Source organism: Carya illinoinensis, chromosome 9 (assembly GCF_018687715.1).
Source record: "Carya illinoinensis cultivar Pawnee chromosome 9, C.illinoinensisPawnee_v1, whole genome shotgun sequence".
In the NCBI taxonomy this organism is placed as follows: domain Eukaryota; kingdom Viridiplantae; phylum Streptophyta; class Magnoliopsida; order Fagales; family Juglandaceae; genus Carya; species Carya illinoinensis.
Window position 1 is genome coordinate 26,416,903 of NC_056760.1, and position 72,089 is coordinate 26,488,991.

A 72,089-nucleotide genomic window follows, 5' to 3' on the forward strand; every position below is an offset into this window, starting at 1 on the left:
TCTCATATATGCTATTGGAATGGTAGATACAAGTTTTGAATAGAAAAGGTACGTTTATAAAATTAATTCAATCAATTAAATTTGAATTTGAATTGGTCACACAATGAATCGAATTTAGTGTTTTTTAGTCATTCACATAATGAAATCATAAGCTCCCAAGTAGTGGGAGGAGCCCAACCTGGTGCTCTGACTGTGTCTATTGAAGAATGAGCTTGTGACTCATAGGCAGTGGCTTAGTTAAGGGAACCTACTGGAGCCCTAATGAATGTGAGTTTTCTTAGGGCAATTGTCACTCCTTATGGAACTGAACCTAGGTGATCTATTCATGACCAGGATGAAGCTTGGGTGAAACTAAATAGAGGTCTGAACTAATTGATGTTGAAGAATTAGCGGATGAGTTGTGGTTAGGGGTGATATGCCACTCAAACCCAGAGCTTGCTGGTTCTCTCCAAAATGCGTTGAGGCATAGTAGTTGACTGGACATTTAGGGGTAAAGCATTGTTTCGGTACGGGCTGCGAGAGCGATATCAAATCAACGCAAACTCTGAATATTAAATATGATTTCAAAATAACAGGGGTCAAGGTCGGGCAGTGAGACAATGGGGGATAAGCTATATCGTCGAGAGGGAAACAGCCAAATCACCAGCTAAGGCCTCTAAATGACCGCCTAGTGATAAAGGAGGTAGAGGTGCAGAGATAGCTAGGAGGTTTGCCTAGAAGTAACCATCCTTGAAAGAGTGAGTAATATCTCACTAATCAAGCACTCTTGTGCTGAAGATGAATGGGGCTAAGTGACCTACCGAAGTTGTGAGATGTAAAAAGGCCTCGGTAGGGGGCGTTTCGCCTTAGGGGGAAGCACATGCGCGAGTAGCAGTGGATGAAATGGAAGCGAGAATGTCGACTTGAGTAACGCAAACATTGGTGAGAATCCAATGCCCTGAAAACCTAGAAAACCTAAGGGTTTCTTTGCAAGGTTCGTCCACGGAGGGTGAATCAGAGCCTAGGATAAGGCTGAAAGGCATAGTCGATGAACAAAAGGTGAATAATCCTGTACTGCCTCTTGTTGGTCCTAAGGGACAGAGGAGGTTAGGTTAGCCAAAAGATGGTTATCAGTTCAAGGATGCAAGGTGCCCTTGCTTTTTCAGGATAAGAAGGGGAAGAGAAAATATCTCGAGCCAATGTTCGAGAACCAGGCGCTTCGGCACTGAAGTAACCCATGCCATACTCCTAGGAAAAGCTCGAACAACTACTTCAAATACAGTATCAGGAAGTACCACTCCTGGAATCTCGATATCTAAGGTTTTATTAGCTAAATGGCAATTGACACATACAATACGGCCAATCGCTTCTAGTGGATTTTTATAACCTTGTTGTGCAAAAATGGGATATGCGTTTGAACTAGGTGTCCTAGTGATTAAATAAATCATGAGCGATATGGAAATGGATCAAGTAATCTCTTACTTTATCCAAGTAAAAAGAGTATTTATAGTTTGCATGGTCCAATCATTGGTATCGAAAATTTGCACAATAAAATTAGGTAGGTCCCTAGTCTAGTATAATTCCTTATCTATGATTTTGCTATTTACTAAAAAAATATTAATGGAATATAGGAAGAATTCTTTGTAGGAGTAGAAAGAATAAGTACAATTTTGAATGTTTTGCTCATTTACAAAGTAACAACCATTATAATTTGATCAGTGAATCATTTTTTAGTCATCAATGAATGATAAATCACTACAAGTGAGGGAGATACATGATTTAAATAGCGGAAAATCAAATATTTTAAAATTATATCTAGAATGACCGAAAAAGTGGAAACAAGACCAGATATAATTTGATTGGATCAAGAATAAAAATTGGAATTCGGTATGTATAAAAGATATTCCTATGTTATAATATTTAATTCTCAATAATAAATCAATTTTATAGTTCATATATTGTTATTCATGATATTGCTCTGATTTGATATCATTGAGATGTAATTCATCCCATTGAATATTGAATTTATAGCCGAAAAATTTATCGGCTTGATGGGATTCAATCCCAAGTAAAATGCTAAATTGATTTTAATGTGGTCGCATAAAATTATTTTTTTTTATTGTTGACTATAGTTTTATTTTGATTATACATATATATATATATATATATATATATCAAAGAAACAACTTGTATTGATTAAATCTCAATAACAGAGAATGGATACAAGGGGAATGTCTTCCATATCAACTAACATCTCAGAAATGCTCGGGGCATTTTTTCCTACAATATGTGTAACAATGTTTGCTGTATCATTGACCTCTCTTTGAAACCTCTAAGTAAATGTTGCAGATCAAAGATGAGCATCCCCATGCTAGTCCTGCTCACTTCTGGATTGTTTATAGTCTTGAAAATTGAAAGTACATCCCCTTTATAACCTTGAAAGTGGCTTGGAGTGCAGCAAATGTTTCAGCTAGCAAAGGATTAGAAAATAGATTCCTTTTCATTCTCAGAGAAGCAATCACATAATCCTCCCAGTCAAGGACAATAACCCCTACCCCAACTTTACAATGTACTTTATCTATTGCAGAATCTCAATTAATCTTAAAAGTATCACTCAGAAGAGCTGTCTAGCCATTAGTTATGGAGGATGAATTATGCTCTTCATTATTTAAGGCAGGTCTCAATACTTTTTACTCTTGCAGCAACTGGTGAGAGTGTGACACTAGGTATTAGGGGAAGTGAAGGTGTCTTGAAAAATAAAGCCTCCTTGAGCATTGTCCCTAGACATCTCTAGCTGCACCACACTCCCATAGGGCATGCTCTATTGACTCTGGCTTCTGGTTGCATATAGGGCAATTTGAGCAATCAATAATTCTTCGTTTATGCAAATTCAGTTTGGTAAGTATTGCATTATGGCATACGCTCCACAAAAATGTTTTCCCTTCATTTGGAATGGCCAACTTCCATATTCTTGTCCAACTTTCACATTTTTACCTGTTGGTAGATGATTGGCCTTGAGTTCTGTTCTGCATTTCTTCTTGTAAATGGTATGCGCTCTTGACTGAAAATTTCCAATTTACTGTGCACATTCGTATTAACTAGTCTAGTTTATCACAGTAACTTATGGGAATTTGATATATAACTTCCATTTCAGCACTTGAAAACACCTTGTAACACCACATTCCCTAAAGTTGTCAGGACTATCACTTGCTTGCTTACATAAGAGAAATTCTATATGCAATCGGCCTGTGTCCCCACTACGGCCTCGAGGCTAATGTGGCAACCAAATTATTTAAAAAATAAAAAAATAAAAGACAGAAACAAGGAAAGTTGCTCGATATAAAACTCTTCGTCTTCTAAGCTTTGTCTTCGAAGCCCTTCATCTATAAAGCTGCTTGGGATGAAAGAATGAAGACAGTATAAAGCTCACAGCTTTATACATTAAAACAGAAGGACAACGACTTCTATCACCATTAAAGAATGTCGACAAGTATTTCCTAATTATTCCATAATTATAGAAAATACATGTAAAAAGTTAGGTATGTTCAACAAATGAACTCAAAAAACTGATACAATATAACAATGGAGACAAATAATTCTAAATAGAACTGAAAGACTTTAAAAAAATATTATTTGCACACTTTTCGTGGCAGAGACTTTTTTTTTTTTGAGTTTGGGAGAACATAAAAAAGAATTATCAGTGAAATGCACGAGAGTCTTGTGTCCAATTTAGTACTTTAGATCTCTTACACGCTTGAAAGCTCTTATTTCTACTCTCAACTACATATGTTCTAATTATACCTTCCATGATTAGGCAATCAAATTTAAATTAATCTAAAACAGAAAATCAAAGAAGAAATAGGACGAAACTAGACATTTGATGTTGAGGACGAGTGAACAACCTTGTTCTATTTTCCCATGAGCCAAAGCAATGTCCGCCTTGCAAAAGATGGTACCTTTGCTTAAGAATCCAAATTGTGACAGCTCTACCTATCCTTGTCACAACACAATTTATTCCCTCCATTCTCACGCCTCCCAATGTTAATTTAAAAAATACTCCTCCTTGCACCATCATCTCCATTCTTGGCCTTCAAATCTTCTTCGGCTACAACACTTCGGTGCGTCGGAAACAGGAAGGAGACCACCAACCTCGATGCATCTGCTAATACATTCGACTTCTCCTTCTTCCCTCGAAGCCAAATCTTTGAAACAGAGAAGCTTTCTCTTTTGCTGCTTCCAATAGCACTTGGCAACAACTTGAGTTCGTCTTCAGGCTCAAATTCACAGCGGCAGACAATGCAATCAAAGGGGTTCTTCAACCCTATAATAGCTTTGTAATGGAAGATAGGGTTGGTTCTTTAACACTTGCAAAATATTTGTTTCTGTCTTTTATTTTTTTTATTCTTTAAATAATTCGATTGCCACGTTAGAGGCAGGGAGGCAGGCTGGTGGCCCGCCTACTCATACTAATCATCCTCCTAACCTGGGTGATTAGAAAACGTGAAATAAACTAAAATGAGTCGAAAACTCAGTAAGAAATCCATCACAATGTGAATATAATAAACGTAAGGATTTTCATAAAAGTTTTCATGTTGAGAACTTAAAATCATGACTAATCATGTTGATGCTTATGCTGTGCATGACTTGTCTTGATTTATCTGAATTAACTGACTGTTATGACGATTTGATTTTACTGAGCTGACTGACTAACACACAACCCTGTGTATAAGGTTGTGCATCGGCTCCACATTTTGCTGCAGCAAGGGGAGTCACTTAGTAGTACTTTGGCGTACTAAGGTGGACCACGATTGAGTTTGTGGCTTACACATCCACCCTTATTTGAACTGTATTGGTACCATGCATCTGAATGGCTATATAATTTATTGATTAACTGATCTAATCTTATCTTATACTTGAACTTAAAATAGCTTATATATTTTATGTGACATGGGATGCATGATATATATACTGATATACATAACTTGTAATTTCTGAATCTAAACATGATGCTGAATGACATGATCATGAGTTGTGTTGAGTGATATGCTGGCATACATCATGACATGCGAGGTACATAAAAAGGGTGGTTGTCGATGAACTGGCTTGAATAAAACATATATAAATTGAATTGTGATGATCCTAATTCATGATCAAATTACTTATTTGATTCAGAATATATGTTTACTATTTATTACTGAAATTTAAATAATAATATATCTAATCTTTCAAATATCATTAATATATGTTTTAATCTAAGTTTATAAAAATAAATGATTAAAGCATTTGATTCATAAAATAGACTTAATAATATTTAATATTAAAATTCTTGTAAACTATTATTATAGTTAATGCATAGTAATTTAATTTAAGAACTCTTAAATATTTTCTGTATGAAAAATAAAGTTTTTGGACTATTATGAAATAAAATAAAACCCGCTTAAAAATATTAAGTCCAAACAACTTAAGTATTTACAATAGTGTAACTACCAGGCCCATCTTATTTAAAACACAAAATAAATAAATCAAGCGCACTTATTAAAACATAAACTAATTAAACCAGGCCCACGTGAAACCTACATGAAACACCATTCAAAACACATTCTGAAGTCAATAGGTCTAGGGACAACCATCCCTACGTCCCCGCCATCGCCTCGATTGACATGGCACACAACCGATATTATTAAAAAAAACACGAAATGGAGGGAAATGTGTTTTGAGAAATTTGCAAAGCGAAAACAAAGAGAAGGAGATCTGAGCATTCCGTCACGCCCTGTGATAACTATGCACCAGATCCAATGATGGAGCTTGTGCTTAAGATGGAGCTTCACATATGGTTTCCTCGAAAAAACATCTTCATGTTCGTCATCGTCATGGTGATCTTCCTCTTCTTCTTCTTCATCTAGTACTGTTGCTTCCATCGTTGATTCAGATTTGTCTTTCTTAGTTGTTGAAAAGCTACACCCAGTACTCCTAGAAGATGAAATGGCATTGATGCTTAGGTGATCGGGCAATTCAATAGCTGTCGGGGTAGAGCCATTAGGATTATGGCTTTTGTGATAGTGAATTCTAGCAAAAGCTTGGAAAGCGCTAGAGAAGACTAAAATGAGGACCAAGATTAGAGTAACCTTAACAACCATGGTAGAGAAGATCCTACTCCAAGTCCAACTGAAGAAAATTCAAAAGAAATTAAGGGAAACAAACCCTAGGATGAGGAAGAGGTTATTCAAAACTCAAGGCTTTTATGGGAAACAAATAAGCATTTTTCAACAAATCAAAACAAATAAAGTGTGAAGAGAAAAGCCAGAGAGGCAATTAAGATATTAAAATTTATGGGGAACAACATATATGGAAAATAAGCAGATCTTGACTTGCCTTCAAGCCCAGACTGTAATATTCAGGTCCAGTGCCAAGCTATTTTCAATTTTTTTTTTTTTTAATGTGTGAAAAATCCATTTGAATTTTCAAATATATATATTTTTAAGTAAACTACGGACCTAAAATCTCTATTTTAATGGATTATGATATTTTTTTCTTTGGGTTTGATATGTCAGTTTAAAATATTTTATGGGTCAAGATAATTCTTTTTAACAAATTGATTTTTTTTTAAAGATTGAGTCGAGATCTAAAATTTGGAAAAAAAACCCAAGCCCATGAGATCTTGTATCAATTTTCAGCTTCATCACGTCTGTTTTTCACGGTATACTTGATGCACATCGTTATCCTTTTCATGCACTTTTGTCCTGCTAGGGTTATTGGTAACACTTTTTATTCAAATGTTTTTTACTGCACAGATCGCGCCTAGCCTTCTTGCACGATTCTCATCCCTCATTTCTTTTTTCTCTAGGGTTTTATCAGTTTTCCATATATATATATATATTCACGTTACTGGGTCTCTTGCTTGTTATTTTTTTATTTTATCATCATGATCAACCTAAAAATAAAACCTCGGGCTACCGCTCCAAGTTTTCCTCCTTCTCTCGGTTTCCCACTACTGCTGCACCTGTACCGTGTGTTAGCCACTACCCAGCCCACACGCAGGGCAAAACCACCACACAGCCTTCACGGTTCCTTCTCCACTTCCCAACTAGCCCTGTTTTTAGCAACCATAACAGAGCACCCACCTCGTCATTCTCCCCCACTGTAAGCATTGCAAACCGACCACCTAGTCGGTCACGGCCCTAAGTTGCTCAGACCACGCGAAGCCTCTAATCACCCCCACCCACCGAGAGCCACCACTATGCACCATGCAAACTCCAGGCGTTGCATCTTAAACCCACTGCATCTCAGCCTGTTGAAACCGTAGCCAACCATCCCCGAAGTGCACCCTCTCGGCCTCCCTACAGCCCACAGCCTTTGTTACGTCGAGCAGCTCAACCACCCCAAGGCACTAGCCCCTCCGCGTTGTCTCCAATTGCCCAGACCTAATCGCCATAAGCCACCATTGAACCCATGTAGAGCCACCGCTGGCCATCACCGAAAAGAGAGCCTCTGTTTTTAGCCCCCAAAACAAAGTTTTCAAAATTTTTTTTCCCACCGTGAGTTAACGCAGCCACCTTTCCTTTACCCACATGCCACTCCATGGTCATCCATCACACCAACCACCTTGACGCCGCTTGCAGCCTCTCGGTGAGTATCTTGCATGGCTTCTCTACCTCTCTTCTCACTCTTCATCTTCGTCTTCTCTCTCTCATCTATCTCTCCCTCGTGTTTAACCACCCAGATCGGTGGCGTCTTCGCTGCACCATCGCCTCGAGCCAACAGCTGTCACACCCTCCCACGGTACCGCAGTCTCTTTGTTCTTTCTTGGGTATGTGCTGCTGCCGCTCAACTATTTAGTTTCTAGGTATTATGTTTTACATTGAGCTGCTTTTAGTTTTAGGTTGCATGCTAGTGATTTTTTTTTTTTAGTTTATGATTTTGCCCTCAGTTTTATAACTTGGTGTTTTAAGGTTTTATTCTTGTTTTTTCTACTGGGTTTCTTTTTATTTTTTAGTGTGTTAAGTGATTTTGAAGTAAAATATTTTTGGGTTAAGTTCGGGTTCTAAATTATTTTTGGGTTGAGTAATATTTTATTTTAACAACTTTTCATTTTTTTTAAACGGGTTGGGTTTGAAATTTTTTTTCATAAACCTTGGGAATAAGTGAGAATTAGGTTAAGTGGATAATTAATGGTTTTGGAAAAGGATGGTATTTTATGAATTATGAGGATTTTCGGTTTTGAGGATTTAGAATAGGTTAATTTAGCATTTCGGGTTTAAATATTGAAATATGTGTTTGACCAGAAACTTACGAGAATTACGTGATTATTTTATAGGTGACAAATAATTTTTATTCAGCATTATTGAGGAATTTTTTTGAAAAAACTAAGAAGTCCAGGTAAGCGGGATTCCTATACTAGACTTTATACATAAAAGGAAAATGAAACAAGGTTGACTTATAAAATATGCATCTTTTGGTTTTTGAAAAGAAAAATGAAAAACAACCTCAATTGTTTGTTTTAGCATTACTCATGAACTCTATATGAAACATAAAGTATTTTTGTCATGACTACTATAGACATGAGCTTATTTTCTGACATTTTGTTTTTGAATTGTGCAAAAGAGAGCAAATATGAAATTTTATGCATAAATTATATTTTTGTGATCTGATTCTATTCTGTTTTGAAAAAGTTCTGTACTCTAATATGATATGATATGATTTCTGAAAACTTTTGGCATGACATTCTGAATCGATATATGGTTTGTGGATGGTGATCTGTTTGACCTACCACAGGTGCTAATAGTGGCTTCTGTTTGGGTTGATACCAATCGTTCTGTTTATGATGCACCCGTTTTGGAAACAAAGTGATTTTCTGGTGGTCTTTCTTGTGTGCACACTCGGGGCTATGAGAATAATAAAGGGAAGATTCACATTTTGTTTCTTTTAGGTTAGCTACCGGGGTTTGCATAACCCTACCATGGGGTTTAAATATATGGCTTTTGATGTGATATGATATTCTGGTATGATGGTGGTCAGTTATGCTATATTAAGATAACATGTTTTCTGCTTCCGCACTCTAAAAATGAAAAGTAAAAATATTTTGTTCTGCATTTTAAACTTTGTAAATGCTCACGTTTGCACAGTAGTATATGTTCTCTACTTACTGAGTTGTTGATAACTCACCCCTTATCTCTATAATATTTTTCAGATATTTTTTATGGTTCAGCTGGAGAACACGAGTAGGAAGTATTGGAAAATTTTGATGATCATATATGAATAAGTGCTAAGGGTACAAGTATTTTTAGAGGATCATACTTTGTAGGTTTACCTTTGGCAGTTATTTTGGTACATCAAGTTATGGATAATTCAAGTTTTGTGAAATTGTTATTCTATTTTATTGAAGGTTTCGGTTATTATTTCTGTGGAGAGACATGGATATTTGTATTGAAAAAATAAGTTAACATTTTATGGAATTTGTCAAATTTATAGTTGGGATATTGGAGTTAATATTAAGTAATAAGAGCTAACTCTCTGGACCTTTAGGACCAGGGCGTTACACAGAGAGTAAACCCAAGAACCCAAAAATAGAAGCCCTAATCGAAGCCAATAGAACTGCAATCAATTATGGGGAAATGTAAAGAAAGAAGATAGAGAAAGGAAGTAGAAAGGGAGATCTGAGTGTTCCTCAAAATCCATTTCCCTCCATTACATGTGTTTTTTTTTTAAATAATATCGGCACGTTAGTCGAGGCAGCGGTGGGGATGCAAGGCCCGTTGTCCCTAGACTTTTTGTTCTGAAATATATTGCATAATAAAGGATAAAATTGTAAAATCACATAAATTTATGCCCTAGTAGTACACGAATAAAACTCAAGGCATCTTCTTCTTTCTTGTAGCCGACATACCCTAGAGCAAACAAAGTGCCACGAAAACTTACACGACGCAAGACCAAACCAGAGACATCATGGATGAAAAGGTGAGACAGCAGTAGGCTAAGGGTGGTGCAGCTGAGCTACAGAGAGGGAGAGAGTGATGAGAGAGAGAGAGAGAGAGAGAGAGAGAGAGAGAGAGAGATAGAGAGGGAGAGAACTACTCACTAAGAGAAACGGGAGAAGAACCAATGCAACGTGGTTTGGGTGGTTGGCCGAGGATCATGGTGGTGCACTGGCGTCGATGGCGATGGAGTCCAGCCTAAGAGATGTGGTTGGTGATGGATTGGCGTGGTTGGAAGGCTGCTCTGATTCAAGATGCTTGAAACAAGGGCTTTGGGCTGAGAGCACAACCTTGTGTGAGCTTGCATTGCGCTTCCTTACTCTGTTTCACTTCTTAAAACAAAGGACATGATGGAGCTATTTCGGTATCGCTGGACTCATGCTAAACGTGGCAACATGGTTGCATGGTTGACGACAGAGAGACTTGTGATATGGAGGTTACTAGGTGTTGGACAGATGGTTTTCGTGGTGAGGAAGTTGATGGTGTAGTACAGGGCTGTCTGTAGCTGCTTTGACGTAGAGGAGGGGTGCTATTCCTGGTTGCCGTCGAGGAGCTGCAATAGAGGTGTTGCTGTTTGCAAGGGGCTTCATATAATGGTCTCTAATGTTTTTGGTTTTGCTTGTGTTTGACGTTGGCTCCTTTGTGTTTATGGCTAGGTGAGAGTGGAGATGTGAGGGAGGGAATTGGAGGAGTAAAAATACAGTGTGTAAGATGGCAAAATTTGAAATCTTTGAGATGAAGAAATCGGCTGAAGGCAGTTAAGAATTAGCCAGGAAACTATTCATGTAGGAAGACAAGCATATGCATGGGTTGGGTATTGTATTTGGGCTTATACTTAATTTCTTGGGCTTCATGCCAATAAAACTAAGTTCATTGGTCCATTAACATTAATTGGACTTTTAGCCCAAGTATTAAGTCCAATAAAAATTCTCTAATCTACCATAATAAATTTTGGGCATGTGATTATCCAAAAATTGAAATTGAGCTTTCCTATATGGCCCATCAATAAAATTTGGGCCCAATAAAATTGTCCTTAGAATATTGTGCCGGGTTGTTACACACCCCCTTTATCAAGTTTACATTTCATTGCTTTGTGTCTTGATCAAATGAGAGTTGCAACTTTTGCTTATGCTCCTAGCACTTTGACAGGACTTTGAGATTTGTAAGTGGTTGGTTGAGGTAGTCATTTATCTGCCCAAATTTTAGTTGTTTCACCATTTTCAACCCTCCACATGGTGCCTTCCTCCAACAAAGCTCTAGCAGATAAGATGCTTTTCCATATATAAGAGGGTTTGCTTCTAATCCTTGCTTGAAAAAATTTAGTTTGAGGATAATACTTTAATTTGAGTGCTTTGGCAACAAGAGATTATTGGAATTGCAAGAGTCTCAATCCTTATTTTGCCAGCATAGCCATATTAAAATGTTGAAAATCTCTAAAGCCAATCCCACCAACTAACTTTTGGTAGTCCTCTTTTTCACATTTAATCGAGAGAGTTCTTTTCTCCTGTTCTTTTTAACCCCACCAATAGGCATGCATAATCTTAATAAATTTTGAGGTAGCTTGAAGACTCACATACTATAAGTTGGGATGCCTGAATCACTGACTTGATCATTACTTCTTTGTCTGCTTGGGAAAGAAATTTAAACTTCCAGTTGCTGATCCTTTTTCTAACCCTATCCAATAATTCCTAAAAAGAATTCAACCAAGATATCTTTCATGGGAACCAGTGAATTTAATTCCAACAATTGCTATGGTAATGCCTTTGGTACCTTCTCTAGTATTGTTGCTGAAGAAAATTGAAGTTTTGTCTTTATTTAGTCTTTGGCCCGAGACATTTTCATAAGCCTAAAATATGGTGAGAAGTCTACTCCATTCTTGTGAGTTAGGTTTGCAAAATGGTAGACTATCATCTTCAAAAAATAAATGGTTAATATGCATTTGACCTCTTGCTAAGGTAATTCCAGTGATGTGTCCAAAAGCTTCAGTTTGGTCAAGTTGTTGGCTAGGGACTTTCGAATATAGAATGAAAATGTAGAGTGATTAGGGATCACCCTGCCTAACGCCCTTAGTTGGCTTGGGAAAAATTTCTGTAGAACACCATTTATGATGATAGAATAGGAGATAGTACTTACGCACTTCAAGATTAATTCAATCCATTTAGGAGCAAACCCCATTTTCTCAATAACAGATTCTAGAAATGGCCAAACAATCTTGTCATAAGCTTTACTTATGTCTAATTTCAAAGCCATATGTCCCTCACTACCAGACATTCTACAGTACATTGAATGCATTGTTTCATAGGCTACGATCACATTATCTAAGATTAGTCTGTCTACCTAAAACAGAGGCACTCTAAGTTGGTGAGATGATCAATGGCAAAATTTTCTTTAATCTATTAGCCAATACTTTTGAGACAATTTTATATAGTACATTGCACAGGCTAATTAGTTTGAATTTAGTGACTTTGGTAGGAGTTTTAATCTTGGGAATTAGAGCAAGAAAAGTCTCATTCATCTCATTTGACCAACTTTTCAAGTTTAAGACATGCAAAACAGTTGCACATAGATTCTGGCCCACTATGTTCTAATGTTTTTGAAAGAAAATTGCGGGACATCCATTTGGTCCTTGTGAACTTAAGGTGTTCATTTGTGAAAAATAGCATCCTAGACTTCATTAGAAGTGAGACCTTGTAAGAAAATCTCATTCATTTTTTATGTAACTATGTTTTTTACTGGCTGAAGACATATGCCAATTCCCTTAGGCTGCGAAGTAGTAAAAAGTGATTGAAAATAGTTTTGGAAAGCTTGAACTACTTCCTGGGGTGAGGTAGCACATCTGTCTTCCCCATCTAAGATGTTGTCAATAGAATTTATCTTTCTTCTTTGATTTGCACACATGTAAAAATATTATTTGCTTCTGTCCCCTCCCTTAGCCATTTTTGTTTTACTCTTTGCCTCCATTTCAAGTCTTCTTCTTCAAGTAGCAGGTCAATTTTTTTTTTTTTGAGTTGTCTTATTTTCATTGTGTATCTTCTCTGATTAATACTTTGGAGACGTTTAAGCAGTGGTGTAAAAAAATTAAAAAACTGGTTGAACCAGACCGGATCGAATTGAACTGGTGGGTTTGGTCCAGTGTGTAAGCATTCATTGTGTATCTTCTCTGATTAATACTTTGGAGACGTTTAAGCAGTGGTGTAAAAAAATTAAAAAACTGGTTGAACCAGACCGGATCGAATTGAACTGGTGGGTTTGGTCCAGTGTGTAAGCATTATGGTGCGATACCAATTCTTAAGAACTGAAACCGATCTTAAATCGGTATAGTACAAGTTTTCATATTTTGAAAGCCGGTTTAAATCAAAACCGTACCGAACCGGTATATGTATTTATAATTTTTTTTATATTATATATAATTTCTTATATTATATTATATGCTAAATTTCTAATTAATATAACATTAAATTTTTATCTTATCACTTAAGTCTATTAATCTTAAAACATAAAATTAATATAACATTTGATATAATATAAAATTAATCTTATAATTTTAATATAACATTTGATATAACATATAAATTTTAATCTTATATATATTCTTCTTGTAAATTCATTTTTACACATTTGATCATATATACTCACATAAAAAGTCTAGAACTTATAGAAACTATAGTAAAATTCAATATTTTACAGTATGTGTTAATTATTATAAAATAATATACTTATATCATAATATAAATAGACTAATAGTTTAGAATATGTAAACATCATATTATTACTAATATAGATAATCTATAAAATCGGAAAAATCGGACTGGATCGAACCGAAACTGGAAAAATTGAAAGTTTCGATTTTGATAGTGAATCGGTCTAGTATCAGTTCTTAAATTTTCAAAATTGATATATACCAGTTGAATTCTAAAAAATGTATAAAACTGGACCGAACCATACTGGTTACACCCCAAAGTTTAAGCTTTTCAATTTTTGCATCAAGTGTTTCTCCGCTTCTTATTTCAACCTAATTTTACTTTGTCAGCTTGTCTTTACATTTCTTTAGGCCTTCTATTGTTTCCTTTATTGAGTTACTAGTTTTGGAATTGCAAGACTCGCTTTACTAATGAGCTCCCTGCATTTCTCTCATATGTCCCAACTAATTTCATATCTAAAAATCCTCTTTACCTCTCGAGCTGGTTATACAATACTATTCATAGTGATTAATATTGAGTTATAATTTGAGCAATGGGTTGCAAAACTCTGGACAGAAACATCGACAAATGTTGTATAGTTGAGAGTTGCTAATAGCCATATCAAGCCTTTCTTTGGTGTAGCTGCTTCCTTCTCTGTTGTTTCACCAAGTAAACTTTTCCAGTTAGTAGTGCAGATTACTTAAGACATAGTCCTCAACGACTTTCCTAGAGCTTTCCATTTAACTATATGGTCTTGATGCTCCCCTATATTCTTCATTAAGCTGGAGGATTTCATTAAAATCCCCCATACACATCCAAGTTGTTTGATCTAGTGGTTTTAGGACTCTGAGTAACTTCCAACTTTCAAATCTTTTTGTAGTCACAGGATCCCCATAAAAACCAGTTAACAACCACTTCATCCCGCTCTCATTATGAAGCACCTTTACTGATATATGCCTTTGTGTATAGGAAACCAGTTCAACTTGCATATATGACTTTCAAAAGAAAGTTAATCCACCACTGTATCCTTTACTTTCTACTATAAAACTGTGTTCATATCCAATTTTGTTTCTAACTTTTTCCATCTTCATTATATTTCTCTTTATTTATATAAGGAAAATTATATTTGGGAGCTTAACTCTCACCAAATGGCGAAGTTCTTGGACTATTTGAGGGTTTCTAAACCTTCGACAGTTCAACTTAAAGAATTCGTTACTCCACCAAATCATCTTGAGTTATGCTTCTTTTAGGAGTGAGCTTAGTTTTGAGTTTTTGTTTTTTTTAACAAAGTCTTGAATCTCCCTAGCTTCTATATCCACATGACTTCCTCTCCTTTTCAAACATTCCATCTCATTCACTAAGACCATACTAACTAGATGACATACAAGACTGGTCTTCTCTAGCACTTCTTTTCCATTTGGTGTTCTTAATATTCTTAGCCTTAAAGCTACCATGAGTTGCATTAAAAGAATCAGAGGGGCTTATTAGATTAATACTTGAATTGGCCACCATAGAGGTTGTTGAAAGGGGTGCTTTTGCTTTTCACGACTAGCCAGATTGATTTGTTCTTTCTTAGATTCCTCATCTTTAGCCAGTACAATCTCACGACTATCTATACAATTCTTTCCCACCAAGTTCTGCAGGCCTCCCTTTTCTGATTGGAAAAAATGCAACGGAATAGATACTTCCCCTATGCTAGCTTGGTGACAATTTCCTTTGCTTCCATTCAAAATGTCCATAAAGTCTGGTGTCTTATATGCCTCCTCACTACCTGTGGCTATTGTTCCAAGCTTAAATTTGAACCATCCTTTTCTTGTGGTAATTTACTACTTAAGGCTCTTTCAGGACTACCCTGCCTGTTTGTCTAGGTATTTTCTTTTTCTATTTGGCCCCCATATTTTTTACATGCAAACATATTCGAAGTCGTTGGTGGAGCTTGCAGTCATTGACCATTCTATTGCCTATTATCCTCTGTTGGATGGTTCCTTTGATTCATCAATGAACACCCTCTTGTCTTATGTTTGATGACTCGACATTGGAAGGAAAAATTAGGGAGTTTTTCAGACTTAAAATCAATCCAGAATTGATTACCTCCACTATTAATTAGCCTTCCTCTTGCCAGGGGTTTAGTTATGTCCATATTCACTTTGGCCCTTAGAAATTTGCCCTAGGAAAGACCCTCTCTATCCACATCCACTTTTATAACATCTCCTAGAGTTGATCCTATTATAGTTCCAATTTCTTTAGACATGGCAGCTAGAGGCATATTGTGTAACTGAATAAAAAAAGCTTCTTAGGAGGAGTTCTACCATCAAATTCTTAAAAGCAAATTAGGTATTTGTCAAAATTCCAAGGTCTAGCTAGTAGGATTTTTTCTTTATCTATCTCATTCTGATCCATTCTCTCCCACTTCTTTTAAAATTATCCATTCTTCTAGGTTCCAATCAAGGTAGTTCCTTTACCATCACGAATCTATCTTCTGCGAGCTCGCTAACCTACCAAATCTTTGCTAAAGGAAAGACTTTACCTTACCCTTCAAAGTAGGAAAGGACTAACCGCCTTACCCTTCAAAGAAGGAAAAGACTTGGGGAGCTGAGGATAGTGGTAAGGTAGCCCTATTGATTGTAGTTTTATTTTGATGTATAGTTTGTTGTAGTTTTAATGTATATAAAAATATAGGTTGAAAAGTTTTACACATACGTGAGTTCTAAAATATTTGGGTTGATGGATCTTGAAGATATTATTAAAGTTTATAATTGTGTCAACCTGAAATTAATACAATCACCTTGTTCGAGATGAATGCAACTATTTTATTGTTGTAAAAATTGGGATTGAAATAAATGCACTTACGGTTCATTGAATATGATTTGTAACAATTAATTTTGCTTACAATCCAATAAAAATGAAGATAAAAATTAAACAAATAAAGGTTGATGACAATACCATCTCATCCTGGTTGGATAAAAATGTGATATGCAAAATCTTTCTATCATATAGGTTGTTGGAAATTATGAAAATAAAAATAAAAAATTACTTAAAAAATAAATAAATAATATTCATTAAAAAAGAGAAATAATAATATTTTATAATCATAGAGAGTGAAATAGCTAATTAATGTAGCGTTTAAATTTTGAATGGATAGTCAAAAGTCAAAAGGGGATATATTAGCCAAATTTTGCTTAAAGTTTTACCTTAACTATTGCTAAAAAGCAATTAAGAATTCATTGCTAAGACAAAGAGATAGAGTGATAGGTTTCTTATATATGGAAATTACGGATAGAGACAGACAAAGCTATAAAGTGAGCATTGGTAGTGAAGTGACTAAACTTTGGAGCCATGATCATTAGATAAATATACTTACGAATATATTCTTGATGGCATAGAGGTCATTGTGGGGTTTGGTATTTGGAGGATTATTGGGATGAAATTGTTGTTTTAGCCCAATCTATTAATTGTAAATTTTAGCATGTCCTACGTGAAGGTAACAAAGTAGCGGACTGGTTGGCTAAACCTGGCGTGGTCGGTGTTTTTTCGGATTATTCTAATACTTTTTCCATGCCTCGGGTCCTTCAAGGTTTAATTCGGTTAGTTTATCAGGGATTCCTTCTATACGTTGTTGTTAAGTTTGGTAGTGGTGGTTCTTGTTTTTTTTTTTTTTTTTTTTTTTGGTTATAGTTTCTTTCTTGTTTTGTCTGGAAGTTTTCTTTTATTACCACAGTTTTCCTCCGCCATAAGTGAGGGTTTTATTAATAAACCCGGGCGAGCATCACTATTAGACAGGTGATTGCTCACTCTTCTTAAAAAGAAAAAAAGAAAAAAAAAAAAAACTCTTCACCATCATCATCAAATTCTGGGCATATTCAGATGAGTATATAGAAGATAGATTATTTAGTACAATCTTGAATCTTAATGGATGGTGGACATGATTATGTCTAATTTTAGGTAGTTTGAAGGTGTAATGTATAATCCGTTGGTATTTTAGGGTGCAAAATGTAAAACGCTTATAACTATTTAGAGGGTAAAAAATGGTTTTATTCTATATAAATTAATTAGATGGGTTGTTTGGATAGTAAAATGAGGTGAGATAGTTTTCGATAAAAGTTGAAAGTTGAATAAAATATTGTTATAATATTATTTTATTATTATTATTATTATTATTTTAGGATTTGGAAAGTCTTGATTCAGGCGAGCTCGCTTACCAATTCCATACCAATGGCTGATGTGGAAAATGAAATGTTTCGTTTCATTGAAGACAAATTTTGGGGCGTATGGAGCGAGAACAAAATTTCAAACAGTGCATATCGTTCTGCCTCCCCCATCTAAAGACTACAACTTTATTCTTCTCCCCCATTGAAATCTCCTCCCTCATGATCTGAAACCAATGAAATCTCCTCCCCATCAAAATCCCTTGCAGGCTTGCAGCCCTAACCGTAACCTTTTGCAGCCCTAACCCTAACCCGTCATCACAGCCTTAACTCGTACCTGTTGCAGCCCTAACCCTTTAGCCCGTCGCAGTTCTAACCTCCCTACTCATCGTAGTCCCTCCCCCATCGCAGTCCATTCCTAGATATTCCTCGTCGCATTCCTTCCCCCGTCTGTAAGTTTCGATTGTTTGGATATTCTAGTTAAATGTATTAAGCTTTCTGCATTCTGTCGATGATAAGGAGTTTTAATTGAGTGTAGAATAATTATTTTGGAGATGTGAAATGCTTCTTGAAATTGTACAGATTTTCCTTTTTGGGAGATTTTTCTATTTAGTACATAAACTTATTCTAGATTGTGTGTAGTACCTAGGTGGAGAGACTTTTGAGTCACACCCAACAAAGCTTCAATGTTCCACAGGCTTTTTTAGTTGGTCTCACATTTTCACAGTGAGCTACATTTTTTGGCAAGCAATTTGTGGAGCATATGTCTTAGCAAGTTTGATAATATTGCCCTAGTAATGCACATTTGAGATAGAGACTTCAATTGGTATTGGAAAATTCATTGCAAAAGTTCTTGGCTTTGCAATGTCTGTTTCATTTTCAACTTATACACCACTTTCATCACCTTTTAACTATGTTGCTGTTTTTTTTCTCTTAAGCCTCTTGTATTATGCCTCATGCAGCTTTTGCCTTCAAATACCTTAACTTGTGCATGTGATACAAGCAGTAAGTCCCTGTTTTCATTCCTCTTTTTATGCTATAAATTTTTTTTAACGTATGATGTTTTTTGTGCCTCTGATATTCTTCATCATTTGGTGCTTTAACCTTTGAAGGACCTTGGGGATTTGATTTTGGAAACTGGATATAGTATCTCTAATTCCTTGCAAGTTTGTTTTTGAGTTGTATTTACCCTGCTAATTAAGTTGCTCGATGGTGTGATCTGAAACATTGAAAGAGGCAATTTTTTCCTTATTGATTGGATCACAATTACCTGCAGAACTTGTTCTTAGGCCTTGTGATTTTAACAGCACTTTCATAGCTCTTCAAATTTTTGTTCCTTTTCACTTATCCTTAGATTGAAGACCATGTATTGCTTAATAGTTGTACAAATGGTTAAGATTTTTTAAATATTTGGTGAATTTATTTCATGCCTTGGACTTGTTAAGAAAGTAACAAGATTGCCATAATCTTTTCCCCCATTCCAAATGAAATTCTAATTGCTGAGGTTTGTGGTGATAGTATCAATATTTGTTAGCGGCTTAGTGTCCCTAGCTTTCAGTACATGTCTTGTTAATTTAGAAGTATTTTTTTAATATTCTAGATGATGTGTAATACCTAGTTGCTTTGCATTCTCTCAAATACTTCTAAACCCCACCAAAAAACAGTGATTGAAAGACTTTTTTTTTTTTTTAAACAACAGTATAATCCATTGGCATCAAAGTTACCAATGGAGAGCATTTGGTTGGTAGACTTTTTTTAATTTCTTTGGTTCATTTCTTGACATTGTTTATGGGATGTAGATTGGAAACATGTTTGTTGAAGAAAAGGTATCATCGTTAGTTTCTTTATCTTCTTTTGTTAATCATACTTCGAGGAACAACCCAATGTGCACTTGTGGGAAGCTCGCTTCATTTCAAACATCGAATACACCAAGAAATTTGGGGCAATCATTATTTGGGTTTTCATCAAAACAATACGAAGGTACAAACAATTTTAATTACAGTGACGGGCATTTGGGTTTAATCCAAAATTTTGATATTTTACATACTTGTCATTTGTTTGTTTATAATCAGGGGTTACCATACTGCAACTATTTCAAATGAGCAGATAGAGGTGAGGAAAAAGAAAAAGAACTTCTAAAGATAAAAATTGAAATGTTATGGAAGGAGGAAGAGTTTCGAAAGGCAACAAGCAAACATCCAGCATGAATGCACATTTCTTTGTATCTATTGGGCAATTTGTATATTAATTTGTTTGTACGTGATATAATCACAGTGAATACCCACTGAATGGGAACTTAGTGTATAAATCTGAACACTTGCGAATATGTGCTTTAGACTAGTAGTTCTAGAAATGCTTAGAATCTGTACTACACAATTGTAAGAAATATTTATTGAGTATTTTGGATCATGTGGGACACTACTTTTGAAACTGTATGCAATTCAAAGTATCAATGAAAGTGACTCCTAATTCTTTTGGTAGGCTCCTCGTAGTTAAGTGCTGATCACCCACAATTATGTTGATGGTTGATTTAATCTTTCTTTGTTTCCAATCATTTAAACCAGTGTTGTTTTCAATATGACAGGAACCATAGTATCCATATGCCACTAGTTAAGCAAACTTATGGAAACCGACTAGACCATAAAATTAGAGTGCTATTTTCCTATACTTTATTTAGTATATATGTTCTTGATAGTGAACAATAAGGTTGACGCCTTATTTAAGATGCACAAATAAACAAAATCTGTGAAGAATATTTTTAGGCTTTGTTTCTAGTTCAATAAATCATATTACATTTAGCAGAGACAGAGAATTTGTAAATTTACATTTCAAAATACAACAATTTAAGTTAGATTTTGCCAACAAAATGGTTGGTGATCTGCTTCAATAGCTCAAGTTAGCCATTGAAAAATAATTACAACAACTCAAGTTGGTGATTTGCTTCAAGTTACCCATCTCTTGCTCGATTGGCTCTATAAATCTTGCCAATACATCATCACCCAAGATACTAGACACCAAGCTGCTTGACTCCCCCATTGTTCTTCCCCTTATTCTTCCTATTTTTATACAAAAGTGCCATGAATCTACTCATTTTCTTCCTGAAATCAAAACACACAACAGTAGCCAAGAAAAGTTTCATTTCATTATGATCTCATGTATACTATATGTATGCTAAATGGTAAAATCTGATCATGATGTCTTCCCAAAACTCAAATGTGGTGGCTGCTTAATTTTGATTGTTAAAACAATTGAAAGCTAACCAATAGTTTTTCGATATTTCAATCACCAAATCAATTATATATGCTCAATTGATGGAAAAAATTAAGATCAAACTAGATTTTAAAGCAAAAAATTGAAAAGAACTATTAGTACTCAAACCCAAGCTAACTGAAAAGCCATAAAGAAAACTTCCTTTAGAATCACATATATATTAATACTCCACCACACCCAGTAGGGCCAAAACTATTTCCTTTAGAATTAGCTTGATCATCACAAAGTATAATTCTAATATATAATCAACATGCATGTACACACCCCATAAAGTGAGATTTTTTTTTTCTCCATATGTAATAAAATTAGAAATAATATTAGTGCATAAGCATTCCAAATACAAACCACAAGTGGTAAAATGTAGACCACCTTTCCCATCTTGACTAATAGCCACAATTGTGTCCCAGACAAGCTATCTGGCTGGCTTCCATTCACTCTAAGTTGCATCTATGAACATAATATAACAGTTAAAAATAAACCAAAATACTCACAAAATCAAAACATTTAGAGAGTATGACCAAGTTAAACAAGATGGTTTACACTTTCTTGAGTCTCAATCACTACAGAACCTAACTCGGTTCCACTAAAGTCTACAACTTCGGTAGTGTTATGAGGTGGCTAAAAATACATAAAAAAAATATTATATCAAAGTAACTCGTAGAGTATATATTTTTCCTAGCATTAAAAACACAATATAATTTAAAAGCAGTAAGAGGTATGTAACCTAAACGGGAACACTTTGTTGTGTCCCAACAACTGTTTGCCCAAATAAATTCCTACATGTGTCAACAACTTCACTATCTCTTCCATATAAAGCAAAATATATATATATATATATATATTATTACTCTTAACAAACAATTACACAATATGAAGGTAAAATATTTAGAATTGAGCACTGAGTTTATCTGTTTACATTTTCCTTTCTGAGTAGCCTTCTTTGTCGTGGGTTCGACTATCTTAATCATTGATTTTTTTTTTTAAGAAATGGCAATATGCCTTTGCCTCTCACTACAAGGGGACTCAGTATTTTTTTCAAACTCCCAGCTTAATGGGAGGAGATAAAATGGTGAGAATCGAGGTAACGCTAGTATATAATTTAAGTATACTAATTTTAAAATGCTTTTACAATTTAGAACCCAAGACATAGTCTGAAAACTCAAGCATAGAATCCTAAGAAAATTAGAAATAAATAATGATAATTTATTGCAACTTAATAATCTAGGGCAAAACAGAAAAATTGTAAACGTAACCATCCTTCCCCAACTAGAGAGCATCACAATTGAATTCAACATTTTGTTCGTTTGGCTTTGATTCTGCCATTGACATATAATTCACATGAGGTTTATTGTTGTATTAACTACATTACCAATATTGAACCCAAGAAAAGCCAGTGTTGAACTTGTATTTACCATTATCCTAATTTTATAAATTATATTCATATTTTTATCTTTCACCTAATGAATTTAAATTTCTCTAAATTTATCGAGAAGAAAGTTATAGTCAAAATAAAAGGCACACTTATAATTAACGTAACATATCATATTAAAAAAATTCAAATTCAAAATTCCATAGAGATGGATTCCACTTAGATGCATGTTAGTGATGTGGGTAGAATGCATGTATGATGCTCATGATAAATGAAGTGGGTTCTTCTTCTTCTTGTTCTCCACTCACTACATAATAGAAGACATGGCAATAGGGAAGAGTCTAACATCTAGGTACTTTGCTAAACAAATATGAACTTAGAAACACAGGAAATCTACGCCTGAGGACAATTGGAAAATAGAGGTGAATCAATTAATCACAGTTCGATCCTAAAATGTCAACTCCTTGATTCCAAAAATAGAAAATTTTCCGTACGTTAGCAAATATTGTTCTGCCCACCACCATCTATCTTGCAAAACATTGCACCGAATAATAGAATAATGAACTAATAGTTAAAAAAAAAAATATTCAGTTTTATTGATGGTACAGGTATTGGCGTGGTTGAGCAGTGGCAGATGCAACAATAGCGGAATGTAGGGGAGGACACAGGTGGAGTGGGAGTGGATGGAGGGGTTAGATCAACCACCCGGTTCGACTCTTTTCCTCGATCCGCAGCCTCTGGAACTATATGTTATGTTTGGCTGTAAAAGAATAACACTTTTATGGTCAGTAAGGTAAAGGAAAACTCTTCTCATTTATCTTCAAGAAAAAATGGTGAAAATTTATATTCTTTTTCAGATTGACAATAAAACTAAAAAAGTAGAAGCGAATACCTTTTCGGTAAGATGATTTTTATATGTGAAAGTGGTATGCTGGGTGTGAGGCTTGCTAAGACTCTTATGTACTTTAATGTAAAGTTTGAAGTTGAACAAAGATAGTTGTGCAGTACTCCAGGAAGATATCAATCTGAACAAGCAGCTGCAGATAGAGTAAGTGAGAAAGGAGTTGGCGATCAGTGATAAAAATGACAAAGGAGATCCTTGGAGGTGGTCGCAGAGGAGCAGCCACAATGGAGGGGAGAGATGAAAATGGCAGAACTCACTTGGTACTTCTTTCTTCTTTCTTCATATATTTCGTTTCCCTCTTTTTTCATTTTTTCTAAATGGCCCTGCCATGTCAGCATTGGTGCGACAATGGTACGTAGATTTGCTTGTCTGTAGAAGAACTGTTTGCAATTTCAAAAAATTGAATTGTTTATTATATTTTGTGTAAAAATTTAAAAAAAAAAATGTAATAATAATATGAGATAGTTTATCAATACAAACCGCCTCTTTATATAGTTCAAACAGGTCGATACAATAACATGACTTAAATCGCTAGCTAGGGTACTTGATTTTCGCCAGCTCATAATCCACATGATAATGACTGTTTGCGTCGACTTTTCATCAATTCAATCAAGGAGTTGATGCCGTACGGGCCACCATGCATGCATATAAGAGTAATATTTAATTATTAGAGTAATATTACATACAGTTGTAGAGTGTGCAAACCAGTCATTTTGAAAAATAGTGGAATATACTATTAAAATATTAATTTTATTTATGTGGGTCCCCTATTTACTCATTTTTTCAAAAAAAATTATGCAACGCTTACGTACTCTACGACTGCAAATTTCATTTCTCTAATAATTAATATGTAAATTCTTTTCTAGAAAAAAGTAAAGAGTACTCGCTTTAATTTTATATATCTTTATCCTTCGGGAATTAGTTCCAACTAGCCAGTTGAACCTAATTTGGCCAATTGATCCCAAGCTAGCTTGATTATTACAAAGAAATATTATGCCAGGCCCAAGGTCAATACTTGATCATGATCGGCCAATCAAATGAATGTATAAAATTATGCATACTAGTAAAACTTAAGAGTTGCTTTTAAAAACAATATATACTTGCCACTTTCGAACCAGGCAGGAATTAATTAAGATGTAGGTGGAATTCGGTCCGGTATGATTTGGTCTGATTTGTTTTAGGGGTTTTCTACCCTGGACAGGACCAAAACAGCCTAAGGACCAGGCCGGTCCGATCGGCCCAGTCGGTCTAACATTTTTTTTAAATCGATTAATAAAAAAAAATTTATTTAAAATACTAAATTAAAATTAAGTGACTTATTAAATGAAAATTACATAATAAATTGTACAATTATTAATATATACTAATATTGTTGCTCAGATGACTAACACAAGAAGGGGGTGAATTGAGTTGTATTAAAAAAAATAACAATTATAAATCAAATATACAATATAAAATATAAACAAAATACGAAATAATAATAAATATAAAGATTAATGGTAAGAGAGAAGCAAATTCAGTATGTTAACGAGGTTTGGCCACACTACCTACGTCCTCGCCTCAAGCTACCCCTTGAGAATTCTCAAATTCACTATTCGACCTCTTTCAGGTGGAGATAGAAACCTATTACACCTTTGAACAACACCGCTACAAAGGATCCGTGTAGAACATCCTCTACACTTGCAATCACCTTACACGTGGTGATTCAACTATTCTCTGTGTAGAACACTTTCTACACGCACAAGGGTTATACACACCCTTTTACTGATACAAGAGCTGATAATGGGTAGGTTATCAGAAAACACTCATCAATGAGTGAAATAAGAACAATACAGCGCAAACTATATCTCTCAAAATGAATAAGAATTAAGGTTCAATGCTTAGAGAAGAGAGAATGAAAGTTTTGAATGAATATTGTATGCTCTGGATGTTGTAAATGTGAAGCTCTCAAATGATCTATTTATAGGCATATGAGACTTCATATTCAAATTTAAAAAGATTCACATGTCAAAGACAACATCATTCACTTTTTCAAAAAAATTCAAATAAAAGGTTCTTCTTTTTCAATTGTCAAAGACAACATCATTCATTTTTCAAAAACTTCAAACCTAATTTTTTACTTTTGGCATATGACAAAAGGAGTACACTTTCATTTTCAAAAAATTCAAACCTAATCTTTTTACTTTTTGCATATGACAAAATGAGCACTTTACTTTTCAAATTTTTCAAACCTAATCTTTTTACTTTTTGCATATGACAAAATGAGCACACTTTACTTTTCAAATATTTCAAACAAAAACATCTACCTTTTGTATAAGTCAAAAAAAGTATCAATCACTTTTAAAAATATTCAAATAAAACATGCACATGTGAAAGATGACAATCAATCATCTTTAATATTTTCAAAGTTCAAACCTTTAATCATGTAATGCATATGTGAAAGATGACAATCAATCATCTTTCAAAATTTTTAAATTTAATTTTCAAAATATTCATGCACATGTGGAAAATGTATTTTAATGCTTTATGATAAAAAATTAATTTTGAGCCTTAATCCTAATTTTGAATTTTTAAAAGATTTAAACATTACTCTATTACTTTAATGTGAACTTGTTTCCTTCTTGCTCATGCTTGTTTCCTTGATGTGCTTGACTCCATTGTGTAGACAACGTGAGATTGAGACTCTTTTATTATTTGAATTCATTTGTTATTATCAAAATCCATATGTAGATATATAATTACACAAAACTTGAAACCTTGGGTTCAACAAATATTATATATTATAGTTATATATTAAAGAATATAATAATATATTGATCTAAATATATATAGTTATAGACTTAGTACCAATAATATAACTAATAACTATACTAGTATTATTACTAATATACTATATGTTAGTGATAAATTGGTAATACTATATTAAATAATACTCTATGTAGTTATAGTGATTTAATACTAACATATTAAGTTAACTATACTAATACTATTATAAATTTATACTATAACTCTTATAATATGTTAACATATTAATATATACTAGTATTATATATTATAGTTATACATTAAAGAATATAATATTTATGTAATATTGTGATATATTAATAATTAATTATTTACAATTATTTCTATAAATAATATTATATATATTTTAATTTTCATTCGATTCAGTCTGGTCTGATCTGGTCTGGGGTGAAAAGCCCTTAGACCGGGGACTGAATCAAATAAATTAGGTCCTATGTAATTTGGACCAGACCGGTCGAATCTCTCCCCTATTAAGCTGTATCACATGTTTAAAGTTTTATCGTGAGTATACGTCCTAAATAATTTTAATTATCTTCTATTTTATTATTATGAATCACAAGGTGGTTAGGCCATATATTTTTAGAGAAATAATTTGTATAAGTTTCAAATAGACCAGATCCATACAAGTTCTTGTAAAAAAGGTAGATCCAACTTAAAAAAAGTGTAAAACATTATTTTTTATTAGTGGAACCCAATTTTTTACAAAAGGCTTATATTAAGACTTGTCTATTTGAGACTTGTACTAAACATTACTTATATTCTTAAGTGCTTTTATATATAAATTTACCATTTAGATGTAAAACTACTTCAAACATAACACGATTGGTTGTATTATCGAGGATGACAGAACTTTTAATGAATAATAATACTTGTTAGAATATTACATACCATACTTATTATAGAATATATTCACAATATTCTAATATACATGTTAATATAACTTATTTTTTACCATATTTAGTTTATTGTCAATTACTTTAATTTATTGTATTTCCATTATTTCTCTAGCCTCATTCATCTATAAATAGGGATCGATGTTATGTATTCAACAATAATTGAGCATAGAAAATATAAAACTCTCAAAGTCTCTCCCTCATTCTCTCTTCACAATCTCATTTTTTATTTTATTTTATTATATTTTCTAGAATCTTGCGAATATATTCTATAATAAGTATGGTAATATTCTAATATATATATATATATTATTTTGAAGGCTAAATCTTTACTATTCTCAATTGTTATTTAATACGTAACATATGTCCTTATTTATAGGTGAATGAGGCTAGAAAAAGAAGAAAAATACAATGATACTGACTGATTTATACAATAAACTAAACATGGTACAAAATGAGCCATATTACCATACATAATAGAATATTATGAACATATTTTATAATATGTATGGTAATATTCTATAATAAAATAATATCAAATCCAATGTTACAATATTACCATACCTATTATAGAATATATTTATAATATTCTAGTATGTACGGTAATATGATTTATTTTCTACTATATTTAGTTTATTGTGTAAATCAATTAGTATCAATTATCATATTTGATTTATTATATTTCCATGATTTCTCTAACTCCATTCACCTATAAATAGGTACATATGTTTTGTATTTAACAACAATTGAGAATAGAAAAGATGTAACCCTCAGTCTCTCTCATTCTCTCTTCTCAATCTCATTTTCTATTTTATTATCTTTTCTACATGGTATCGTCATATTACTATACATACTACAATATTATGAATATATTATATAATAAGTATGGTAATATTATAATATTACCATATAATCGAGGATGACAAAATTTATAATAACTAGATGATGGCAAACTTGACATGTGGGCCTTCTACTTGCAGATGACCCACTAGAGGTTTAGGAGGATAGACCATGCTCACGTCCTCTCCCTCTAGAGTAGGATGTGAACCGAGAAACAGGACTGAGGTCCTTGGTGATGAGGTACACTAAAAGTAGCAGTAATATGGGCAGAGGGTTGAGAAAAGTCTACTGGAGAAGAATGTTGTTCTAGACGAAGTTCATGGTAATAGAGGTGACCATAAATCTCATCCAACGACAGTGGATCAATTCTGGTAGTAACAAAGTGCAGCAAGAAGGTTAGCAAACCTTTTGATTTTTTAAAAATAATCAGCCATGGAAAGACCACCTTTCTTGGTTGTGGCAAGTTGTAAATGTGTGTGGACAATACAAGCACGTGAATGCGATGTAAACATTTTTTTGAGAGTAGTCCAAAGGGCATGAGAAGTATTATGAATGTGTACTTGAGCTATAATATTTTCACATAGGGAGGAGAGAAGGGTGTTGAATATGAGTTGGTCTTGTTGATACCAAGTATGGTAGGTAGGGTTGGGGAGGGAATTGGACAGTAAAGGAGTAGGAGTAGGTATAGAGCCATTAAGGTAGCCAAAAAGTTGCTAACCAAGGAAGTATGGAATTATCTGAGCCTTCAATAGTAGGAAGTTGTCTTTTGTGAGTTTGATAATAACAAAGTAGGAGAGAGTGACGGGGAAAGAAGGCGAGGATTGTGGTTGAGGTGGGGAGGAGAGATTGAGGAAAATGAATCAGAGGAGGCCATAGTAGAAGGTGATGTGAGTCTATAGGAGCTTTGGTACCTTAACAGAACACTTAAATGTGGTGTATTGTTTGGAAACTCTCCTTGATTGAGATAGAACATTTTGTATTATATTTATAGAGTAGAATACAGAGTATTGATAAACATCAAAACATACATAAATACAATTACATAAAGATTAGGAAGCTCTATCTTTATTTGGTTGTTGTTGGACTTTGTCCTTATCAACTTGATCTTTATCTAGTTGTTGCTAGGCTTTGTCCTTATCAGATACTTGCATTGCCTTATCAGATAATGGTTCAACAGTAACACATATGCTTATAACATCAAAAGGCCATTGAATCTTTTGGAGGTTGTTTTCTTTTCTACTAAAATTCAAACACTCTAGAGCTTCGTTTGAATTTTTTAAAAATGCTAGTACAATTTGAGTGTGTAAAAGTTTTTTTGTAGAAGTGTATAGATGTAGCAATTAACCAAACATAAATGGAACATGTATATAAAATATAATTAGAAAAATGAGTTATTTTATTTTCAAGTCGGTGTGTAGAGCACATCATATAACACACCAACTTAAAAATAGGATTATTCTAAAAAACATTATTCAATCTCCTTATCTACTTTCACAAAATCCATAAATGTCAAGATTTTAATAAAAACCTATCAAAATTTAATTAACATAAAATGCTGAAAGGTTTCTAAAATAAACACATTACCAACCTCATGAGCCTCAAAGAATGGTAAAGGCTAAATCACTCGTCACGAGGCCTAAGCCTGTAACTCGTGGATTCTGAACGCAGCTGTAAATTTTAAAATTGACCTTTTAACATGATTCTAGAATGGTCAATCGATGTTCTCCAACCAATTTCAGGGGGTTTTCAGCTAGTGATAAAAACAATATAAAGTTGTAATCACGTTCTATTAAAGACCAAACTAGGGGTGAGCATCGGCCGGTCCGGACCGGCAAAACCGACCGGACCGGCACTATTTGGACCGGACCGGACCGGACCGAATTGGGTCCGGTCCGGTCCGGTCCCATTTTTAAGGGACCGAAAAGATTCGGTCCGGTCCCGGTCCGGGAGTTTTTCACCCCGGACCGGACCGGACCGGACCGAATAAAAAAAAAAAAATATATTATTTATATATATTATTTATATAATAGTATTAGCATATTACTAATATATATAATAGTATACTATATGTATATATATTAAATATATTACAATATAATTACATAAATATTAAAAAAAATGTCATTAAATATTAGCATATTATATAAATATATAGTTATCACTATTACTATTATTACATATAGTTATTAGTTATAGTATAGTTATTATTACATATATTTATTAGTTATAGTATTATTACTAATAGACTAATAGTATTAGCATATTACTAATATATATATAATACTATATGTATATATATTAAATATATTACAATATAATTACATAAATATTAAAAAAAATGTCATTAGATAAAAAAAAAAAAAAAAAAAAAAAAAAAAAAACCTTGGACCGAATGGACCGACCGGACCGGACCGGACCGAATAGGACCGGACCGGACCGGTCCTGATGGAGTTCGGTCCGGTCCAGGGTTGGAAAACCCTGGACCGAATAGGTCCGGTCCGGTCCACAAAACCTCCCCGGACCGGACCGGACCGGACCGAACTCACCCCTAGACCAAACCATTGATCCAAAAGTCATAGGATTGTTGAATACTATAGGTCGCCCTTTCCGTAACTTGAACTCGCGACGTGCTCCTTACTCTAATACTAATTGTTAAAGACCCAACTGTTGATTTAAAAAGCCATATGAATGTTAGATACTAATTTGGTTATATGAGCTAGCATATAACCCTCATCACCATGCTACCAACCGTGGATGCTCGAGGTGTTCTAAAACCAAAACCTATGGGTGCAATTGATCTGGTTTGGTCTGATTTTGTAGAATTTATGAAATTGAACCAATTACACCGATTTTACATTCTCAAGAACCGATTCTGCACCGGTTACCTTCATAAACCGATACTTTTGGTTTTGTCGGTTCCAAACTGGTTTTTCAGTTTTAATCAAGTGTCAATTTATATTATATATTAACATATCATAGTATTATAGTGTTACTACTATAAATTATAATATTATGCTAATATTATAGTATAAACATATGTTATAGTATCATACTATACTAATATCATAGTATTAATACTAACATATTAATTTAAACTATATTATGCTATAACTTTTATAACATATGATCAAACAAATTATAAATGTTTATATTTAAGATAAAAATTTTATATTATAAATTATAATATAAAATTATTTCATATATAATTATATATAAAAATTTCATATATAATTATATATTATATATAAAAAATATTTTATATAATATTAAAAATTTAATATATATATATTTTTCAAACCGGTCCAGTCCGGTCTTGGAAAGCACATAACTGAAACCGAACTAGATCCGACTGGTTTTTACAATATAAAAACTAGTTCCAGACTGAACTGGTCCAAAATTGGACCAACCGATTAGGTCTTGATCCATTTTTCGATTTAAATTTTCACTCTTACAAGAACCTAAGGAAATCTTGGCTCGTTGGATGAAGAAGCTAAAGAATCTACCTTTGGTGGAAGTATTGGTCCCTTGGCGTGGACAACAAACCGATGATGCTTCCTCAAAGCCATACCTACCAATTACACTTGGATTTCCGACAAGGTACTCATGGGGGAGGGATACTTGTACCAAGTTGCAAATAGAAGAGAAAATGCAAACAACACCAATAACTGCTCTCTTTGAGAGAAGCTCCTTTACATAAACAATGAAACTGAAATTAGAAGTAACTCACTTATAGTCTGGCCCATGGGCCAATAGGCAATAAGAGATGCTTGGAGAATGTGATAAAATGAGATAAGAGTTTTGTGAATAGCAGTAAGATGATTTATGAATATTAGTAAGATGATTTATGAATATTAGTGAGATAGTTTGGGTTAGATATTTATTGGATTTTAGGAAATGAGAGTGAAAAATTTGAATAAAAAATATTATAACGTCATTATTAGAATATAATTTTTTATATAATTTTTGTTTGAAAATTTAAAAAAGTTAAATTGTTTTTTGTTTTTTTATTTATAAATTTGAGAAAGTTGTAATGATTATTTTTAAAAATTGTAATGAGAGTGAAAAAATTGAATAAAAAATATTATAACGTTAAAATATTATTATAATATAATTTTTTATATAATTTTTGTTTTAACATTTAAAAAATTTGATTTTATTTTTATCTTTTATTTGTAAGTTTGGAAAAGTTGTAATGATTAGTTTTAAAAATTGTAATGATTAGTTTTAAAATATTTATATTTAAATGATATTTAAGAATAAAATGAGATGGAAATTGTTTTTAAACATCTCGTAAAGCTATTACTAATTATATAAAAGGGAAAATAACAAGATAAAAGGGGCTCGAAAGCCCACACGAGCCCACGGCCCACAACGGTCTCTGTCAACTCAGGCCCACGAAATGCCACTTCCAGGTAGCTTCAGGCTAAGCCCTCAAATCGTTCACAGCCCGACACCACTTCACCTTACCAAATTTTCTTCTCCTTCCCGAAAGATCTCTTATTTCACTCTTCCCATCTTCCCTGTCGGTGTCTCACACGATCTTGACACTTCAATCGGCAATGGCTTCCGGTGAGTTCTTTCATATTCTTATATATCTCTTTGTTTTGAGGGTAAAAATTAGCTGCAATGGACTGCTGGGTGGGGGAGAAATTCGATGAATAAGCAAGAATCTAGGTTTTTGAATCTCCTTTTTATTTTATTTTTTCTCTTTTAGGGCTCTAATAAGAAATCAATTCATTTTCTTGTTCTGTGCTTATGTAAACATTTTTCAGTGATGCAAAATGATTCTAATTATTGGGTATAAGATTATCTTTATTATTAGTAGTGGGTCGACATGAAACCACGTTTAACTCTCTTCAGTTGTGAGTTACATGTAGTCTTTTTATAGTAATTTAAAACCATTAATGTCTAAATCCAATATGGCAATATTGGTCTTCTGAATTATTTACGCACAGCATCATTAGCACGAATTATGGTTCATCACTGTAGACTGTAAGAGATATATATTCGCTTAGCATGCACTCTTACCTTTTCCCTCTCTCTTTCTGCCTCTCTAATTGTATTTTTAAAACCCATTAGGAATATACCTATATGCTTTTAGAGATTAAAAAAAAAAAAGAAAAAGAAAAAAGGAAAATAAATTTGATTATGGATTCACTGTTCTCTATTTGATTAGATGCGGACATGGAGGATTACGGATTTGAGTACTCCGAAGAGGAGCAAGAGGAGCAAGATGTTGATATTGAGAACCAATACTACAATGCAAAAGGTATTTCCAATTGAATATTTTTGTAGCTGTTCTTATTTGCATTTCTATAACAGGTAAATCAGTTTTTGGAATTTGAAATGCAGTTGGGACTGCAATAACATTTAACTATAATATTTGAATGCGCATTTCAAATTATTTTAGACAGGAATCTCTCCTTTGCGAATTTTCCATTTTAGTTCCAGAATTTGAATATTTAGACGGTATTGTTTTATTATTGGCATGTTTTTAGAATGGCATGATGAGATGTTGGATTACCAGCCGCTACGAAACTGCCAAGTAGTCATTTCAACTTTTAATAACCAACAAGTCTCTCTTCTTAACCTTTTAGTTTGTGAAATTACATTCATTGAATAGATATTTTACTGCAGCTGGGTAAAAGATCACACAATTATTGGTGAATGACATATCAATTGGGAGAGAGTAGTACTATGATGGGTGACCTCTTGGGAAGTCCTTGTGTTGCACCCCTCATTTTTACTTATAAAAAATAATTAAATTATTGGTGAAGGACATATCAATCACTTTATTCAAGGCAATAAACTTTTGGAGGGGGTTATATAAATAGACAAATAGGGGAGTACTTTATAACGTGGACAGGGAACTGACCTACATTTTTTCATTAGATAACTTTATCCTTTAGGAAAGAAGAGAGAGGGGGGTGTCATGTTTGTTTAAAGACCATGAGTGAGATAATTGTCAACACATATGATTTTGTTTTTTTATAAGAAAGAATGAATCTTATTAATAGAATCTAGGCAAAGCCACTAGGGATGCTTGAAAAAGGAACTACTGAGATCCACTAGGGACGCTTCTTTTCTTCAAAGTTTCAGTCATTTTTTTCGCACCATTTGCACCACATGAGGAAAAATAGGGATCATCTTCCAAATGGTTGCGATTGTAGAACTTCATAAAGACTTCTCCAACTAGCAAGCAAATCGTTTACCTTCTACCTTGCTAGCTCCATCCTGCTGAAGACATCATCCCATAAGTATCTGGCAACCTCACAATGGCGTAGCAAGTGATCAACCATCTCCCCCCTTTTTTGGGATGTATAGCACTGGTCTATAACAATGATATGCCTTTTTTGTAAGTTGTACATGGTTAGGACCTTCCCTAAAGAAGCAGTTCATACAAAAAAGCAACCTCAAGAGCATCCTCATTGGATTAGCAATCCCAAAAGTCAAATTTTGGTTAATATCACATACTTCACCTTTTGCCTATTCCATTTAAAACCTATTCCAACATTGGATTATCCATCAACTCTCTCTATAATAATAAAATATTATTAATTTCATATTTTTTTTATTATTTTTTGATCTAATTTATTTTTGTCATATTTTGCAGTTCTATTGATCATATGTTAATTAATAATCATATTTGAATTAACTTATTTTTAAACAATCATATATAACGGCATTTTACAAGTTATCATTTACTTAAGGGACACACAACAACAACAAAGCCAATATTTTTATAATTATGAGAAGCATTTATCTAGATCTCCTATTAAAACACAGTTATTTTCCAAAAAGGAGATGAGGGGAGCCCATTCAGTGATTCAATCAATTGATTCATTGATTTTTGAAATATACTTTATCAATTCAACATTAAGATTTCACAATCTAACCAAACGAAATCCAATGTAGAATGCCATAATCAGGCTGACCATAACTTGATGGGGAACATCACATAAATTTCGACATGGATTGAACAAGGAGAAGTAAAGATTCCACCTAAAACAATAGTTGAGCCAACCCCAAGGGTTCACTCTCAGCATTTGGTTCTGATTTTAGCACCGCACAAATGTGCTTATAAACATCTATGGAATCTCCAATCTCACATCCATCACCATAAAACTGACAACTAGTCAGCCATAAGAAAATGCTTTGGGGGTATCACTCCCTTCAAGGTCCAGGATTTAACACCTCATGGGTGCAAACAATCATTTGGGTCCACACCCCCTGGTGAAAAACCAATGATTTAACTAGTTTCATATAGGGAAACTTCCGAGGGTGCAGTGCACGGGACTGGGGTTTACTCTGCAGGGGTGGGTCCAAAGGGTCCTGCCTTGGAGAGGTTCCCAGACATAAAAAAAGAAGAAGAAAAAAATGGAAAAAAGAAAATGATCAACTAACTAGGTTTACAGAACTCCCATCAACCCATGAGATGCTTAGTGTAAAAGTATTGGCCTCACACGATCAGTACACATCCACACAATCACACAAAACCCATAGGTAACTACAGTCAAAATTATTTTATTTTTGCTTTATAACTAATGATTCTTCGTTGGCAACTGTTGTCAAATACGCTTCTTAATTGCTTAATTGAAGGGCAAGGATGGTATCATCATTATTTATGATAAGAAGGCAGGAATGTGCTGGAAAGAATGAGAGAGAGAGGTCTGAATTATAAACTACTTACATTAACTTCTACATTATGATATATTTCTCTAGCCTTTTTAAGTTTAGCTGACATATCCTTTGCCAATTTCCCAATATGTAGCCTTGTCTTGTGCCTAAAAGTTAAAAAGATAGATATGAGGGCTACTAAGATGGAAATTCATCTTTGTATGATTTCCTTGAGAAAGATGAAGACGCTGATTTTTTAATAGTAATTTCCAAATAATAGAAAGATCAGAGGGGCTGGATGAATTAACTGCATTCGCTAGAACAAAGTATCCAAGTGACGCGTACAAGTTTCCCACCCGTGGGTAGGCCAAGTGGTAAGGGCGAACTTGTGTGCATGAGCCCCATGTCACAGGTTCGATTCCCCTTGGGATCAAACTGCAATTTAAGTGGGAGGCCATGGTGGTGGTTTGTTGTGCTAGTCTCCCTTGAGGTTTAAGTTCCATGAGTGAGTCCCAAGGGCTTTGCCATGGGGTGGTTCCCTTATCATAAAAATAAAACATACATTACCTTAAAATTCCAACAATACAATGCTTTTTCAGGTTGACCCCAACATCAGCACTTAACAAAAATAAAAAATAAACCAGCATAACCCTCATAACCAAGGCTTTATGCAAGTGTTGTCCAAGAAAGCAATCTCTTTACAAAAGGAAATTCTAAACTCGTGATTATGTGTTCTGGGCCTTGAAATTATAGATTAGTGCCAGTTAAAACCCAATTATTTAAATCCCAAGATCAAGAATTGGCTCCCAAACATATTCTTGGAGACCAAAATTTGAACTCAAGAAATCAATTCAATGAAATCACACCCAAATTCCCATAGAATCCAACCAATACATATGATTAATACGTTACATTTGCATAAGGTAAATGCAAGAAAATAAACCTACAATATTTCCCAGAGAAATCCATATGAGAAAACCGAGATAATGGAACTCATAGCCTGTGGTGGAGCTTGGGCGTGACCTGGGGGGTGCCGAGTGTGTTGACGAGCATTTAAAATGTGGAAATGACAGTGTTGATCTGGAAGATCCCGGAGGCAACGACTTGAGTGGAGTCTTGCTTGCCATTGATGTGGTCTTGCCTTGAAGTGAAGGGGTGGCCAGCCTCGATATCTTGGAATATTGGTAGTTTACAATATTCATGGCTGTGGCTCTCAATGGGGAAAGTTTTCAAACATGTGATAGGATAGTGGCCATCACAGCTTGTACCCAGATTGATTCGAGGCCCAAGTAAAGAAAACATAACATGAGCTATTTCCCAACTCTTTAGGCTAGTTAACACACTCTCCACCACTTGGGTGGTCAGTCTTGGCACTAGATTCTTGAGTTCAGGATTGTCCGGGGAAAAGTGTCACTTGGTGAAGATTGAAATGAGGCCATCGGTGATGCAGGTGAGGTCCGAAGGAAAAGACGTGTTATTGATGTGCAAAGATTTCTATAGAGTGAGCGAGCGTCTTAGTGAAGAAAAGTGAAACCATAGCATAATAAGGTCTGATGTGTTTAATTGATCTGCAAAGATTTCCATAGAGTTGTTTGATTTTTACTGTTGCCAAGGAGGAGGATCTGGCGACGAAGAAGATGGTGACGGGGCTTTGGTTTGAGAAGGGCTTCTTTTGGAGCTTGAAACTGCAACCGATGGAGGAGGGAGGAGCTGGCGACGGGGAGGAGCTTGCAATGGAAGGAGCTGGTGATAAAAAGAAGAAGAAGGCTGCCGTGTGGGAAAGAAGAAGAAGAACCTGCAGGAAAGAAACTAGCTGGATGAAGTAGGGTTGAGGAAATGATATAAAATTATATGACCTTGCTACATTAACAAGTCATATTTTTAGATTGGGATGGTGTTACTGTAGCTAATGGGCTGGGTGGCCTTAAGTTGGCTAATACAATGTAGTCCAATTTATGGCCACATTAACTAAAGAAAGAGCTGGCCTGGCATTTGGCTAAGCAATGCCAGTGCTCTAAGCAGTGCCTTAACTCTTCCAAATGTTCCTTTAAGGGAAAAGTGAATTGTCCCGATGGGTAGTGACCTTGTAAAAAGAGTGAATAGAAAATTTCCCTTGACCACAACATCTTATCAACTCCTTGTATTCTTATCCCCGTGGAATACAGTAAGTTGAAAAATTCTGAACTAGTGTTAACTTCCCAATCATGAGCTGTCCTGGCACGTATATTTTTGCCCAGGCTTAGGAGACACATTCCCTTTAAAGGATGACAGTGGAAGTGGCTTTCACATATGTTTTTACATATGTTTTTAATGAATGTTTATAGAAATTTTTAATGATGGCTACCAGACAAATTACTCTCTCTTCCGCCCCCTCTGATTTCCTCTTGGGGTTGAAATTGAATAATTATTATACATATGGTTCCTAGTTTGTTCCCTAGTAATGCTGATTTCCTTTTTTATTTTTCTTTTGCTTCTGGTCAATATTTCCAGGTTTGCTTGAATCTGACCCTGAAGGTGCGTTGGCTGGTTTTGCTGAAGTGGTACGCATGGAAGCAGAGAAGGCGGAGTGGTGAGCATATTAAATATTGGAATTCCCTGTGCTTATGTTTATGTGAGAGCAGATAATTTTTTTTTTTTTTGATAAGTAAAAGATAAATTTTATTGATCAAAAGATAACATGCATGGTCCTTGTATACAGGAAGTATACATCAGGTACCTAGAAACATTCTATGGGCGAGGAATCAAAGACAGGAAATCATGGGCATTGTCCCCATTTAGTACAATAGCAGAAAACCAAAGCAATAAGTTTGAAAGAAAAAGTTCTTTAGCTCCTCCATAGTGCGTTCCTTGTCTTCAAAACAGTGCGCATTTCTTTCCAACCAGATACACCACATGATACATAGTGGAATCATCTTCCATACTGCTGCTACTTGCGGACAAACTTGTATCTTCCTCCAGCACCCCAACATGTCCACTACCCTCAAAGGCATCACCCAAGCAATGTTGACCCTTTGGAAAATCTCATCCCATATCTCCCTTGTGATCTCACAATGTAATAGAAGGTGATCCACAGATTCTCCATTCTTTTTGCACATATAGCACCAATCCATCACTACACACCCCCTTTTCCTCAAATTATCCATGGTCAAGATCTTCCCAAGTGCTGCGTTCCAGACGAAGAAGGCTACTTTGGAGGGTACACGCGTCCGCCAAATATTCTTCCAAGGGAACGGAGGGAGGTTTTGTGTGGTCAAAATTTTGTAATACGCCTTTACCGTAAATTTCTTCTGATTATTACACCTCCACTTCACACGGTCACACTGTGCCATAGGAGTCCCCATGGAGTATAAAAGGCTGAAAAGATCTGAAACAGAAGATAATTCCCAATCATGAAAGTTCCTGTTGAAAAGAACATCCCACTGAATGGTGCCATTATAGAGGGACCGCATATCCGCAACCGAAGCCTCTCTATTAGCAACAATGCGATAAAGGTTCGGAAAAACTTTTTCCAAAGCATGATCTCCACACCACACGTCCCGCCAAAAACTGATTCTATTGCCTTCTCCCACAACGAATTGAATATGATTCTCGAAACAAGACCACCCCCTTCTTATAAACTTCCATAAACCCACACCATACCCCTCTCTCCCTTCATTGGAACACCAACCGCCCCAGGTATCTCCATAGCGAGCGACAATGATGTCCTTCCACAATGCATCCCCCTCCGATTGGTATCTCCATAACCATTTTCCCAAAAGAGCTTTATTGAAAGTTCTCAAGTCACACACTCCTAACCCCCCCTGTATGACTGGATCACAAACTGTCTTCCATCTAACCAGATGGAATTTCTTCTCCTCCCCCATGCCCCCCCATAGGAACGCCCTGAAAAGTTTCTCAATTTTGTTTCCCACCCCTGCTGGCAATGGGAACAAAGATAGAAAATAAGTTGGAAGATTCATAAGGGTGCTCTTAATAAGAGTGAGTCGACCCCCTTTCATAAGTACATCCGTTTCCAGCTAGCCAATCTTTTCTCTATCTTCTCCACTACCCCATCCCAGATCGCTCTAGCCTTGAAAGTAGCTCCCAGAGGAAGTCCCAGGTATTTCAAAGGCAACGAAGGCAGATAAATTAGAGATGGAACAGTTACAAGTGTTCCTATTTTTCAAAATTTTGTCTTGTTGTCTATAGTCATATACCTCTAGCTTTATTGACACAAATGTGCTTTTGTGCTTGTTCCAATAGTTTCCTGCTCTCTCTCTCTCTCTCTCTCTCTCTACGAGAAACAGGAAGATGCACTTGAACATGAGGGGTATATTGGGGAAATTTCTAAAGTATTAGGTTCTAATATTTAAAACATCAATACATTTGATGAATAAATTTTTTCTTTTGTATACTTCCTGTGTACATGGGCTTCGCCTATTACATTCGATGAATAAATTTTTTACTTATGAAATGAAAAAAAAAAAACAAAAAGCATCAATTCATTTGATAGAAATGCAGAAATGCAATCATACAAAGTCCTGAAGAATACGTATGTAAGGCCGATGCAGTTGTATCCTCTGTTGTTTGCATCAATTATGATTACACACTAATTTTTCCAAGAACAACTTTGTTGCACCAGTTTCTTTATTTTTATTTGATTTGTAAGAAACTTTTTTTTTCTATATGTAGCAGTTTAAGCTTTATTAATGAACAAATGAGTGTTATCCTAGCACACAGGATGAATATGTGTGAAACAGCTAACAAGAAAGAGAGCACAAAATCTTGGAACCGGGAGTAGTAGAACTGAAATGGGCAATAATTCAATGGTAAATGGTTCTACAGAAGAAATCTTTGAGTTCTTCTACCATCATTTTGCTGTCCTCAGAACTCGAATCATTCATCTCTCCAAATATAACACAATGTGCAAGACTAGATCACCTTCCAGAGAACTGCATTTTGAGAACAATAAAACTTATTTTTCCTGCACTCCAAAAGATCTACCACCTGATGAGGCATAACCCATGCTGACCCAAACAATCCAAAGATGGAATTTCTTGAGACATGAGCCACTTCACAATGTTGTAAAAGATGATTGATTGCTTCTCTGTTTCTCCTAGACATAGAACACCATTGCAATAGTATTTCTATTCCTATAAACCATCCCCAAGGTGGCTATCCAAACAAAGGAGGGCATTGAGTCAACCAAATGTTCTTCCTTGTGAATGGATTGCCATCATGGGAAGATAACACATAATGGAAAGATCTCACACCAAACACCCCTCACTTTGAAGGGGTCCATTAAAGAAAGTATTCCATTCGGATGAGGTAAGAATGTCAACCTCTAGTCGAGTGTTGCTCTATAAACATCTAAATTCTGCTTGGGAAATTGTAACGTCCCAATGTAAGGCCCAAACCATATACCTATACTCCAAAAGGAATAGTCATTGATACAATTGGAGCCTCATTAGAATATTATAAGGAGCAAGAACTTCTCATTCCCAAGCGGACCGAGTCCCATATTTTTGGTTGGGATAGACTCTGATACCATTTGTAACGCTCTAATGGAAGACCCAAACCGCATGACCTAGACTCTAAAAGGACTAGTTAATGATACAATTGGAGCCCCATTGGAACCTTATAAAGAGCAAGAATTTTCATTCCCAAGCAATGTGGGATCTCATATACCATCTACCCTTATCTTTATCATATGGGTTATCACAATCTCCCCTCTTAAATTCCCGACGTCCTTGTTGGGCCTGTCCATCATAGGTGGCATGACTCAAGTCCTATATTTCTGGTTGAACCTAGCTCTAATACCATTTGTAATGCTCTAATAGAAGGCCCAAACTACATGCCTATACTCCAAAAGGACTAGTTAATGATACAATTTGACCTCATTGGAACATTATAAAGAGCAAGAACTTCTCATTCCCAAGCAATGTGGGATCCCATACACCACCTATTCTTATCCTTATCATATGGGGTATTACAATTTACCTCACTTAAATTCCTGACGTCCTTGTCGGGCCTGTCCGTTGTAGATGTTTCGGCTCAAGTTCCCACATTTCTAGTTGGGATAGACTTTGATATTATTTGTAATGTCCCAATGGAAGACTCAAATCACATGGCTTATACTCCAAAAGGACTAATCAATTATACAATTGGAGTTTGGAATCTTATAGAGTCAAGAACTTCTCCTTCCCAAGCAATGTGGAATTCCATACACCACTTACCCTTATCCTTATCATATGAGGTATCACAAAAACTCATCAAGAAAAATGCAAATTGTCCACTACTGAAGCATCCTTATAATAATCTAAATGGAATAACCCTCGGAAAGTTTCCTTAACTGTCTGAGCCCAACACCAAACATCATGCCAATTTTTTATTTTATTTTGTAAGAACTCACCTCAAATCTAGTAAATTGAGCAAACTCTCTCTACCCACCCTCTTGATATTTTTCCTAGAGCCTACCCTATGCGACCCTTAAACCTCATTATAACTCGGTCAGCCCCATTGGCTGCCATGTTTAACATTCATTGCCATCTTCCAAAAAGTCTCTCTCTCTCTCTCAATTGCATAATGGCAAAGCCATTTGTATGCTCATTCAAACTCCTCTTTTTTTTATTGGTAAATAAAATTTTATTAATTGTAGGAATAGGCAAAAGCCCAAGTACACGGGTCATATACAATAGCTACGGCTAGGAGTGATGTTCTAGTGATACACGAAATTCATGAATGGTCATGCTATTAAAAGCAATTACAATTGACCATTGGAACAACGTGCTAAAACAAATAGTTCTAAGTTCATCCAATGACCGCTCAAGATCTACAAAACTTTGCTCGTTCCTCTCCCTCCAAAGACACCACCATGGATAGATCGGAACCATCTACAAATTGCAACAATCTGAAAAGTGTCTTGAAGACCTCTCCATGAGGCTAATAGGTGAGACACCCTTCTTGGCATCACCCAAGCTACACCCACCAGAAAAGTCATTCCACAAAGTTGTGGCAATCTGACAATGTATTAGTAGATGATTGATGGATTCTCCGCTCTTTTTATTCACAATACTAATCGAATACTATGATACGGTGTGTCCTTAGGTTCTTGATTGTGAGAATCTTCCCCAAAGAAGCTGTCCGTACAAAAAATGATGCCTTTAAGGGGGCCTCTGTCTTTCAAATGCTCTTCCACGGGAATGGATTTGCATTATGCTTAGAGATGGATTGGTAGGAGTGTACTATGAACTTCCCTTTTGTCGAGGGGCGCCAAAAAAGCTTGTCTTCACCTCCCCTCGTCATAGGGGCATAATAGACTAGGTTGTAGAAATCAGAGATTGCTCAACTTCCCAATCATGGACAGTTTAAAGAAATGTGACATTCCATTTGTTTTTTGGTGGGGTGGGTTGTTTTTTTTTTTTTTTGGTGTTTGTTGGGGGGCGTGCTGTTAGAATGGTTGAGGAGGTCTGCAATTGAGGGGATATTTGAAGAGATTAGACATTAGCAACTATTGTTCTTGCTATACCAAAGAAGTTTGGATAGGCTTCCTTAAGTGCCCTGTCACCACACCATATGTCATGCCAAAATTTGATACAGAACCTGTCACCTGCCTCAAAACGAATAAAACTAGAAAATATATTTCATCCATGTTTGATGTGCTTCCAAAGCCCCTCCCTATAGGATCCACTGAACTCGTTTGAGCCCCACCCCTAGGGATTGGCTCAAGTGGTAAAGGCCTTGGGCTTGGGGGTAACAAGTCTAAGGTTTAAATCCCCTTGGGTGCAAATAATCTCTTGGAGCTATCGGATTATGGGATTTTTTCCTTAAATTACCCGAGGTGCACTTGCGGAAAACTCCTTGCTGAGAACCTGTGCGCCCCGAAGATTAGTCGGGGAGCTGTTTCTGGACACTCGGTGCCAAAAAAAGAAAAAGAAATGAAAAGAAAAGCACCAACCTCCCTGTGCTCTACCATACTTTGAGTCTAAAACTGATATCCACAAAGCTCCATGTTCTAGGGATATCACCATAGCCAGTTTCCCAACCCCTAATTAAAAACCTACAAATTTCGAATACCCAAGCATCCATCAGAAGTTGGGGAACAAATGGTGGCCCATTTTATCATATGAAATTTAAACTCATCATTGATTCCTCCCTATAGGAAATCCCTCTGTATTTTCTCTATGAGGTAAGCTACCTGCGATGGATGTGGAATTAAAAGAGGAAATAAGTCGATAGGTTGGAGAGGGTACTTTTGATGAGTGTGAATCTGCCACCTTTGGATAAGTCCATCCGCTTCCGATTAGCGAGTTTCCGCTCCATCTTTTCTAGAACATCATGGGTAAATTCAATATCTTACATGCCAAGATAGAAGCAATACTGTCCACATTTTGCACTTGCTCCACTGAAACTACATCTAATTTACCCAAGCTCACCTTCAATCCAGAAATGACTTCAAAGCATAGATGAAGAGCCCGCAATGCTTGAATATGATCATGGCTGGCCTCACAAAACACCAGGGTATCGTCGGCAAATAAGAGATGAGAAATATTGAGAGAGCCAGTGTTTGCCTCCCCCACTGAGAAGCCAGATATAAAGCCATCATTCACAATACCTTATTTTGCTAAATGCTTCCATTATGAAAACAAAAAGTAATGGAGATAAAGGATCCCCCTATCTCAATCCCAGCGAACTTTGAAAGAAACTGCTTGTTGTGCCGCTAATCAAGATAGAGAAGTGTGCAATAGAGATGCAATGTTTGATCCATGAGCACTACTTCACTCTGAACCCACATCTCTCAAGCATATAGAGTAAGAAGCTCCAATTGACTAAATCATCGGTCTTTTCCATATCTAGTTTGCAAAAAAGCCATGGCTCTCCCGACTTGAGTCTACTATCCAAGCATTTGTTGGCAATAAGCACCGCATCAAGTATTTGCCTCCCATTCACAAAGGTATTTGGGGGCTTTGTTATTAATTTCTCCACCACCATGCTTATTCTGTTCGCCAAGGCTTTTATTTTTTTATTTTTTTATTTTGATGTTGGGGAATCTCTCTAAGGAAAGGCCATTCGGATCCATTCCTACAGAGTAAACCCCCTGTTCCGTGCACCACACCCTTGGAAGTTTCTTTACACAGAATTGATTAAATTGCTGGCTTTTCATCAGGGGGTATGGTCCCAAGGGATTGTTTGCACCCATGAGGTATTAAACCTTGGACCTTGAAGCGAGTGATACCCTAAGACCAAGGTCTTCACCACTTAGGCCAACCCCTTTAGGTTAAAGGCCAAAGATATGGAAGATTTGACAATGTTGACACTTGAACCCAGGATGGCACATTCGAAACAGATTGAAATAACCATTGTGCTATCAACAAGTTGATAAATTTCGCCAAGACTTTTGAGATGATTTTATACATCCCACTCATCACACTTATGGGGCGATAATCTTTAACTTCAACCACCTCGGGTTTTTTAGGAATGATAGCTATGGAAGTTGCATTAAGGCTTTTTTGAACCTTCCATTTTCATGGAATTCTTGAAAAGACCCCATGATATCACCCTTGATCACTTCCCAATAGGATTGCCATGGTGAAGCCGTTTGCACCTGGAGCTTTATCACCCGCCATGCTTTTCAACACTTTTCGAACCTCTTTCTTCAAAAGGCCTTGAGCCATCCTTTTACTTGTGGGTCGATGGTATCAAAGGTAAATCCATCTATTCTCAGTTGCCAAGAAAATTGTTCCAAAAGCAAATTCTCATAGTAGCTAACAATGTGATCTCTGACCTTAGTTTGGTTAGAGAGAGTTGTCCCATCCACCAACAATGTATCAATGGCGTTGTTTCTCTTGTGCGAGTTAGCTACCCAATGGAAGAACTTGGTAAATTATCCCCCTCCTTCAACTAGAGGGCTCTTAACTTTTGTCTCCAAGATATCCATTCCATGAGAGAGACCCTTTCAAGTTCTACAGAGACTTGAGTTTTGCGAGCCCTATCCACTTTTGACATTCCCCTCCTCCGATATGTTCTCCAAACCCTTAAGTTCCTCCAAGAGTGACTTCTTCTGGCTTTCCACATTACCAAACAACTGTTCATTCCAGCTCTTCAGTTCTCTCTCTCTCTCTCTCTCTCTCTCTCTCTCTCTCTTAATTTATTTATTTTTATTTTCAGTGCCTTCAATTAACATGCCAGAATATAACTTGGAGTTCCATGGAATTGATAAGAAGTCCACCATTGTATAACTTTGTCAACAAAGCCCTCGGATTTCAGCCACATGTTCTTGAATTTGAAGTACCTTGGACCTACATGTATTTGTCCACAGTCGAGAAGGATGGGAAAGTGGTCTGAACATGGTTGGGGAAGATGCTTTTGAATGAGATTTGGGAAATGGGTTTCCCAATTTGAGGAGATCAAGAATCTATCGATCCTCGACCAAGAAAGATGTTCGCGGTTGCTCGACCAAGTGAAGGAACCACCTGCAAGAGGGATATCTAATAGATCTTGGTTAAAAATGAAGTTAGAAGAGTCTACCATTGCTGAGTTGTAGTTTGAACCGCCTGATCTTTCACTCGGGAACTAATTGACTTTAAAATCACCCCCAATACACCAAGGCATATCCCATAATAAACTTCTTGCTTGATCTATATTAGAACCATACACTCCTATGAAGGCCCAATGGAAGCCATCCTCAACATTCTTAAATGAGCTAGCCACCGTGTAATCCCCATACCATCCTCCACGTTTCCCACCACTTGTTTTTTCCACATCACTAGAATGCCCCCCTGATGCTCCATTGAGGAGGGTAGATAGTGCCAACCCACCTGATTACATGCCCACAAACTTCTGATGATGCTTAAAGCGATAAACTCCAATTAATTTCTTGTAAACATAAACATATAATATTGTCTTGCCACATTTGTAGTTGATTTCTGATTGTGAGGGGCATCTCCTTCTCATTTAGCCCCCTTACATTCCAAGATGGGTTACTCGAAACTGGTCCTTATTGAGACTAAAGTTTTTTTTATCTCTCTATGGAAGGTAGTTGATCAGTGTGTATTGTATAGAGAGGTAGAAAGGTGGTGAGAAAGTTGGTATTGGGATTCTCAGTAGTGAAATGGCTGGTTACTTGAAACTGGTCCTTACTGAGAATAAAGTTTTTAGCTCTCTATGGAAAGGTAGTTGATCATTGTGTATTGTAGAGTGAGGTAGAAAGGTGGTGAAAGAGTTGGTTTTTGGGATCCTCAGCAGTGAAATGGCTGGTGTAGATGCTGGAGGAGTGTGCTTGCTCAAATGGAAAAAAGGAATTTTACAAAAAGTCCCCTGTAAGCAGCAGTGCTTTCATTGCACAGAGGTTCTACTGCTTATGGAAGATTCCTGACTGTAGTGGAATATTGAGGGGTAGGAAGATGAAGCCATATCATAATCCGTGAAGAAGTGGAAGGGAAGGGCTGAAAAAAAAAATGTTGATGGAGCTTCGTGAGGTGCACAAAAGCGTGGGAAAATCTGTGAAGAACTTGTCGAGAGGGGCTGGAACCATCCAACAAAAAGACTCGAAAAAGAGCTTGTTAAGTCGTATGCAGAGGCTGTCTTGACTCCATGTGATGGTTCTGTCACTAGAGGAGTTCACTGTAAGCCAGATGAAGCACGGAGAAGAGCTGGGCAGTCGTCAAAGGGCAATCTGGACAATTCATGAAGGAATGGTGTTACTGTTGTAGAGGTGTTCCAGACACGTTGGTTAGACATTGCCAGTCGACAATACTTACGCAATAAGGGAGATGGACACTCTATTCAGTGATCGTGGTGCAGAGCAGTTAACCTCAGATAGCCTCAAAGGGAGATTTTAGAACTGAGGGAGACCTCACATCCCACTATTATTTTAGGCTTCATAAAATCATGAGTGCCCCTCCCTTTATTTTTATGATGCCTAGAACTGCCCCTTTCACATTATAATTAATATAGCTTGTCAGTGTATTTAATTCTACTACTCTCGGCAAAGGTCTAGGATTTTTATCCATGTTTTTACGTATCCGTACCACTTCGATGGTTGTGAACAGGGCCATCAAGCTCCTCTTCAAACCCTTTGCAAGATACCCTCACAAAATGACGGGAACCTTTCACATTTTGTAAAACCTAATTTGATGTCTTTGCTCCTATACTTTAGAATTCACATGCTTAGAAGGCATGGGCTATTTCATAGTTTCACAGTTAACTCTCATTCCCCACTGAGTTAGTCCCTTTCTCAAAAACAAGATCTTGTTGCATTGCTTGAACTATCTCCAAATCCTAAAGAAAGTCCTCATCACCCTCAGTCAGCAAAGTCCAATTTGAGGTCTTGGACTCATCTGTGACACCTGCAGGTCCACCAAGTCGCTTGGCTTTTTCTGAGCTGGCTCCAACGAAACTCCACCACCTGAAACAGACAGGTTTATATACATGAGGATTTCGAACAAGCCCTACCCAATTTTCGTCACTTTCAACCTCACTAAGAAGTGCTTGTGCGATTTACGCCAACCCCAACCGCAACCCCAACCCCCTATATTTTCTGGAATTACATCAATCCATTATGACCTCCTCCTCGGTATTCATTGGGGGCCATAAGTATTGGAGTAATGCTGAGCATTGGGCATTGGACGCTTTGTTTCTACCATTTGGGGATTTAACAAACCTTGGCGTTAATTAGTGCTCCCATGGCGGCCAGCAACGACACATCACAAGACTAATTCTTGATAAGGACATTGAATGATTAACCCCTTTGACAATCTTCGTTTTTTCAAATCATCGATATACCTTTCTTGGTCGAAAATGAAACAATTTGGTTGAGAGTTGACTCAAATAACCCTTAACAAAGAGGAGAGTGGAAGGATAATTGAAATATGTCTTAGAACGCTGATATCATATAATTAGAAGAAAGGAGAGAAGAAAAGAAAGAGCCCTCTGCTAACAAAGCCTTACAAGTTACATCAACAAAAGGTTGTTTGATCCTTATTCTACTAGTTAGTTATCAATTTCCTCTAATTTAGCACCTGCTTTTGTAAGTCTCTAATTTAGCACCTGCTTTTGTAAGTCTCTAATTTATCACTTCTTTCCCTCCCACTCCTGTTAAGTCGTTAATGAGAATTTTGTTTTCCGTATCATTTGTCCATTTTTATACTTGATGTTTCCGTCCTTTATAAATCAGCGGTCATTTGCCTCTAAGGCAACCATCACCTTAAATTCATGGCTATCCCTAAAAATCTAGTGTTCATTCACCATCATGTGCAAATTCACACCCCTAAGAACACTTGAAACCAGGACTAGGTCACACATAGTTGAGACCACAATCTCCTCAACACTACCGTACTCCTGAGCCGGCCATACACAAGCAAACCCCATCAACAACCTCGTGACTGGCTATTTAGTTCGAACAACTTCAGCCTACTCACCACTCTCAGACCTTCTAAGCATTCCAAATGAAACATCATTCCTAATTCCATGTATTAACCTCATTCACTTACATGCCTCATACCTATTCCATGGTTGAGCCCCAAGAGGTTGTCTAACCCAAGACAGATGCTAATCGGCAAGTTAGGCCACCACTCGTTGGCCAATCGGTGAACCGCACCATATAGAAACTCCCAAACACACCCTAAATGTGCAACAAGCCTCAGTGCCAAATAGAATTGGATGAGGGATATTTAGTCCTCCATATGTCAAATAGAGATTGGTTGCGAGTGATCAAGCAAGATGATGAGAGGAGGGACAATTTCGGTTGAAGTGACCAAAATAGCTGGTGTAGGTGCATTCATTGAAGATTTAGTGGAGATCCCTTGCTAATCTGTGTTGAAGTTTTGGATGTTGGACTTATGTTGCCCATAATCCTGCTTTAAGTACTTACCAGATCTTAGCATCCTTCAAAGATCAAGTAATATTATTTTATTTTTGCAACTTAAAGTTGTAATTATTTTTATCAATTGTCTATATTTCTTATATAGAAATGTTTAAATAATTAAACTGCTATTTGTAAAGGTTGCTTTGATAAGCTCTGTAGTAGTGTGATATGGAGTGCAGTCCCTTTATGTTTTATTTTGGTGTATCTGGTATGAGCATGTTCATGGAAGTTTTAAGACATTGAAGCGATGAGGTTGAATATGTTTCTACTAATATCATTGTTTGATTTGCTGGCAACAACTAGTCGAATATCCACTTATTTTCGGACTTCTGGACCCTTGCAACTTTAGATCCTCAACTTTCTGCATTTATTTTGTATACTAACTGTGTGCTGATTGTGCCCCTTTCTCTTGTATAGATTTTTTTTTAACGTGAATGTTTCCATCTTTTCTTGTAAGTTGGTTTGTATATTTGAACCCTTCGTTTCTTTGCTGGTTCAATGGGTCACATAGTTAAACTCTTATCTTAATAATTTCTTGATTATTTTGGGACTTAGAAATCATTACGTATTGTGAATGATTTTCCTGTTTGGTTTGTCAGGGGATTTAAGGCTCTAAAGCAAACTGTCAAGTTGTATTATCGGTTAGGAAAGTATGAACAAATGATGCAAGCTTACAGGGAAATGTTGACTTACATTAAGTCAGCAGTGACGCGAAATTATAGTGAAAAATGTATAAATAGCATCATGGATTTCGTTTCTGGGTCAGCTAGTCAGAACTCTGGGCTTCTGCAAGAGTTCTACCAGACAACTCTGAAGGCCCTTGAAGAGGCAAAAAATGAGGTTGGAGGTCATCTTCTACCAGTCCACAATGAATTTTAGGGAGTGCTAGTTTTGAATGTATTACTTTCATGCTGTGCAGAGGCTGTGGTTTAAAACAAATCTCAAGCTTTGCAAGATTTGGTTTGACATGGGTGAATATGGCCGAATGAGTAAGGTATTGAGATGATTCTGATTTTGTACTTCAGTTTTCTGTTATGCATTTTGGATGTAGCAAATAATATCTTGGGCATAGATTTTGAAGGAGCTTCACAAATCTTGTCGAAAAGAAGATGGTACAGATGACCACAAGAAAGGAACCCAACTTTTGGAAGTATATGCAATAGAGATTCAAATGTACACTGAGACCAAGAATAACAAAAAACTCAAGGTTAGGGTTCTGAAGTTTTACTTAAATCAGAGAATTTGTGACATTGTTTTTTCTGTTCAGTCATATGTTCGACCATGTCTTTCAATGATTTTGATTATTTTGCCTATGGTTAAATTGTGGAAAAGGTTTGAAATGGAAATATAATATTAATGTTTATTTCATAATATTTGAACAATTCGTGCCTTAGTGTACCTTGGTGTGCGCAAAAAAATTCTACTCATCCAAAGGAAAGGAAGAAGTTAATTGTGACACGTGAAACCATCGACATATTGTAAAATATGGAGGAATATGGTTTTACTATTGAAAAATGACAGTTAATTCAAATCCTGCTGGTTCATGGAAGCATCAATATGATCCTCTAGGCACATGATTACTGAATTCATATCATACGGCAATTAAGAATATTTAATGTGTTATCCTTGAAAAAAGAAAAGAGAAAGGAAGGATAGATTTCCTATTTTTTAAAGGATACAGGATGATTTAGTTTCAATTTTGTCATTTGGACCCTAAATTCTTCTTGATAATTATTAAAAAATATTTTTACACAGAATTCTGAACTTTTCTCCTTTGGTTTGGCATCCATATATTTTGTTCTTGAATAATGCTAGTATGCCCCTTCATTTTGCCTCCACATTTTGACCGCTTATGCATTTAATTTTTTCTTTTTGAAAATATGTTTTTGCTTATTGATTAAGGAAGTGACTATTTGTGTATTGGTATTTTTTTTAAAATATTTAAACATGTTAAAAAATGTTTGAAATAAAAAGCAAAAAAGAAAAGAAAAGTGCAATTTGCACTAGGGGGCACACCAAGTGGGCAAATTGAGGGGGCATGGTAGCACTACCCATAATCTGATGAAAAACTAATAAGTTGAATACATTCTATGACTTTTAGTTCATGATGTTGAACTGCTTATGAAATTTGAAATCATGTGATTGCTTACCATCTGCACAACTAGATATGATTAGCAGTGGTTAAAGCTCGATTTAGCCTGTGCGATCTGATGTAGCGAAACTTGTCTTCCTATTCCGAACTTCAACAGGAAGAGAGCTGTATAGAATTTATCTGTTTTATATATTACCTATCTTTGTTCTCTTCAGTAAATTTCACAACGGTTATATACTCATTCCATCATTGGAATGAAAGTTGCTGTCACAGTAGAAGGTTTATGTTTTGTGAATTTTTGATCAGTTGTTGTATGATGGTTGATGGATAGGTCTGATCTTATATTTGTGATTGATTTTCTCATTTTTCATTGATGTCGGATGCAGTTTCAACTTTTGAAGTTGATGTAATTTCTTATCATTACTGCTTTTCATGTATGTCGACTGAGCTTTATTGGGCTACATGAACTTATTGCAGCAACTATACCAGCAAGCACTTGCGATAAAATCAGCAATACCCCATCCAAGGATAATGGGAATAATTCATGAATGCGGGGGTAAAATGCACATGGCGGAGCGCCATTGGGCAGAAGCAGCTACTGATTTCTTTGAAGCTTTTAAAAACTATGATGAAGCTGGAAATCAGCGTCGCATCCAATGTTTGAAGTGCGTAATGGAACACTTTTAATCCTTGATTTCAAACAAACATTATTTGTTCTCCATGAGAAAAGAATCATCCATGTTAATTTGTTAAAAGATGCTGTTATTAAGATGATACAATTATGCATCCAACCCCTAGGGGTTGGCTCAAGTGGCAAGGGTCCTGACCTTGGGGTATGCGCCCCTAAGGTCTAGGGTTCAAATCCTTGGATGCAAACAATTTTATGGGCCGTATCCTATCGGTAAAAGGCCGATGTTTACCTGATCTGTGTTATATAGGCATGTTACTTGGTCCTGGGGTTTAACCGGGTAAAAAAACTTTTGCTTTTTCATGGTCTCCAGGGTTCGTCATTTTTAAAATCTGTCTCTTCAATAAAAGGTGCTCTACCAGCCAAGTAGGGGGTGGTTTTGAGAGAATAATTTATGGGAAATTAGATATTTAGATTTTTATTTTGTATAGATATCTGAAAGTTTGAAACAAACAGGTCCAGTCATCTCTGTACTTCATATATCACTTATTTCCCTCATTCCTGATTAATGTGCTAGATATCTGGTTCTTGCCAACATGCTGATGCAATCTGAAGTTAATCCATTCGATGGGCAGGAGGCTAAGCCGTAAGTCCTAAATCTAATTTCAATATTTCGTCTACTTGATCTTCGTTTCACTTCTCTCGTTCTTGGTTGGGGTTGTGGTGCGGGTTGGGCAGTGGTGTCTATTCTTCCTGTTCGTTGTTCATAACTGCTACTTTGCTACTTTGCAGATACAAAAATGACCCTGAAATTTTGGCAATGACAAATCTAATAGCAGCCTATCAGCGAAATGAAATATTGGAGTTTGAGAAAATCCTGAAGGTAAAGTTTATACACGTCCCATTACGCTTTGCATTTATGCCTAAGTTTATGATATTGTATTCAACTTGTCTCCTCTTATCTAAGCCTATTTGTGAAACTTGTTGATATTCAGAGTAACAGAAGAACAATTATGGACGATCCATTTATCAGAAATTATATTGAGGACCTCTTAAAAAATATTAGAACACAAGTCCTGCTCAAGCTCATCAAGCCTTACACAAGGATCAGAATCCCATTCATATCTAAGGTAGCTATCACTTCCTCTGTGTGTTTGTGTATACGTGAACTTCTATTTTCAGTTATTTTATGAGTTTTTTTTATTTAGGCTAATGCTAAGTTGTCCAACCAGCTGGACAAATAAACTCATGGGTGCTTCTTACGTTGGCTCAGTTTGTAAAAGGGGCATGCCTAAAACAATAGATTTTGATGAATTGGACATCTTTTATAGGGCGTTGATGTCGCAGGACTGCTTTTGGCACTTAATCCCTTAAAAATACCTCGAGTTAATTATATTACTGCATTAAGTAGGTTTGGCTCATGAATAACTAGCATGGGGCATGTTGATATATGTTCTAATGACAGTGCATGTTAGTGGTAGCATGTTGACCCACCCGTGGGTAGCCCAAGTGGTAAGGATGAACTTGCATGAGTCCCATGTCACAGGTTTGATTTCCCTTGGCATCAAATTGTGATTTAAGTGGGAGGCTATGGTGGTAGGTTTCTGTGCTAGTCTCGCTGAGGGTTTAGGTTCCATGGGTGAGTCCTAAAGGCTCTGCTGTGGGGTGGTTCCCCCGTCATTATAATAAAAAAGTGGTAGCATGTATAATGCATTATAGTGTTTGTAGTAATGGCATCTGTGAGATATCTGGTAACTTGAAGAGTAATGGTACACAAGCCTTTTTTCTATTAGTTGCAATGATGTTTTGGAGGGAAGTTGTGTAAAATTTGGAATTCAAACAATTTTTTTTTTGATAAAATAGTACTATTGCATCGCATTGATTGTTTGCAAAACATACTGCCTTGGGAGGTGCCTTAATTCTCCAAATCCTTCTCCATAAAAAAGTGATTGTTCTGTGGATGTGTGAGGGACTTATAGAAGGAACGAACAGAAAATGTACCTTTTGTAGCGGGTACCCTCCACAAACTATTGGTTTCATGGTGTACAAGAGTCTGAAAAAATCCGAAAAGCTGCCATCTTCCCAATCATGGGCCACCCTAATAAAGCTCACAATCCATTGGATTAGGCCCCCAGACATCTCCATGAGCTCAGCTACCGATGCTTCTCTTTTACAGGCAATCCTGAAAAATGTAGGGAATGTGTCTTTAAGGGTTCTATCTCCAAACCATAAGTCATGTCAGAATTTTATATTAAATCTGTCTCCCATCACGATTCTAGTCTGTCAAGCACAAACCCTCCCACTTCGCCTAATGTGCTTCCATACTCCTACTCCATAAATCCCTTTGTACCTCCCTAGTACTCCAACCCACATTTCCATATTATACCACAATAACCATTTCTCAAGAGGAATCCTATTGCATACCCTCAAATTTCTAATTCCCAGTCCACCATTAGAGATTGGAGATCATACCTTATCCTCCCACCTGACCAGGTGAAACTTGAATTTATCCCCCAACTCGCTCCAAAGGAAATCACGTTGGAGTTTCTCAATTTTGATCCTCACACTTGCTGGAATTGGGAACAAAGATAGGGAATAAGTTGTTAAATTGGACAGTGCTCTTGATTAGTGTGGTCCTACCACCTTTTGACAAATAAAATCTCTTCCAACTTGCCAATCTACATTGAATCTTCTCAATTGTTTCATCCCATATAGATTTAGCCCTAAAAGCTTCCCCAAAAGTAAGGCCAAGGTATTTCATGGGAGAGGAGGAAACCTCACATTCGAGAGTATTAGCCAGCAACTGGATGTTGCGAACGTTTCCAACTGTACCCAACTCTGACTTAGATAAGTTCACTTTTGAACTGGACACAGCTTCAAAGCAAAGTAGGAGTGCCCTTAAAGCACGAATCTGGTTTTGTTCTGCCTCACAAAATATCCAATCATCTGTAAACAACAAATGAGAAATGTTGTGGACTAGTACTGTGCAGAAAGAGTGGTGAGACTGTGGATCATCTTCTACTGCATCGTGAGGTCGCTAGAGTGTTATGGGATGATGTCTTCAGAAGATTAGAGCTAGCCTGGGTTATGCCTGCTACTGTGGTCGAGCTTCTGGCCAGCTGGACGAACTTCGGCGGTATTCCACAAATCACAACTGTGTTGAAGATGGTTCTTATTTGTATTCTATGGTGCCTATGGAAGGAATGGAATGATCGGACTTTGAAGATAAGAAGTGCTCATTGGAGGAAATTAGATTATTCTTTGTTAAAAATGTATTCTTATGGGCTAAAGCTGAAGATTTCAATGGCCTAGACTTTCATGACTTTCTTGTTTCCATTTCTTTCTCCTAACTAGGTGTTACCTTTTGTATACCCCTTGTGTACTTGTGCTATGCCAATTCTTATTAATACAATCTTTTGCTCATTAAAATAAAATTGTTTGTAACATGGGCTGTACAATAATTATATAAATGCTAGTTATATAAAAACATAATTGTATAAATAGCATTTTTAACTTAAAAAGGTAAACAAGAAGAGCTGTCTACCTAGCTAGACAGCTATAGATTACAAGTTAATATGCATCTCCCGAGTACTTCATATTCCTCATCTCTCTCTTTGCGTCTATTTTGACTTGGGATGCATCTCCCTGTACTTTGCTTGTGTTTCTCTTTTGCATCTCTTTTACTTTGGCCATCGTACTTAGCTGAAATTGCGGTTTCCTTACTACTACAAGCTATAGGCTGATTGTACTTGGATGTTTTATTCAGGAACTTAATGTGCCCGAGCAAGATGTTGAGCAGTTGCTGGTGTCCCTGATATTGGACAACAAAATCCATGGGCACATTGATCAGGTGAACCGGCTGCTAGAGCGCTGGGACAGGTCAAAGGGAATGAAGAAGTATGCAGCTGTGGAGAAGTGGAACACGCAGCTTAAGTCTCTCTACCAAACTATCAATAATAGAGTTTGCTAGGATTTGCATTTAGGGAGAAAATGTCATTTTTCCATATTCCCTCCATTTGGTGGTTTAGTCGTGTCATGTTGAGATCATGACTGTTACCCTCTACCAGTGCGATTCCAGTTACCCCTAAAACAATCTCTTTTGTTGATTTGTTTATGTCATTTTGACGATCTTCATTTGTAATGCTTGTGATATAAAGAGGCCAAACCAAGTGTTGGTATTTGATTGGAGATAATCTTTTAGGATTTTTAGTAGTTAGGTATCCAAAATATTATTACCATTTACTCGAGTCAATGAATATATATATATATATATATATGGATTTCCGTGAGTATATAGATTCCCTTCCATTTTCATTTTGTTGGGAAGAGTAGATACTTGTAGCCGAGATATTTTCCAATTGCTTGAATAGATCGGTCCAATACAGGGAGAGGTGACATTATTAAATGCTAACGTGGGGATTACATTATCAGGAAATCCTATATAGCATCATTAAATGTTGGACTTTAAATTATGTATCTCTCTCTCTAGAATTAGATGATCTCGATTAAGTGGAGAGCATCTTTATTGAAAAGAAACAACATTTTTTTTTTTCTTCCCTGCAGCAAGGTCTTCAAAACCTCTAGTGCTTGTTTTTTCGCCTATTTTGTATAAGGAGGTTTTTTCCACTTTATTTTTTGGTTCTCTCTCTCTCTCTCTCTCTCTCTCTCTCTCTCTCTCTCTCTCTCTCTAAAAAGACATATCTACTATTTTTTGGTAACTTTTGAGAGATGCATTGTATGAGAAGGCTCTTGGGCAACGGTTTTCTGATTAGTGATTACATTTCGCATGACGTTCAAGTGTTGCCCATAGCTGTAACGTGCCTCCTCCTTCGGAAGCTTGTTTTGCCACACACGCAAGACTAACAGATTTGCTACCATTAGATTCTTCAGATCTGACCATCGTGGCGGTTTGATGGCAGATGCATTGGTCCCACCCGCCATCACAAAAATGCAATCACTTCAATCACCATGTCCTTTAGTCATGGGACTACAACTCCCTTCTTGGATTGTATTAAGACCGTCAGTTTGTGTGACTCCCTCTTATCTGCGAAAGATAAAAAACATTTATTTGTTTTAAATATCATTTTATTTTATTTTATTTATTTATTTTATTATTTTTTGGTGTTGCACTAATTAAGAAAGGGTGCTTGTCGAGGTCTCCCTATCACTTATTCATGTATTTATGTATCATTTAATTAATATATATCAAGCTTACTTAGAAAAAAATGAGAGTAGCTTTATGTAGTGAAACTTTACATTCTCGTAATGGTTTTTTCCCTGGAGAAAAATATGTCCAAATTTTAAGATTTTTTTAATTATTAAGCTCGGAAAAACACATTTGTTCATAAAACTCCTAACACGAATTTGCTTGTGAATAAAAGGTGGGATCCTGACTCTTGAGCAGTGCAAGTGACACACCTGTTCAGATGTTACAAAGAAGATGAACCGATCATGATCCCGGAAAAGGCATCTAATCCAATAAATCGTATCGTTATTTCATGAATAGACTCATTATTAATGAACAAGAGATCCATTTATTTGCATTCTTGCAGACAATTGATGGGTCCGATCAAATGCCTTTGCCATCTTGGTACCATCATCATGCTGTGTGTATAGAGACAGACACATTCAATAATAGATTAATCTCTATGGCTAAACAAACTATTTATGGAAAATTTTTCAGCAATTTGTTTTACAGAAAAGTAAATGATTTTTCTGTTCTTTGATGGTCACTAGAAAGAGTTTTAATGAATGTCATGTAACTATTACCATTCCAAGCTTTTTTCACTAGCCTGTAAAGCCCAACCAATCCCTCTCAATTATAAAGAAAAATAAGAAAACAAAATGATTTGAGATAGGTATTGATTGATGTATGAAACTCAAGACAGTCATACAAGATCCATATGCAACAAGGCAGACCCATCAACAGAGATAACCAAGTATGTAGATGGCATGCCACATGACATATCAGATGTGAAAAATATAGGCTTTGCTGATTAATTTGCACATGGGTGGCTCTACATAACTTATGGTTCTTATTGTCAATGTCATGTCAGCCTTGTTTTCGAGCTCCCACACAAAAACAACCTTAACAATGTACAAAAAAAATTAAATTAATTTGTGAGTTTCAAATCATCATGAAAACTTAGAAATTGAAAAATTACTGTTCATGCTATTGTGGTTTTTACTTTTTCAAAATTGGTATTAATTGTTTAAAAATTTTAGACAAGCACACATGGTTACGGTCAAATTTCAAGTTGGTCATGTAACACCCTGTCCAAGCCCATGGAAGGAAATACCGGCCATTTGAAAACGACCTAAAACGACTCTATTTCGGTCAAAAACCCTAAACCTATTTTGGCTGTTATTTCAGGTTGAACGGGTCTTGGGCACAATGGGTTTAGTTGTAAGTTATTTTGTGAGCATTTTAATAATTATGGGTCTACACGTTTCCATTTAGAAACGTGTACTTAGGGATATTGTTGCTTTTGTTTGTCTATTTAATGTAATGTTTGAAGCTAAAGGATATCTTTTGGCCCATTTATTCCATGTGAACATTGGAGGTCTGCTGGCTCCTTGAATTGCGAGTAAATGATTTGTTAATTACTTTGTTTATAATAAGGTGGTCTCATAACCGCATTCTTGCCACATGGCCAAGGGAACTCGTAATGCTCAACTAGCTGAGGCGGTGGCTACGTTGCATGGGGAGACAACCTCCTTAAAGGAGGAACATGATCGGTAAAGAGTATTAATGGAAAATGTCTTACATCATATCAGGAATTTAGCATCAAGTTATAACAACTTGGTGCAACTTTCCTCTGAGACTAATTCTGGGGAAGGTTCGTCGAGAGATAATAACTTGAAGATTAATACCAATCCTCTCTTTGATGGATAGAGTGGAATCCAAGTTAGAACACTTTGTTTGGATTTTCCCCGCTTTGAAGTGGAGACCCCAAGAAGTGGATTCTGAAGGCACAACAGTTCTTTTCCTATTGTCAAACACCAGAAAATCACAAGCTTCAAATCGTCTCCTTCCATATGGAGGGAAAGGCATTATCATGGTACAATTGGTTGATGGAATCCAACCCTATCACAAATTGTGAAGACTTCTTGGTGGATCTTATAACTAGATTTGGGCCCTTGGCATATGAAGATCCAGTGGGAGCATTCACAAAGCTTTGGCAAACTGGCAGTATGGAAGAATACCAAACTAATTTCGAGATCCTGTCCAATAAAATCACTAGCATTAGTGAGGAATTTTGCATCAGCACTTTCTTAAGTGGACTTAGAGATGAGTTGAGAATTATAGTTACCATGCTCAAGCTAGCCACCCTTTTACCTGTTGTATGTACACCCAATGTCCAACTCACTCCATATACAGCACCCCTAAAGCCAACTACACTAGGACTCCCTGGACCTAATCCCATTCTCAGAAAACCCCCTTATCCCATCAAGCGTATTACCCCTAAGCAAATGCAAGAAAGGAGAGAGAAAGATTTGTGCTATTACTATGATGATAAGTACCAGCCTAGGCACAAGTGCAATTGACTCAAATTTACTTGCTGGAAGGTATGGAATTAGAGGCAGAGGAGGAGTAAGGAAAGGAAGAAGAGGAGGAACCTAACTTACCAGATATAGAGGTTGTTCCAGTGTTACAACAAGTTGGGTTGTTGGGTATTTTCTTGCAACAGCAGGTGCGCCCTTGCCCAAGACAATGAGGTTAGTGGAAAACTGAACCAGAAATAAGTTATTTTTCTAATTGATACTGGTAGTACACATAGTTTTATAGATTTAAATTAGGGGTGGCAATTTGTGTTTTCGTGTTGTGTTCTTGTCGTGTCAAGTTATGAATATTCAATTATATAAGTCAATCCAAATATGACCCGTTAAGCTAAACATATTAAACTTTCAAACCCTAATCCAACTTATTTAGATAACGGGTCGTGTCGTATCACCCGTTTTGACCCGTTTAATAATTAATTAGAAATAACTCAACACGATGCAACTCATTTAAATCTGTTATATATATAAATGGGTTGAACTAATACGCATAATTCATTTGACCTAATTAACATAATTTCACATAAAAGTTAAAAATCTATATTCACAATATCTTAAAAAATATACATCAATATTTTTTACATTTTAATATATAATAAAACCAATATTACAAACCCTACAATAACAAATATGAATATAGGTTCAGAATTACAACCCCAATAATAAAAACAACAAAACCATAAATATACAAAGAAATCAAAATTACAACTTAACAATAATAAAATTATAATGTTGAAATAAAATCTAAATGGGTCAATATAGGCTTATTTCGGGTTAAGTAGGTTGACCCATTACTAGGGGTGAAAAAGGTCGGGCCGAACTGGAGAAACCTACCAGATTGGACTGACCATGGGACTAGTCAGTCTCAGTCTAAGGTTTTGTGGATTTTTGGTTTTCGGTCTGGTCTCGAGGTGAGGTTTTCCTAGACTGGATCGAACCAGACCGACCGAATACGAAAATGTATTTTTTTTTAATTTTTAAATATATTTTTTTATATATTATTTTATTAATAATTGTATAATTAATTATGTAATTTTCATCTAAACTATTAGTACATTAACAATATAAAATTTTAAATATGTAATTTAGAAAAGACTGAGTGCTAATGAGTTTTGAGGATAATAGGAGTTATAGAAAGCTATACGTATCCTAGGTAATATATAATAGATATATATTTAATATATATAATAATAGGAGGTATAACCTGCTAGTATAATATAATTAATAAAAGACGATAGAACCAACCCTTTGCATGAGTTAAAATAATAGACAGAAGAGAATGCGAGAGAAGGAATGGCTTCAGAAGAGGAATTCTGAATGCCTTCCTTTATATACAGACTCTCTTTAAATAGACACATGTACAATGTAGATCAATAATATGTGCTGCCTGACACTAGTACAATAAACACCTATAATATGTGCCATCTGACACTAATAGGGTAAAGACTATCTAGGAATTTCTACAAAAATATTAAGTATAAGAAGTTCAAATTAATATTCTATTAATTAACTAATGTATATTATCAATTCACCATTAACTAATTAGTAATTACTAACATCTACACCTATGATCTAATTAACGTATTAGATAAATTTTTTATACCTACGTTGTAACTTGTAAGTAAATATAAATCAGTTATTATTAATGTAAATTTTAATTAACTAATATATGATATTAATTAATTAACCTATCACCAACTCACTATTAGCTAATTATTAACATCTACATCAATGATCTAATTAAAGTTACTTAATATATGATATCTAACTAACATATCACCAATTCACCATTAACTAATATATATGATATAAATTTTTATTTTTTATTTTTTTGTAGTAAATCCTTTTATTCAAATTTATTGTATATAGGTCATTTTCCTTTATGATTATTTTCATTTTCCTTTCAAGTTCTTTTTTGGTATTTTTGGACTTAAAAAGCTAAAATTGAATAAAAGGTTAATGGGCCGAAAATTTAAAATTGACATTGTTGGGCTGAAAATTGTAGGATTTAGGGTTGGGCCATTGGCCCATTTGGACTATAGAGGACCGAATGGATCAACCGAGATGGGACCAAAAGGGACCTGACTAGACCAGTCCCAATGTCCATTTGGTTCAGTCCAGGGTGGGAAAACCCTGGACTGAATAGGTTTGATCTAGTTTGCAAAACCTCCTCAGACCGGATTGAATTCATTTTTACTTGTTACTAACCCGTTTATAAATCGTGTCCTAATGGGTTAATCCGTTTTGACCCGAACCCGTTAACATAAAATGCAAACTTGTTAATTTCATGTCATGTTCATGTTGGGTTCATGGGTCGTGTCATATATTACTACTCCTAATTTAAATGTAGCAAGAAGGGCAAAACTACCAGTGGAAGAAAGCCACTTTTCAGTGTAAATTGAAAATGGAGAAAGCCTCTCTTGTTGAGGTTGCTGTAAGGCAGTTACTCTCAAATTACATTACTATGATTTTGTGGCTAATCTCTATTTACTAACATTGGGAGGTTGTGACTTTGTGTTGGGAGCTGATTGGTTGAGAAGTTTGGGTACTATTCAGTGAAATTTTACAAATCTAAGCATGAGGTTTTTCCTAAATGGGTAGAACTTAGGGCTACAAGGATTAAAACCACCCGAGAACACCTTAGAGGAGGACTAGAAAATTAGTAAAGTAACCCTGGTAGAAGGAAAAGGTGTCTAGCTGCAACTAGTGGAGGCAAGCAACTCCAAGTTGAAGGCCCTAGTAGATCTTGCCATACAAATTGTCTTGGATAACTTCTAGATAGTATTTGTTGAACCTCCTAGACTTCCACCACCTAGAAGTCATGATCACCAAATCCAGCATCAAGAGACAGCCAAAACCACTTATGTAAGGCCCTATTGATATCCACATTACCAGAAGAAGGAGATTGAGAAATTGGTAAAAGAAATGTTACAGACAAGGATTGTCCAACATAGTCAAAGCCCGTTCCTCTCTAGTCCTCTTAGTAAGGAAGGCGGATGGACGTTAATGCATACGTGTCATTTATCAAGCCTTAAATAAGGACGCCATCAAAGATAAGTATCCTATCCCCAATATAAATGAGTTGTTAGATGAATTGTATGGTGCTGGACTATTTTCTAAGCTTGATTTACGATTGGGTTAACATCAAATTAGGATGAAGCTTGAGGATCTATCTAAAACTGCATTTCGTACTCACGAAGGTCACTATGAGTTTTTGGTAATGTCCTCTAGGCTTACTAATGCACCATCAACCTTCCAAGGGTTGATGAATGAAATTTTCAAACCCTATCTTAGAAGATTTGTGTTAGTAATATTTTATGACATTCTTGTGTACAGAAAAACCATGGGAGATCACTCAGGTCATTTGAGGGTTGTTTTGGGAGTATTATTTCACTATCAACTTTATGCCAAGGCATCTAAGTGTACATTTGGTTGCCGTGAAGTGGAGTATCTTGGCCATATCATCTCAAAGGAACAAGTGAAGGCCGATCCAATGAAGACTTCAGCCATGATTGAATGGCCCTCCCCAAAATCCTAAAGCTCTAAGGGGTTTTTTTGGGTCGTACTAGTTATTATGGGGGTATAGCAGCACCCTTGAATGCCCTTCTCAAGAAAAACTCATTTTGCTGGACAGAGGATGCTAACCAAGCATTCAAAGCCCTCAAGGCTGCTATGGTTATGCCCCTTGTACTGGGATTAACAGATTTTCCTAAGGCGTTTGCAGTTGAATGTGACACTTTAGGTGATGGGTTAAGAGCTGTTCTAATGCAGGAATGACGACCATTGGCCTATCTAGCCAAGCACTCAAAGGGAAGAGCCTATTTCTGTCAACTTACGAAAAGAAATTATTGGCACTAGTTTTGGCTCTCAGAAAATGGAGGCACTATTTGTTAGGTCACATGTTCAAGGTCAAAATAGATCAATAGGCACTTAAAAATTTACTAGAACGAAGAGTACGTACTCCCTTTCAGTAACAATGGATCTCAAAATTTTGGGGTTTGATTTTACAGTGGAGTATCGAAGTGGCAGAGAAAACAAGGCAGCCGATGCATAATCTCGAGTACTCACAAAGGATAGTGATCCAGATTCACAAGAAAGTTAGATCACACCCACTAACATGGAAGCTAAAGTTGTTAGTGCAGTAAGGGTCACATGGTTGGAAGAGCCCCAACAAGCATATTCTAAAGATCCCTAATTGCTGCAACTTATTAGCCACCACTATCAAGGGGATCTTGACCCTCACAAGTATCACTTATGTGATGAATGAGGTGAAGTTTCTTGGACATGTGATCTTACAAGGAGGGATGTTTTCACTTTATCTTTTGAGAGATGATTTGGTCCATATTATGCAATTCGTGGATGCAGAGAAGAGCAATTTGATTCATGACAATGGACTGTTGCCATTTCAAAGTTGTTGTGGACTACCACATCGGGATTGAATTCACGGATATCTTGTTGCAAGGGGCACCACTTTTTTTTAATCTTCTTGTTTTGTAAAGATCTTTAGGCATCTCTATGCTCAATGTCAGTATTTTAGAAAATGTTTCAATGTTGACAAACAAGTAGGATTCAAGCTAGAGGATCCTATAGATTTTAGATTATTGTGAGTAAACAGAGTCAATTTAGATTTTGTTTGGAGTATTCCTCAAACCATTTTCCAGACAAAGAAATTTTAAACTGCTCATGGATATCAGCAGTCCAAAAGGTGGACTCTTCTTTTCGGTTTACGTGGCCTGGTTTGGTTACCCTTTGTTGTTTATGGGAGGTGAGTTTTCATGATGTACTTGGTTAACTCTTATCCAAGGGATTTGCCTAACTTTAGATTCATCCCAAAGCCTAGAGTTACTCCTGTGAGTTATGATCCCTGGCTAATGACTCAACTTCTTGTAACTATTGGTTAGGCTTATAGAGTCTGGAAGACAAAGAATCCATGGATCATTCATTCGATGCAATCTTGATTTGATCATTGTTGATTATGTAGCAACTTGTAATTTTGAGAATGAGGAACAAACTAGTTGGAGCTAAGTGATTTGACCAAACAGATTGATCAACCCTTCGATATAGAACATTTTGTATTGAAGTATAACGATGGAAGGTAAATGCATTGTGCTTGGGTGTATTAAAATGAACTGAAGGATATAATTTCGTCACCAAGAACAAAGAGTATTCATACATATACTTACAAGCATGAAAGCCAAAAGCAACGATCGAGTTTGAAATTACATACAGCATGACATTCCAACAGAACAATTGGCACGCAAGCATGCCATCTTTTGTTGGGTTATTACCTTTATTTCTCAAAAGTATAGTACTTGATATTCATCATGAGTTAAAATTTTAAAAAGATGATTTACAGAAAGAATCAGTTCTTGCGGTTCTGATGTTGCTAGATTCTTTCAACAGATCAAATGAAGTGAGAGAATATGGAAGGAGTACGACATCCATGTCCTTGTCAGCATTTTCAAGTGGACTTTGGGTCGGTTTGACCTGGATACATACAATAGAAGACAAAAAGTGTTATTTAGAGCTATATGTTATTTCTGTCAATCTTACCATTCAAGAGAGAAAATTCTTTCCCTTTTGTCAATTTTTCTTCTCCTCTTTATTTCATACTGTAATATTTTGTTTGTAGTAGATTGTGGGAATCAAGAAACCATGTATAGGCCAAAGAGATATGATCCTTTATAGATATTACATTGGCAAGAAGATATGAATAGCTGAATGCAGCTAAATAGTTACTATTTAATTAGTGGCTAATTAAAATCCTATTAGATTTTTGCCCAACTTTGGCTGTGTATGGGTAAAGATGGTAGAGAAATCTGCCCACCGCCCTAACAGCACTAGGATTTTGTCTTGGTCAATGAATATTCACTTCATAACCATAAATTGAAAACCTTTTTAATCTTTTGAGAATGTCTGAGGATCATCTTTAGTTTAAGGTAATGAAAATGAAGACAATCTAAAAAGTTACCTACAAAATAGCATGTAGAAGTATATCTGAATATGCGGAGAAGCCCCCCAACAATTCAGAAGACATGTTTTCTAGTACTACTAAAAAAGCAATTCCTGAATAATGACCTTATTTGGCTCGTCGAAGGAATTCTCATCCTTCTGATTACCAGAGGTGAGTATCGTCTTTGTCGACCCGGATGGCTGTATGGAGCTGGGCTCCAATCCGTCCACACTTATCTTGAGATTAACTATGTCATTCCCAAAGTTCACAATCTTCAAAAGAAAAAATAAAATAAAATAAAATCTCAAATTAACAGCAGTGCCACATAGATAGAAAAGCCATATTCCATTCAATTCCAAAAGCGTATGAAGCAGCTATCAAATTCAAAATAACTAAAGAGCTAGAAAAACAAGTAAGACGGATATTTGTGTCAACAAGTAACTGGATAATACGCCTGAACAAAGTAAAATCTATGAATATGTTTGAATCTGAAGGTGCTGGAAAACGGGGTAGGAAGCATTGCAGTATAAAATAGTGAGGTCAGTCATGAGGAAGCACACCTTTATTCTTAGGTAACTCTTGTTATCATCTGAGTTTTCCCACATAATTGCAGATGCAATAAGGGAAGTGTATGCATTTTTTTGAAGTGTTGAATGAAGAACAGTTGCTGAACTTGACTCCCTGAAGAAGTGTTGCACCCAGTAGCTTGGTGTTCCATATTGTTGTGAAGAGTTAAAGACAATTGCATCTGAATGCCACCTTAATAGAAAGTTTTTTAATCTTAGTATAACAATTATATAAAGGTTGATTTTCACTTTTGAAGTAAAATATATTTAAAATTATTTTATGACAAAATTTTGAGAGAAATTACCATCTGTCATTGTCATTCAGAAAAAGTGGTGCAAAGCTTGCCATGCTAACTACATCACTGCATTGAAGAAAGAAATGGAAGTCCTTAGCAGCTTTTATTTTTGATTGGCCCTAAAAATTTTATGAGTATAGAAGCTAATTAATTGCAAAAGAAATTGAAGATCAAGATCCTTACTTTATGCACACAAACCCATCTGGAAACTCCAGGATTTAGGGATGTTTGAGAGACATAGCGTTGTCAATTTCTAAAAATTAATGCAAATCAAAGTAGTTTATATAGCCTACTTGGTACCTATTTGTCAAACTAAATGGGCATAGGCCAGGTTTCCATTTTACGGTCTTTTCCCTTTTCGATACTTTTACTATTTAGCTTTCTTTTTACTAAACTATAGACCTCATTATAAGCCAATATTTTCATTCTTCTGCAACTTGTACATATCGCACGCACTCCTTAGCATGAATTTATCCTACATGAAGGCTTAGGCTCAAAGCACTAGGTTGGTTAACAAAGCATGAACGAGCACTGAAAAGGAAAGGCCAAACACTTTGTCCTAATGTCAAGAACCCTCATAAGATGTGGGCTCCAGATTAGATGTCTTCTAGAATAATGGTTCTTCACCCAACACTCCTATCTGGTTGTGCGGGTGAGCCTTTTGGATTCCCACTTTCCTTAACAAGAGGAAAAGCAAACAAAAGAAAGAACAGAATGAAAGAAAGAAAGAAAGAAAGAAAGAAAGAAAAGCAAAAGACACAGCTCAGCAAAAATTCTACCTCGATTCCCCTCTATTTGAGAATCCACGAATTTTAGGCACTACAGTAGTAGCAACGATGGGAAAGGCAAATAACCAGCAAGGTGCTAGATTTATAAAAGGATCTTACAAATTGATGTAACTCGATATGAGACGTCATATCTACTCTAAAATAAAAAAAAGCTTTACAATCAGACATACTAAATCAAGCCACATCCACTTGTAGGTTTACTTTTGAAGAATTCCTTTGTAGACCAAGCATTTCTCATAATGAGCCTACCACGTATGCCTTATCATGCATTAACTTCCAACTCTCATTTATTATATCACACCCTCTACACCATCACACCAATATATTGTCTTTTGGGTGGCAGCTGATGTTTAAATCAAATAACTCTTTTGTCAGCAGATGCCTTTGTTGGACACGACCAAACCATCTTACATGATGTCATTCTTGCTACTAAGGCTCTAGGATGGGCTTTTGATTCCCCTTTTTTAACCAAAAAAACTTGATTTTTTCAATATTATTAAGGAAAAATGTTAAGGGAAACTTCGGGAAATGAAGAAAGGTCATGCATAGAAAAGAGAAATTAGCAAAGAATTAAGTAAAATTTTGAAGGAGACCTCATGGAGAACATAAATGCAAACAAGTTCATTATTTTTGTTTTGATGGGTAAACAAAATTTTATCTATCATGAGAAGCAAAAAAGTTAATTATTAATGTCATTTCTCAAATAAAAATAATTTATTAACATTAATTTGCCTTATTTACATGTCCATATGAGACAATGGATTACTTATCATAGTTGATGTTCCAACTTATTTTCATTTGACCACAAAAACTATCAAGGTCTTGACCATTCAAAATTTCTGTCCATCGTATATCAAAGTGACCTATACTCTATATTTGAGTATATTTAACTTCAATAAGATTAGGAACTATTTTCTGTTAATGAATGTGAATAACAAGTTCAGTTGACAATAAGTTTGTAAAACTTTTATTAGCTGTGGTGCCGTTCATGGAAGTCAACTCTTCCATGAACAAGACAAATCTAATTGTAGTTTTCTCAGATAAAATGCCTAATTCACCACTAGCTATGAACTATAAGTTTGCAAGTCATTAGCAATTATAACTTCAGTGGACTAGTCTCGTTCAATGAAGCTGAATCATGTTCTTAATTGCTTGAGAACTACATGCAATTCATCTAATGAGATATATGCGGATTCAAATAAATAGATATGGCCAGTGAATAAACATTCATCTAATAACATAAACAAATTTTTAATAATAATGCCCAAGTTTAATTGACTATTAGAACACAATTCTAACTTTAGATTAGGCAAACGACTGGGGAAAACTCAGCATCTTCCAAAAACTATCAGATCAGAGTTGATATTTCTTATATTCTTTTTCTAGGATTAGTTGCACGGTTCCCCCAAAGAATGCTTTGGAGGAAAAAGGAATCGTCAAATTTGGAATGAATTGAAGTAATTGCAAGCACAATTTTACAGTAAGCAAGTTCAAAAATTACATCAAACCTGTTCTGTTCAATCCCAATAAGGAATGCAGCCTCAGCCAGTGCTGCTAAAAGATTTCCATTTCCAGCTTCGTCCTGATTTACAGCATACTCACTTACAAAAGCCTGAAGCATATCAATGAAAACCCTTTAAGTATTTGATCAAATGCATTTATTATTATCATACAGGAAAAACATCACACCTTTGGACCATCACGTGATGTACAATTAAACTGATCAGCCTTTGAAAACATATCTTTGGCAGATGTATAAACCTAACCAAAAAGCCAGAGTAAGACGATTGTCCCTCATTGCACAATGAAGGACGAAAGACACTCATATCAAAAGACAAAAAAGATCATTGAAATGGCTCCATTCACATATCAGTACAAGAAATGAAGATGAGAATTTTACATGATAATCATAAAAATCTGCAGGGTGATCCAACGTTTGACATAACCCGTTACAATTTGTGATAATTTTGACGTCCGGATAAGCCTTCTTTATGGCATTATAGAACTTGAGGTAATTTCCTGGTCAATGAACAATAAAATAATAAACAAAATAAAACAACGAATAAAGTCATACATCAGATGCATCACTAAAAATCTGTATTGCAGTGGCAATTTTTTTCTTCTGAATTTTTTGGTTTCTAAAATTTTTTGAAAGTAATAATGGTTATTGCAACAACTAAATTATAGCTCAGATGCAGTCAGTCAAATTAAGCGAGCAGTACACTTCACAATCCACTTGGAAACCAAAGTAAAAGTGTTTTTCTGGAAGCACTGAGCTTTTGCTGCACACAAGTACACAAAGGAAAAATAAATACATCCATCTAGCATTTCAAGAATTCAGATACTATATCTTCCCATGGAAAACTTTCCATTGAGGCAAGTAAAATATGAAAACAACTCCATTCAACGATGAGAGATTTTAAAGGTGGTGTTGCTAACAGAAGCTTAAATGACGAGAGAAACTTCATTAAAAAAAAATGTATCATACAGGAATGAGCATCATGGAGGGAAAGAAAGCTGCAATGAAAGGCATTCAGATCTTCATTAACGTAGAGTTGATTTTCTCCAACATGAAGTTCTTGCAATGCAATAGTATCTCAGAATATCGTACCATTTGTTTCTCATTATTTTTGGAACTGAAAATATGCAACTTGCTAGCATTTCCTGTTTAGTATTGCAATCATTTTTGTGCATTAGGATAATACCTAGTATGATGTTTTCTGAGTCATTATAAATTGAAAGAATGAGTAAACGACACTCTCTGAGCAAGAGTTACATGAGTTTGTGTGTGTGTGCGTACACACTATGCAAAGGTATGCATGAGAGAGAGAGAGAGAGAGAGAGAGAGAGAGAGAGAGAGAGAGAGAGAGAGAGAGAGAGAGAGAGAGAGAGAGAGAGAGAGAGAGAGAGAGAGAGAGAGAGAGAGAGAGATTGTGGGCCCTATCTAGGTAGGCCAATAAGGATCATGCTTGTGACTATTAAATCAGGTTTTTCCTCAGTACATAAGAGTTTGATAAATAACATTGTCAGACATTTGAAAAATTATAATCCCCAATAAAAAGCAACATAAAGTGCATTAATTATGTATGACTAAGTAGATTAGGAGAAAATGTGAAATAGACTTTACCGACTCAAAAAGGAACTACAGCAGAAGCTCTGGAGTAATTGACTCAGATACATTAAAATGTTTCTCATATCGATAGGTGATTCTTAGTCATATTAGTAAATGTACAGAGAAGATCATCTTTAGCATGGAGAAGATCATCTCTAGCCCAATTTATAATCGCTATAAAGGCATCCAATCTATCTGTTAAATAATAACTAAGAAAATAATAATAACAACAACATCAAAACATAGATGGAAACCTCGATAATTATTCTTTTTCCCACAATTCTCATTCCCAAGGGCAACATATCGCAAGTCAAAAGGTTCTGGATGTCCCATTGCAGCTCGTATAGATCCCCATGTAGAATTAGAATCACCTCTAGCAAACTCAATACTATCAAGGGCTTCCTGTAATCAAGTCATTTATCATCAAAGAAACAAAAATATTGACTTTTTAGCACCAAAAAGTGAGGCTGAATTGTAGAGAACATGAACTGAGATATGAAGCTCTGTTATGGTAAAGAGTATCAACTTGATCAACTTAATGTAATAGGAAGCAACAAACTCACATACTTGCACAAAAGGCCCGACATGGGAGGTACTAACTTGATCATTACGACTGATACCTGTAGAATTGTTTGATTATATAAAGTAACAAAGCATATATTATTCAATTGCTAGATTGAAAGTAAAACAGTTAGGATCACAAGCATGGTGAAGTACCATTATTGTACACCCAGACTGGCAATGCACCTAGATCCTCGGTTAGCTGCAGAAAAGAAAAATAATGTATTAAAATCAGCTCAAGAATCATATAATGGAACATTCTCAGGTTATTAATAATGCTAACACTCCACCCTCAAAGTTAAAGAAGATGCCTACTTGGAGAAACTCAAAGTAACCAAGGCCATCATCTGTCCAGTAGTTCCAAACATCACCAAAGTGCCCTGGTCTCTCCTCCCAGGGTCCAATGGTTGCTTTCCAACGAAATGCATTTCTTAACCAATCACCTAAAACAAAATAGCCACCTGATGCAACATAATTTGGAGGGCACATATCATTAGTTACGTAGTAACTTCTGATGAATAAAACATTATTTATGTAATAACGATGTCAACCCTTGCTCAATTAACAGACAGAAAAAGCCTAAACATCCCAAAATTTACAGAGCCTTTATAACCCTTTTAAAGCTGCTGTTTCTTTTTGACTGGGATGTTTTGGAGGTAGTGTTGGGAACAAAGATATAGAGGATAGAAAATGACCAATCCAAAAGGTTTCATGAGTTTCTTGCTCATTTTGTCACAGAATTTCTTGGACAAATTTATGATTAATTTTGGAAAAGAAATAAAATGTGTAAAGAAAAGCCAAAATGGGGACGTCAACCAAGAACATAGAATAACAAATCAATAATAATAACAGCTTAAGATTTAAAGTTAGGAGCATCTATAAAACTTCAGAATGAACTTCAAAGAGGCAAAAAAAAAAAAACGGGTGAACCGAGACCCATCTGAACAATACTTCAAGAAAAATTGCTACATTTCATTCATGGATTCTCCATTCAAAAGCAATCCTACTAAGTAATATATCATACTCTTGGATCATGAAGAGAAAATGTTGATACAAATAAGCATTCAAAACAATGACCAACCATGTACCTAAAGGGAAGATGTAGATGATGTATTATGGAAATATAAGCATCAGCATCACAAATATTACGCTCACAAGCCTGTATAATGCTGTCTATATTTTCCTAAGAATAACTAATACAATCTGAATTGAGAATT

General features: G+C 35.7%; 2 protein-coding genes across 2 annotated transcripts; one reads left to right on the top strand and one right to left on the bottom strand.

Annotated features, from left to right (window-relative positions):
* The first annotated feature begins 32,269 nt into the window (after positions 1-32,269).
* On the top strand, positions 32,270-56,310 carry LOC122276172 (COP9 signalosome complex subunit 2). The gene is made up of 11 exons (XM_043085724.1): positions 32,270-32,425; positions 33,033-33,125; positions 37,964-38,042; positions 49,916-50,156; positions 50,236-50,310; positions 50,389-50,523; positions 51,886-52,073; positions 52,614-52,682; positions 52,829-52,919; positions 53,032-53,166; positions 55,803-56,310. Exons 1-11 carry the CDS (start codon positions 32,416-32,418, stop codon positions 56,004-56,006), a joined length of 1,320 nt encoding a protein of 439 aa, XP_042941658.1. The 5' UTR covers positions 32,270-32,415; the 3' UTR covers positions 56,007-56,310.
* An 8,623-nt stretch (positions 56,311-64,933) lies between these two features.
* On the bottom strand, positions 64,934-69,571 carry LOC122276967 (alpha-L-arabinofuranosidase 1-like). The gene is made up of 8 exons (XM_043086852.1): positions 69,565-69,571; positions 69,100-69,218; positions 68,889-68,960; positions 68,708-68,811; positions 66,421-66,477; positions 66,110-66,308; positions 65,675-65,821; positions 64,934-65,083 (listed from the first exon to the last, which is right to left on the bottom strand). The coding sequence occupies exons 1-8, from the start codon at positions 69,569-69,571 to the stop codon at positions 64,934-64,936; spliced, it is 855 nt and encodes a 284-aa protein (XP_042942786.1).
* Positions 69,572-72,089: the final 2,518 nt, after the last annotated feature.

Coding starts and splice junctions, on each gene's coding strand:
- LOC122276967 (XM_043086852.1), bottom strand. Junction 66,478..68,707: donor ATTGGGATTGAACAGAACAG/GTTTGATGTAAT, acceptor TCTTCAATGCAG/TGATGTAGTTAGCATGGCAA. Junction 65,822..66,109: donor AGAGTTACCTAAGAATAAAG/GTGTGCTTCCTC, acceptor TTTCTTTTGAAG/ATTGTGAACTTTGGGAATGA.
- LOC122276172 (XM_043085724.1), top strand. Junction 33,126..37,963: donor CCAATACTACAATGCAAAAG/GTATTTCCAATT, acceptor CAATATTTCCAG/GTTTGCTTGAATCTGACCCT. Junction 52,074..52,613: donor CGTCGCATCCAATGTTTGAA/GTGCGTAATGGA, acceptor TTAATGTGCTAG/ATATCTGGTTCTTGCCAACA.